This window comes from Tursiops truncatus, chromosome 5 (genome assembly GCF_011762595.2).
Source record: "Tursiops truncatus isolate mTurTru1 chromosome 5, mTurTru1.mat.Y, whole genome shotgun sequence".
NCBI classification, from domain to species: domain Eukaryota; kingdom Metazoa; phylum Chordata; class Mammalia; order Artiodactyla; family Delphinidae; genus Tursiops; species Tursiops truncatus.
In genome coordinates this window covers 104,508,084-104,580,172 of record NC_047038.1, presented here as the reverse complement: position 1 = coordinate 104,580,172, position 72,089 = coordinate 104,508,084, and the positions used below count along the sequence as shown (strand labels likewise).

General features: G+C 37.0%; 4 protein-coding genes across 5 annotated transcripts in view; 1 reads left to right on the top strand and 3 right to left on the bottom strand.

Annotated features, from left to right (window-relative positions):
- The window catches only part of PLRG1 (pleiotropic regulator 1), a 13,907-nt gene extending 6,942 nt beyond the window's left edge, over window positions 1-6,965 (bottom strand). Inside the window, exons 1-8 of one of the 2 annotated variants that reach the window (XM_033857247.2) lie at window positions 6,832-6,853; window positions 5,332-5,438; window positions 4,967-5,038; window positions 4,157-4,299; window positions 3,405-3,458; window positions 2,441-2,534; window positions 2,144-2,225; window positions 614-715 (exon numbers count right to left, since the gene is read on the bottom strand). In XM_033857247.2, the coding sequence (XP_033713138.1) occupies window positions 614-715; window positions 2,144-2,225; window positions 2,441-2,534; window positions 3,405-3,458; window positions 4,157-4,286 (462 nt within the window). In that variant the 5' untranslated portion in view covers window positions 4,287-4,299; window positions 4,967-5,038; window positions 5,332-5,438; window positions 6,832-6,853. Of the gene's footprint in view, window positions 1-613; window positions 716-2,143; window positions 2,226-2,440; window positions 2,535-3,404; window positions 3,459-4,156; window positions 4,300-4,966; window positions 5,039-5,331; window positions 5,439-6,831 lie in introns of both variants that reach the window. The other variant, XM_033857246.2, reaches the window with a different exon arrangement.
- Window positions 6,966-16,478: 9,513 nt separating this feature from the next.
- FGB (fibrinogen beta chain) lies at window positions 16,479-22,102 on the top strand. The gene is made up of 8 exons (XM_033856425.2): window positions 16,479-16,487; window positions 17,155-17,403; window positions 17,883-18,066; window positions 19,008-19,235; window positions 19,769-19,882; window positions 20,220-20,345; window positions 20,556-20,841; window positions 21,449-22,102. The coding sequence occupies exons 1-8, from the start codon at window positions 16,479-16,481 to the stop codon at window positions 21,678-21,680; spliced, it is 1,428 nt and encodes a 475-aa protein (XP_033712316.1). The 3' UTR covers window positions 21,681-22,102.
- A 24,053-nt stretch (window positions 22,103-46,155) lies between these two features.
- FGA (fibrinogen alpha chain) lies at window positions 46,156-53,984 on the bottom strand. The gene is made up of 6 exons (XM_004330072.4): window positions 53,931-53,984; window positions 51,915-52,040; window positions 50,891-51,074; window positions 49,651-49,796; window positions 47,803-49,063; window positions 46,156-47,046 (listed from the first exon to the last, which is right to left on the bottom strand). Exons 1-6 carry the CDS (start codon window positions 53,982-53,984, stop codon window positions 46,337-46,339), a joined length of 2,481 nt encoding a protein of 826 aa, XP_004330120.2. The 3' UTR covers window positions 46,156-46,336.
- An 11,109-nt stretch (window positions 53,985-65,093) lies between these two features.
- FGG (fibrinogen gamma chain) overlaps window positions 65,094-72,089 on the bottom strand; it is a 7,978-nt gene continuing 982 nt past the window's right edge. The window contains exons 5-9 of the mRNA XM_004330073.4: window positions 70,425-70,555; window positions 69,991-70,124; window positions 68,637-68,821; window positions 66,905-67,182; window positions 65,094-65,540 (exon numbers count right to left, since the gene is read on the bottom strand). Coding sequence (XP_004330121.1) covers window positions 65,332-65,540; window positions 66,905-67,182; window positions 68,637-68,821; window positions 69,991-70,124; window positions 70,425-70,555 — 937 coding nt within the window. The 3' untranslated portion in view covers window positions 65,094-65,331. The remainder of the gene's footprint in view (window positions 65,541-66,904; window positions 67,183-68,636; window positions 68,822-69,990; window positions 70,125-70,424; window positions 70,556-72,089) is intronic.

The window sequence follows — 72,089 nt, the reverse complement described above, 5'->3', positions numbered from 1 at the left end:
ATGGTTGGCAGGGGTGAGAAAGGATATGATTATAAGAAAACAGCACAGGGGTGTTTTTGAATCAATGGAACTTCTATTATCCAAATTGCGGTAGTGGTTACCCAAATTCATATATATATTAAGATTTGTTAGATCTATACACCAAAAGGGAGTCTATTCTAAGGTATGATAATTTGTCTAGCTGTACGTTTCCTACTATTTACATTTTATTTTAGATTTGGTACATTTTGAATCATTCCAATTTACTATAATTAAAAAGATAACTGGTAGGGCCACAGAAATGTCCTGATGTATGGATTTTCTCTTTGGCCTTCGCATAGAACACCTCGAACACTTTCCTAAATTTATTTTGTCTGCTCTCCATTTAGTAGCCTCTATCAATATTGTATACTGTATCTTATACAATATACAAGTATAGCTTCCATTTAATGAAGTCTCCTTCCCAAAGTATCTTTTAAGATACTGTCTAAGCCCCTCCCTCCACCCCACCTCAGATCACTCTACCAGCTCTCATATTCACTCTGTTTCCTCCTTATTCCATTCCTCGGCTCTTGTTTAACTGGAAAGCAGTGATCATGTTTCATGTAGTGGAATAATATACAGATTCACTCACTCTGTAGAGTTTCCACGGTGGGTGCCACTGAGGTTTCGGCATTGTAGGGGCTTTTTTAGCCATCAGTGCGGAGTTCTTGGCATTGCCACTGTCCATAACAACCTAGATATGGAATAGATTAATTATTAAAGATATCTTACCTAATGTTTCATGTTATCAATTCAAAAATGGAAAGTCAAAGGGATTTATGAAAGTTTTTTTCCTTAAGAAAAAAAGATATCTGAAAAATATCTGCATACCTAGAAAATGAGTCTAAGACTTCCAATCAGAACTATATTTTCCGTATGTTAATTTTAACTTTAAAAAACAATTAAAAAATCTCAGAGAGGCAGAACCTTAACATTGAGAGCACATATCACTGTGCACGGGTTCAAAACCCAACTCTGTCCGTTACTAGCTAATGACCCTGGGTATAAATTATGTAACCTCTGTGCCTCATTAGTAAAATGGAAATAACAGCAACTATCTCATACAGTTATTATGAAGACTGTAACAGCATTTATGAAGTAAATGCTAAATGTAAGCTCCCATTATTATTTAAGTAAATATATGTGGATTAATACCGTTGCTTTTGTCATATTTTAACATTATTGATTTCATACTACAAAGGAGAAACCGAAAGTTCCTTCTATTTATCTCCCACAAAAGTATTTCAATACTATCTTAAAGGGTATACTAGCTGATATAACCATATACTGATAGCATCCACCCGTCCAAAAAAAGTTTGTAAAGTTACTGCCCTCAAGAAGCCTATGTTATATCCTAAGGAGGCAGAAAGCCGGGGCAGATGCTGTGAATGGAGGCTAAAGACCCTGGTAGGAGGACTACAAATTCATTCACTTCACAAAGCAACTGCATAATAAACTGAGGAAGTAAAGACTGCACTCACTTCAAGTAACAGCATAATAAAGCAAACTGCATGTTTTCAGTTATTCTTTCTATAACTACTTTCACCAATAACAACAGTAGCTGCCATTTACTTACAAACAAATAATATATTTCTAAATGCTCATTTGTAAGACTGTAAAGATTGTAAGATTGTAAAAGATACACATTTATATACACAGGAAAAAAACGCAGAAGAAAATGCAGATACACATACACAGAAATAATAGCACTCAACTAATAGCACTCAACTCTAACCGTACAAACCAAATGAGAGTTTAATAAAAAAACACTTTCGTATCTAACACGTACTAATAGAAGCTTCAGAATAACCATGCTTGCATTTTTAATAGTGGGTAATAAAGAGCATCATCACATTATCTTCATCAAAATAAATGTTATGTCCAACGTGCAAGTAGACACAGAATTAACAGAACTTTAAATTATTCTGTCAATCCACTAGCAACTTAAATTTTAGGGCTATGAAATATTAGCAACTAGCTCAGGCCGCTATTTACTTGAACAAGTCCAAGGAAAATGTTCATTTATTAATATTTAAGGTAAGAATCTTGGAATAAATGGAAATAGGCAACATGTTAAAGTTAGAAACCTACAGTGTGATGTGATTTGACACAGACAACTTACCGCCCCTGCAGGCTGTGACCGGTCAGAAGCCCCAGGGTGTCGGTATTCACCTCCAGCAGGTGCACTACGGTTTGCATCAACCCTGAGGCAAAAGAAACACCATATTCTAAGTACTTAATGTCTCCAGTCAGGTGTTCTGCAGGACTGACTCTATATTTTAAATTTTTGTAAGCACTGGTAAAGGAAAATGTCATACAATACGTAACTACAAAGAAACAAATTTAAAAATGAGAAAAAATGTGAACAGTAAACCATGCTTTCAAAATCTTTGTTATTTAGAAGCATAGTATCTCCTACCTGGCTTGAGAAGTAGGTAATGCCACAGCTAAGGACTGTGCAGCTGATTCACTTGGCATTCTTTGGATCTTAGTGTCCGCTGTTAAAGCAACCCCTGTTGAAATAAAAAAAAAATCAACTCCTTTTAGTATCTATCTTTGCTTCCATTTACATGCATTTACAATAAAATAGTGGAGGAAAACATAACAAAAAGGTAATGGTGATTATCTCTAGGTGGTGATATTACAAAAATTTTTGTTACATTTTGTAGGTCTTTTGTTTCTAATTCTTTTACAATAAATATTGCCCAACAACATATATCTCAAATTTGTCTCATATATTTAATCAAAACAGCTTAATATTAACATAGCCCAAGATAGTAAAGTTAAATTTCTATTATCTTGGGATATTACCTTCAAATATAAAAATTAAGCAGTTCCCCAAATACTAACAGAATGTTTCGAAGGGTAAATGTAAATTCCTACAACAAGAAGCACCAATTCATCTATACTTGAATATGGTGAATTCCGTCCTCTAAAATTACTAGAACCTGGATATACTAAGCTTTTTGTCCTCCACCCTGTTATACTGGCCACTCCATTTGTGTGCTAATTCCTCTTCACATACAACACACCCAGGATATGTTTCTATCATACCTGCTTCTATACTAACACTTCTAACACTTTTATAAGCTTCGTGATATTTATGTGTCCGACTAAACTTCCAGGTAATAAGCTTGTCTTAGCCTGGAGCAGTCTTATTGTCTTTGAATTCTTAGCACAGTGCCTAAAAAAAAATAAGTGGTTAAGAATGTTTGCTGAATGAATGCATGTGAAACTTAGTTAATTATCATCTAAACAGCTATGCCTGGATGCTTGGTTATTGAGCTTATCTTATATTTTACAGGCAATGGGAATCATATTATTGGCTCAGTCATGGAAATATAAGTGACAATAAGACATTTTCAAATATAACAGCTACTTACCAGGTCCTGGTGGATATGGATGTGTACCTGTCACCAAATATTCAACTTCTTGTCCTATTAAAAAAAGGGAGAGAGAGAGAGAGAAAATTCATCTGTGGCAAAATTATCTTATATACAAGTATCACGTCTTTTAATGAATTAAATAATATTAAATTATCAACTGGATATCTCAAATTTTCCCAACTAAGCCCAAGCCTCAGAAATAAGGTAAGTTGATCATTTTTGCTTTGCCTTCTGAAGACCATGTTCACAGGTAGTTCTCTGATCATTTGCTGATGTGGTGTCAAGAAAGCTTGTACATTTGCTATATAGCAATGGTGTGTAGAGAGGTCATCTTATCAAGTAATAATCCACTCAGGTTTATCTTCCAAACAAATGGTTTTCCTGTGGAATCTTGGATTATCTTTATTCACTACAATTTTAGTACTTAATATCATCTTTCTGAATTATAGCCAAAACAGATAGATGAAAGAAAAATTCCCCACAGGTTAGGAATTTTTCCTTTAGTCTCCACTATGACTATCTCCATATCCTAAGAATTTCTGCCATCATTATACCACTGTTTTAATTTCCTATAAGGGAAAAATCCACCAACCAATAATCTCACTCACTACTCCAATGAGGAAATCAAGCTGTTAAATAGGGGATGGCTCTAATAAGTCCTTCCAGAAGAAGCACTAGTAAGACATTTCATTTTTCTATTTTTAAAATTCACATATAAATCCTGACATTTCTAACAATGCCATACTCACCTTGATTGGCAGGATATTGTTTGTGTCCATATGAATCTGATGCATTCTGAGGGCCTTTCTCTTTAAGATTTTCTTTTGAAGTAGGCATATGCAACACAGGACCATACTCATTACGCAGCTTGATTGCCATTTTTCGTTTGTGACTATTTAAAAATTATAAACATAAAAATGTATCTTTGAGTACTTTAAATATATTCACCAATGTAAATATATTCACAGATATCCAGAAAACAAGTATTTAAGTAGCTTAAGTTTGCCTAATCATGTAGAAAAAGTTACTATTAAGATTTTAAAGTTAAACAATATTTTAAAAAATTTCCAAGTGCATTTCCACACTTTTGTTCACAATCTACCACATAGCATCCATTAAGTAATAGTTTAGTTTGTTAACCAATTATATAAAAACTTTCATGTTGGTTTATCAAAGGTCTAACTCATTTAAAAATATATAGAAACTAATATATCCTTTAAAAAAAACCTCAAAGTCAGTATACTTTCCTTCAAATGTCTAAATATAAAAATACAGTAAAAGCTTCTATAGTAACCTTTCCTGGATATACCTAGAAAGATTAGTTCAAACTAATCCAAGTACTTAACTCAGCATTTTAGAAACAAATGCACTTATTATGCTACTTTTAAGGATAGTCCACTTGGTAAATTAAATATAAATGCTTGTTTGAGGAATTAGGTAGATTTTTAAAGAAGGGTAAAGGACAAAGAAGGAACACTGCACATAATGCAATCCCAGACTGGAGCTGGAGATGTAGAACCAAAAATATGCCACCACTCAAAAATCTTCATCATACTAACGAGAAAAGATGGGAGTAGAGGTACTGGCCAGGTACAATTTCAGCTCAGCAAGGCTCTGAGAGCAGCAGGAAGCTGAAAGCACATACAAAGTGATTGATTATAAAATATAACGCCTAAAAGGGACTCTCCTAATTACTGGGTATTTGTAAAATGCAATTAATTAATGGGACTTTTACTGTAAAAGATAAGGCCAAAAAAAATAAAGTTAACTCAGCTTAAATTATGCCCAAACACCACTCATTACTGAATAGATATCCTATGAGTTAGTATTACTTACTAATCTTTAAACCTTCCCCTCTCCCTGCTCTCTTCCCCCAATATTATAAGTTGAAATATTCTAGCAATTGAAAAGGAACTATCCCTACCTCTCTTCATCCAAAGGCACAGGTTTTCCATTATCAGCCACAAACATGTCATGGGTTCTCTTCAATGACCTGAACACAAGTGTGTGCACAGAATGTTTCTGTACCTCCTAGAACAAAAGAGTATAATTACATATCTAGCTACAAATTATATATACCATAACCTAAATTAAAGTGAAATTAGTTATACACTTTACATGTTTAAATATGTAAAAAGCTTTGTACCACTCACCACAGCTATCTGTAGCAAGCTATAGGAGTCAAGTTCAGAGAAGAGGAAGAAGCTCCTCTTGGGCCAGAGCCCCAGGTATACCAGCTGAGTGATGCCTGAGATTAGTCATTTACTCAATAAATATTTACTGAACTCCTACTAATTGAGTGGCAGGTATTGTGCTAGAAACTAACAACAGAATGATGAAAGGCAGCCACGGTCCCTGTGCTCAAGAGGAAACAGGCAAATAAAAACAAACAAAGTAACTCCACATTTTAATAAGTGCTATGAAGGAAACAAGCAGGGGGCTGAGACCCAGGACAGAGGAAGACCTTAGGGTGGTAATGAAAGATCTCTCTGAGGTGGCAGTTAAGCAGAGAGGGAGTTAGCCTTGCACAAAATAGAGGTAAGAACAATCCAAGCAGAGAGAAAAGCCCATGTAAATACAAAGGCGTTTGGTAACCGAAATAATGCCAGAACCTGCAGTACAGCTGTGTATGTTTGGTGAAAGGGTGGGTTGATGATGCAAGACGAGGTTGTAAGGATAGACAAGATCCAGATAAGTTTTTTTTTATACCATTGCAACGGTCTGCATTTTTGCTCTAGATACATAGGCCCACTAAAGGGTCTTAAGCAAGAAAAGCTCGAACATCCTACGTTTTAAACTGATCAATTTACTGGGGGTGGGGGAAGGGTGACAGAAACAGAAGCAAGGAGACCACCAAAGAGCTAATGCATCAGCGTTGGTGGAAGATGATGTGGTCTGAATTCAGGTGATGGCAGTGGGCCTGGACAAGAGTCAAGAATTTTGAGATAAAACGAACAAGGCTTGCTAATAGTTGTTCAAGCTAGCGGAAAATGCAAAAATTCAAGAATGGCAGGTTTTCCCGGGGAAGAGCTTTAGTAAGACAAAAAATGAAGACCAGAGAAGACCGCCAGTTTTGTAAGACAGAGAATCACCGACTCGACCCAGCAGGCAGCGAGTACCAATGGTCGAACATCGACAGAAACTCCGCCTCAGAGGACAGTGCCCAGCTCAAGCGCCCAAGGGCCAAATGAAAACTGGAGGAATTATCTCAGGCTTCCCGCCCAGACAGAACCTCCAACTTGTGCTCTCATCCGGCTTCTCTGCCTCCCTAAAAACCTTAAGAGACTACCCGGCCTCGGCCAAACAGCCTCCCCTCGCAGCCGCTACTCTCCCCTGACTCCCAGCACCCTCGATCCCTCACGCCCGCCGCCAAAGAAAAATAATCCAGAACAGATGGCCCCTGGGCACCCAAGTGTCACTTTACCTCGACCATGACGCCGCGGTCTACCCACTCGCTCCAGCAAGGATGAAACTCCAACCAACTGGACAGAAACCGCCGCCACAACTACTCGGCCCCTTCCTGAATCGGGCGTCCTGGCGCCGGATGTGACGTAAGACTCTGCGCACGCGCGCTGGTGGGCCGCAGGCAGTCTGGGGCCAAAGGGCGGGCCTTTCTCCTCGGGGGCCGCCTGTGGGGCGGAGCTTCGAGATTGCGGGGCGGAAGCTGCCGGAATCGCGGGAGTAAAGGTTTTACTCGCTTCTGCAGAAATCTTGAGATAATATCGTTTTCTGCCTTACTCTCAGCCTTAAATATTTTGGTTTAGGGCTGTGGTTGTTTGCACTCTGTTCTCTGGAATCTTAATACTTTTTTTTCAGACAACCTCAGCAGTCAGTTCTAGGGAAGGTCCGGAGAGCGCGAAGGCTCTTAACCCCTCCTTGCCTTCTTCGGGGGTCGCCTCCGTGATTTTTGTCGCCTGATTCCGCTACTTGGCTCAATTTGGCTGGAAGCATTTAGAAATCTTTGTAGTCTTGGTGCCTAAAAAACAATTCCACTTACACTGTCCATGAAACACTTGTTGAGTGAATATTGCGGAATGGTTTCAATTTGAGAAATTTTGCAAAAGATTTTGGCTTTAACAGCATATGGCAAAATCTCAAATTTATTTTCAGCCAGCATAGTTTTTTTTTTTTTTTTCAATATCCCAACAATGGCATAACTCTTGGCCATTTCCTCGTTGTCTGATGATGAATGTGGCTTCAACAATGCCAGGGTACAGTTTGTCAAAGCTGGTGGAAGAAAAACACAACTGAAGACTTTAGCCATTTTTGTGTGTATACAGACTGGTGCCAAAGGATTGGCATTTTGTTTTATACCCAGGTAAAATCTGCAGTTTGTGATCAGTCGTGCCTATTTTTCCACATAAGAAGGAAAATTGATGGAACTGGACATTTGCAAACTTGAATAGACAAGCATTTTACTGACTCTGCTTGTTCTTTAACCATAGTCAGTTTCCACAGATCTTGTCACCAGAGCATGTTGTGTATACTTTGAGAGGGAGAAAAATCTATCAAAAGTATAGCAATGTGAATTGATCATCTCATTTAGGAATTAATTTTTAATTCATTACAAAAATTAAGACCATCCTTCTATTTGAAAATACAGTCATCTCTGAATTTGACTGTAAATTTGGCCTTACGAATTGATTTTCTATAGCAGTGGCCACTGATGGTAGGCCTTGCAAGGAAATGCCATAATTATAAAATATGTACTTGGGAAAATAAATCAGAGTATACCTTACCTATAGATAGAAATAACTATACAAAAGAACATGACCAGCAAAGGGCAATAAAATTATAGAAAGATAAGCAAGGTTCTAATATATCTATGGCAATATAGATAAAGATGTGGTACATGTATACAGTGGAATATTACTCAGCCATAAAAAACAAAATAATGCCATTTGCAGCAACATGGATTGTCATATTGAGTGAAGTAAGACAGAGAAATACAAATATCGTATGATATCGCTTATATATGGAATCTGAAAAAGATACAGATGAACTTATCTACAAAACAGAAATAGAGTTACAGATGTAGAAAATAAATTTATGGTTACCAGGGAAGGGGGAGGGATAAATTGGAAGATTGGGATTGACATATACACACTACTATATATAAAATAGATAACTAATAAGGGCCTACTGTATAGTACAGGGAACTCTACTCAATACTCTGTAATGGCCTATATGGGAAAAGAATCTTAAAAAGAGTGGTTATATGTATATTTATAACATATTCACTTTGTTGTACACCTGAAACTAACACAACATTGTGAATCGACTATACTCCAATAAAAAAAAAGAAAAGAAAAAAAAAAAAAAGAATCCCTGTCCTGGCTGACACCTAGAGCTGCCTTATTTGAGCAGTAGGGGTCACTGCTGCTCTTCATAAGTGTAGGAGGTTTGTTCCCAAAAGCACACATGGTGAATACTTTATTAATATATATTATTAAGTCTGTTTGGGTGAAACCAATAGTACAAATCTTAAGGAAAGTCTCCCTTCATTAGTTAAGCTAATTTTTTTTTTTACTCACCAATATAGGACATCTCTATATTCTCTTTCAAAAATCAATAGCTTTTATGTATGCAGTTAAAATATATAATGGGGGAAAATCTCATAACAATAAATGAAAAGTATGCAAGTCATATGAAAAAAGCTTAAGGGACATAAAGAAGAAAATTTGAATCAATGAAAATGCATACCTTATTCTTGGATCAGAAGACTCAAAATTATAAATATCTGTTATGTCATTAATCTAATCTTGGGCATATTTTACAGAAAATACTATTAATTTAATTTAAGACATTTTTATTAAATAGTGAAAGATTTTTTAAATGAATGTTATAAAATACTCCAAATAAAACGTTTTTATTTTCTACAGAGTTTTACTACTGGTACTATATACTTAATCACTTTAAGTGATTTATTGCATTGTGTGAAAATACAGCTTCTGTTTCCGATGTGTGATTTATGCTTTTTTTAAAAACTCAGTTTGATTCCCAAACATTTGATCTTAACTTTCCCTTTGAAATAGTTCAGCAAACCCCAGAAGCTATCTCAGCCACTAATTAACTTACCTTTTAGAGTTTTTTTTTTAATTAATTAATTGATTTTTGTCTGCGTTGGGTCTTTGTTTTGTTGTTGTTTTTGTTTGTTTTTTGTTTTGTTTTGTTTTAACATCTTTATTGGGGTATAATTGCTTCACAATGGTGTGTTAGTTTCTGCTTTATAACAAAGTGAATCAGCTATACATATATCCCCATATCTCCTCCCTCCTGCATCTCCCTCCCACCCCTCTAGGTGGTCACAAAGCACCGAGCTGATCTCCCTGTGCTATGCGGCTGCTTCCCACTAGCTATCTTACATTTATTAGTATATATAAGTCCATGCCACTCTCTCACTTACCCTTCGTCCCAGCTTACCCTTCCCCCTCCCTGTGTCCTCAAGTCCATTCTCTACGTCTGCCTCTTTATTCCTGTCCTGCCCCTAGGTTCTTCAGAACCTTTTTTTTTAGATTCCATATATATATGTGTTAGCATACGGTGTTTATTTTTCTCTTTCTGACTTACTTCACGCTGTATAACAGTCTCTAGGCCCATCCACCTCACTACAAATAACTCAATTTCGTTTCCTTTTATGGCTGAGTAATATTCCATTGTATATATGTACCAAGTCTTCTTTATCCATTCAAATGTTGATGGACACTTAGGTTGCTTCCATATCCTGGCTATTGTAAATAGAGCTGCAATGAACATTGTGGTACATGACTCTTGTTGCTGTGCGCGGGCTTTCCCTAGTTGCGACGAGCGGGGGCTACTCTTCGTTGTGGTGCGCGGGCTTCTCATTGCGGTGGCTTCTCTTGTTGCAGAGCATGGGCTCTAGGCGCCCGGGCTTCAGGAGTTGTGGTTCACGGGGTCTAGAGCTCAGGCTCAGTAGTTGTGGCACACAGGCTTAGTTGGTCTGCGGCATGTGGGATCTTCCCGGACCAGGGCTCAAACCCGTGTTCCCTGCATTGGCAGGAGGATTCTTAACCACTGCACCACCAGGGAAGCCCTAACTTACCTTTTAAATAGTACTCCCCTGCATTAACTTACCAAAAAATAATGGGGGTACTATTTAAAAGGACAATCAGGTGTCTCAGATTTCGCAGAAGAATCAGATGATCAAGTTTGGAAGTTTTGGTGGCTCCTGCTGCTGAAGTTGGTAGGCTTTCTCTCTAGAATGCTGCCATGAATATGACCTCAGGCCAATCAACCTAATTATTTCCTTTGCTTATTTCCTTTGCAAACATAAAACTGGGGGAGAGAAGCTGATAGGGCTAGCTTGGGTACTCAGTCACCTGTGGCTAGAGGGTCAGGGTATCACAATACTAACAGGACTGCTGGAGCCCCACTCCTGCATTTTAGGGGTCATTCCAAGAGAAGGGAGCAGCACTCCAACTGGTGTTGGTCACACCCTTTGTGGTTTTGAGTCTAATGTGACAGAAGCAAAAGAGCATCTCTGTCTTTTCTCTAGCTCCTGTGATTGGCATTGGGTTGAAGGAGAAAATGTCCTATTTTTCTCCTTATTGCCGTGGTATCAGCTTCCGTAAGAAAAGCAAACTGATATCTACCAAGTCAATAGAAGGAGACTTTCCATAAGAGACAGAGCTAGCCCTACCCTTCTTCCCTGCAATGTGCTTTCCCATTGCAGATGCTAACCAGTTATGGCTGTCACTGTCACATTAGTCTCAGGCTTGCCCATCAAGCTCTGATCCAAGCTGGCTTCCAACTCTTCAGTATTAATTTCCCCTTGGATAGTGGTTCTCATACTGTGGTTCAGGGTAAGACAAAAAAAACATACAGAGACTAACAATGATTTAATATGGTTCTCAAAACCTATGCCTTCTTAGACAAAGAGAATCAGTATTTCATTTTATTTATTCAATCATTCACTCATTCTATGTTCACAAACTAGTTCAACAGATATTTGTCAAGTACCTGTCATGTGGCCAGTGTCTGATATAAACCACACAGTCATTCAAACCACAAGTTTCAAGTCCAAAAGCCTTTTCCTTTCAAGTCATTTTTCCCCTGGAAGGAGGTTAGGGTCCCTAAGTTACTGTTCCCAAAGCCTCACCTTTCCTGGTTCAGCACAGGGTCTTAGGTTCAGCACAGATAAGTAGTTTTTATTTTCTGTCTTCCCCTCTAGACACAAAGCTTCATGAGGACAGGGCTTTTGTCTATCTTGGCGACCAAAGTATCCTTGGCCTCTAGCACAAAGTAGGTGTTCTATAAATATTGGATGAACACAAATTGACTTGTGTGCTATAACTGGACCTGACTTGAATTGTAAAAGTATCAACAACAAATGCTTGACAATCAGTGCTGGCAAGTCTGCCCTTCTTGCCAGAGAGCTGCTGGGCAGGACAGATAATTTCTGTTTTTTTCTGTCACTGATTTACTGCCCTTGACTTACATAAGAGGATCAGCTAATTCGAAGAACCCTGCACTATTGATCTAAAAACATAACTGAACAAATAGTACTCCCTTTCTCCTCCACCAATGACAACAACATTTTTAAAAATTTAAGTATTTTAGAGAGCAGAATCTCTGTAAATGCATTTCTTCTCTTTGAAAACATGGTAATTTACTTTGTAATATTAGGCATTTTAAAATGTTAGTATAGCTCTATAAAAAATCTAGCAAGAAGTAGAATTAAAGAAACTCATAGTTATTATTCACTGCATCAACCATGCCTCTCACACAGACATGAATATCCAGCCCACACCCACATATTACAGTGAAAATGTAAGTGAAAATAAAGGCTAAGGATGGGAGTGCCTGTCTGAGACACTGTAGTCTCAAGAAAAAGAGCTGACCAAAACAACGACAACAGCAAACCAAAAAGGTACAGGTTAATTCTTTATCATGTTTGCATTTTGTTGGGCAATATGGTCTAACAGGCACAGAGCATGAACTGTCTGGTCAGACAGACATGGGTCAAGTCCTGCTACCAGTACTTACTACTTGTATGCCTTGAGTACTTTACTTAACCTCTCTGAGTCTCTGTTTCATCATCTGTAAAACTTAAAGCAGATAAATGATTATCAGATCTTGGAATCTGAAGCCTGTTTCAATGAAGGCTTGTTCACCCATTCATTCTACGATTTTTTATCAAATGCCTACTATGGTCTGTTTTATTCACCAATGTATCCCCAGCTTCTAGCACACTGCCTGTCACATAGGAGGCCCTCAAGAACTATTTGTGGAATGAATGTTTAGTGTCTGGTGTCATGGAGTATAAATTCTAGTGATTTCCTTCCACCTTCCTGTTGGTGATGGCAAGAATGCCTGTCAGAGTAGAAAAACAGTTAGACTTACAAGGGAACTTTCACGTTAATGTTGTATAAGTTACTATAATATGCTAGAAGAAACAAAAAATTAACAAACTTCTGGGAATTAAATAATGGTTCTATTGCTAGTTGATGTAATGTCAGTGCTTGAAAATGAAGATAATATAATGTTACCTCAAAAGAAAAAAAATTTTTAGTTGTCTTAACATTGTCTGTCTTTTTAAATCAGCAAGAACCTGACATCATTAAAATAAAACCCTGCCCAGATGATTAAAATAAACTTTTCCTCAGTTACATTTTGAAGGGAAATATTATTGCATCTTCTTTTAATTGACACATGCATACACACATATTTGCTTTCTCAGTCAGAGTATGTATTCTTATAAGAAAAACTAAAACTAAGCTAATCATAATGTATAGTATTTACCCAGTACTAATGAATGAGATAAATTAGGAAAAATCCAATCAACTATTTTACTTAATTTAAACTCAACACTTTGCTTCTATAAATCTGAGTTAAAAGGATTTGGGAATGCAACTTATGTTACCCAGAGAAGAAAGAAATTTAGTGTGTTTGATACCATTATCAAGAGACTGCTTCAAAGCATTGTTTAAAACATATTCTCCTGATCCAAACCTGGATAACCTGCTATCTTTTTAAGAAAATCACTTAAAAAATTTAACAACAGATGTTTCACTTTGCATACCAAAAAAACCCAGGAAAATGCTGTAAAGAGCACACTTGCTGGGATTTTTGTTTTGGCTTTGGTTTTGCTTTTGATTCTTGTAAGAGTTGTTAATCCTGATTGCAAAAAACAATGAAAAGACGACAAAGATGCATTTGTTAGCTTATAGGAAATTATGAAAGGAAATGGTATCTGAGCTTCTATTTGAAATAGATATATGAAGGCTTCACTAATGTTAAAATAACATTGTTTTTATAAATATTAATAATATAAAATATAATATAAAAATAAAATGTTAAATATGTATCCAATCACCATAATAATGATTTTGATTTAGGAATCTGTAATCTACTAATTATTTTAATAATGTTTAGAATTATTTAAACATTTTAACATATTAGTAAAGAACAAAATATGGAAAGTGGTCAGAGCAAAAAAAGACTACATTTTCTTTTTCATGTTAGTCTATCATAGCATAAGGCATGAATATTATCGATAATTTTGTTATTCTGATTAATGTCTGAAAGATAAAATGAACACATGGTAATATTATTCTTGAGTTTAATGGCCTTTTTAAAACCTGAATTGCAGGATTACCCCAAAACAACACTTATGGTAAACCTCTAGTGAGTTCACAATGTTAGTGGGTGCCTTGTAAGTAGGTTGAATTTTTTTGTGCTTGGATTAAAAATATTTTTTTCCTCACACATTCTTTGGGAGCCTGTGTAGCATCCACGTTAATTTACAGGAAATGTGATACACAGCTCTTTTAGGAATGTCCCAATTTCCCATCATATTGTCCGATTAAATGAATTAAGGAACTTCGGTGTTACTAAACTTGGCCAACAGGGAACAGTTGTATGACAAGTAAATAAGTCTTGCTGGGAACATGTTGCTTAAGGGATAAAATGGTTCAGCCAACAAGTGAACCAAAAAATTAAACGTTAACTAAGGAAGGTAATCACTTGGAAAGGCATAGCTAACAGAGGATTCAGGTATATATAGGATTGAAAATCTCTCAGTTAAGTCTATAGCAAAGGATGGTTTCTTGGAACTTCCAAAAATTTAAAACCATGAAACATCTACTACTGCTACTATTGTGTGTTTTTATAATTAAGGGCCAAGCTATTGATGACTACGATGAGGTGACTTTTAAATATTATTGTATTCTTACTAATATTATTAATATAAAATATAACCAAAACATAATCATATGTGAATATTTATTATAATGAAATTAACATTGATTTTAATTATGAAATTGAATTGTTAATCTCTAAGGCCTATTCTATTTAAAGAATGTTGCATAGTATTTCTTATATAAAAACAAAATAATAATTTCTCATTTTCTGGTTTATCACCTTTATTTTCCCAGGAAGAAGATGTCAGAGCTAATTTAAGATGTGTTTTTCCGATTGTTGTTATCCTGAGTACTATCATTTCCATTGCGTTCTAGCAATATGTTATTACAATTTGAGAACAAATATCTGAAAATTTCCCAGACTATAAAATAATAGAAGAGCAGCATTTTAAAAGAAAAAAGCTGTAGTAGCTAGATGGCTCTTTGGTGAAGGAGGGTAATATAAAGCTCCTGAAATTACAGGCTATTTATGAATGAAAATTGTAAACTAAATCTAAAAGCAGAATAGAGCAAGTATGGTAATAGAAGATTAAAAATTGTTTTTTTCAAATGAGAAATTTATTTATTGTTATTATGAGTGGTTATCAAATACATCACTCCATTTAATTTATTCATTTGTAGAACAGTTTTTCCTCAAGAACTATCTTTGCTGATTTACTCCTACTGGTTTGAAGATGTCAAAAATACAAAAATACATTTAGAGAAATGAATATTTAAAGAATTAAAATTTTATTATCAGATAACTCCGGATCAAATTGCTTGTGTATAGCATAGTATCACCATACTAGAAATAAAAGTACACAGTAATACATAAATGAAGTGATTCATTTTGGATCACTTGTTGAATTTGAAGGGAACCTAAGTGTTTTAATTATCAAACTATACATATAAAAAGATAGTTATTTGGTTAATTGAATTAGGTAAGAAAAATGTAAAGAATGTGTAAGAGTAAACTTTTACAAAGTACTTGGCTAAGCACTTTTACACTCCTGCTCACCAACTGATCTACACAGAGACAGTTTACTAGTTTAGCCTTCCAATTGGATTTTCTAGTTTCAGTTATTTCAATAAGTGGTCTTCATAAACTTCATATAATTTCTTTTAAGATGTTTAACCTTTTTCATTTACTTTTCTCTAGTAAAGCTAGATCACCAACACTACCTCTTTAATTATATTCTAAAATAAAAAGGAAATATTTTTCTTCTGTTATAATTTGATCTGCAGTAAACAGATGAATCACATTTCACAAAATTCCTGTCTGGCTGGGACCATGTCTTTGACACAAAATATGTATATTTCCTACAAATCTTCATACATTATTATTTTTCTTGCAGTCACACATAACATATACTATAGTTTAATTTCAGCAGTTAAGCAGGGGAATCTTGATCCAACTTGCCTGGGTTTAAAGCCTAGCGTTCTATCACTAAATGTTAAATATTATTCTAACTTACTGAATAAATGACAGTGAAATTCCAAACAGTCATTCGATGACTTCTAGGCCCACAAAATAGCTAGAGAGCTTAGTCTCTGCAGCAAGTCTAGTCATTTGTTAATTTGTAATTAAGTGCCAAAAGGTGAAAGTACTGGCAAAGGTCATATGATGATAATATAGTTAATCTAAGCCAGCACTTTTGTATTGCATTGCATATTTTCCACTTCACTATCTTTTAATGTAATATTTTTTCAATTAGCAAATAATTTTAATTGCAATGCACATACCTTGAGAATTATTTTAAATATGAGAAAATCATGGTATTTGATAAAGGAAATCAAGTAGAAAATTTCATGAGAATGATTTAACAATTTTGTTGATAGAAGTTAAGGTTGAAGTTAGTAGTGGAAAAGCCACTTACACTGTAGTATCTGTTATGTGTGATTGCAATAAAAATAATAATAATAACTCAATATGTGCCAGGTATTCTTCTAAGGGTGTCATATGCAATAAGTCATTTAATCCTAACAATCATCTTATACGGCAGATACTTTTATCATCCCTATTTTACAGATGAAGTAACTTGCCGAAGATCTTTATAGCTAGTAAGTGGTGGGGGTCAAGACTTGAAACCAAGCAGTCTGGCTCCAGAATGCCTTATTCCTCTTCAAACGTGTTAGAGCCAATGGTTGTCTTATTACAAATAAATCCTAAGTAAATTTCGCTTTTAATAAATCTGTATTACCTCTTAAATATTATTATATAGGAGTTAGCCAAATTAATCATCAATTCATAAAAATTGAAAGTAAAAAAATAATTAACAATAATTACAGGAATTTAGTAATCCAGTGCCTTGAGAACATTTATTCCTCCTGACGGTATAGATTTCTTACTATTTTGTGTCTTCCAACTTATAGGTTTCAGGAATCTGAGGTCATTACCTTTCATTATCTAATGCAACATTTTTTAAAGTCTCTTTTTAAAAACTACCCCAGGCACAATAGCTTTTTGCACTGTTTTTCTTTCTACTGTTACTGAAGAGACCTAAGGAACCTATTGATTTACGAACAACAACTAGCTAGTTGATGGATCTTAAGCAAATCCTCAGTCATTTGATAACCTAAGTTATAGAATGAGGGTGTTGGAATAGCTGCATCTAAAATCTCCTATAACACTCTACATTTTATTTCTGCCTGGTTCCCTGAAGTTTCATTTGGATGCCCGTGGTCATCGACCCTATGACAAGAAGAGGGAAGAGCCTCCCAGCCTGAGACCCGTCCCCCCTCCCATCAGCGGAGATGGCTATAAGGCTCGTCCAGCCAAAACAGCTAACCGCCAGAAGAAAGTGGAGAGAAAACCCCCTGATGCTGACGGCTGCCTGCACGCTGACCCAGACCTGGTGGGTGGGCCTGCCATGCGAAGAAGGCCTGTATTCATCATGTCTTCCTGATGTTGTGTTGACCCACATTACCATCATTTTTATTTTGTTTGTTTCTTTTGGATGTAAATACAAAACATAAACTTATTGGGCCCTGAGCTAAGGGTGCCTTTCTAATTTTCTTTGGTCTGGGCCCAAGATTACAAATTAGGACACATGAAACATCATGAAACATCATCTCCTTTGTGCTTTGCCCACTTTGTCTGTTCAGATGGTAACATTTTCATAGCCTAATTACCTTTGTTCTGTGGTAAAGATTATTTTTAATCTTCAGAGGAATATAATGATGAACCTAGAATTTCTGGTCTCACAGAAAGAAAATCAAATTGCAAGTTTTTATATTGGTGAATGATATCATTGAATTTTCACTATGTGCTATTTTCACAAATATCCATAACCCCAATCCTTCATCTAATGTTGGCTATTTTCTTTGTTTGCAGGGCGTGTTGTGTCCTACAGGATGTCAGTTGCAAGATACTTTGGTAAAAGAGGAAAGACTAACTAGAAAGAATGTAGAAGAGTTAATGACTAATATAGAGTCTGTTTCCCAGACCGCTTCTTCCACCTTTCAGTATATAACTGTGCTAAGAAACATTTGGAAAGAGAGGCAGAAGCAAGTAAAAGGTAGATGTCCTTGTGTTTCCTGTTTGATTCTGTTATAAAATTGAAACTGTCAGAGTGCCATGGGAATGCACAATTCTGAGAAGATCCATGTTTCTAGATGAGTCCGAGTAGTTCAGTATGAGCCTGATTACCCCAAGGTCCTCACTTAGGCATCTTCACCTGCAACTTGTCTGACAAGCACTATGCAGCTCTTATTCCCAGTCTGGCATCAGCAAGGATGATTCTCTATGAAAATTTTCACTGTGAGTCCTTATTTTTAGTCTATAAAAAAAACTTGTGACTCCGAAGACAGTATATTCACAGAGTAAAAATTTAGCATTTATAGATTTAACATTTGAGGTTTTGAATATAACTGTGTCCAGGATATACTCAATTGAATTGAAGATAATGATCTTACCCTTTGAATCCTGAGATGTGAACTTTGAGTGCTATTGTCTTGGTGGTTAGGAATCAGCTAGTGAGCCAGCATGGCATAGGTGTTTCAGGGAGTAGCAAACCCAAGTTTGGACATTTTTCAACGGAATCATGGCATTTCTTTTGTGTATTTCAAGTCTCTGCTGTACTTAAGTAAGATGAATAAATAAATCAGTGTATCTACTCCATAAGATGTTGAACTTCTGAGATGGAAAGCCTAAGTCCTGCTTTCTCCTCTTTTCCTCACCAAAGTAATAAACAACTTATTGTATTTATTATTAGCCATAATTTTTAGCTTAATCTAAGGTAAATTACTATTATAGTAGCTAGACTATATGTTAATTTGTGTATGCCATGGGGAAAATAATTTCCCCTAAGTACAACTACCTATCATGACTGCCCGATGTTCATTCGGGGTCTATAAGTTCATTCTCAGAAAATCAGAATCACAATTGTGTGGTTGAATACATTTAGTTTTTTTATCGAGAGAAAATGCTAACCATTCCTACATAATTTCATTTTTCCAGATAATGAAAATGTAATAAATGAGTACTCCTCACAGCTGGAAAAGCACCAGTTATATATAGATGAGACTGTGAACAGTAATATTCCAACTAAACTTCGTGTGCTCCGTTCAATTCTGGAAAATCTGAGAAGCAAAATACAAAATTTAGAATCGGATGTCTCAACTCAGATGGAATACTGCCGCAGCCCGTGTACTGTCACTTGCAATATTCCTGTGGTGTCTGGCAGAGGTAGCTAGTTAAGACACATATTTCTAGTAGGTTCCAGAAGAACTCACACTCTCTAAAAATAAGAGAACTAAAAGAAGTCCAGTGGATTTCCCAACAGATCCTAATGACATCTTAGCACATCATGAAGATATCCCTAGCATGCCTAATACATTTGCCAGTTTTTGATGAGTAGGAAGCAGTGTAATTATGGTGGTAGCTCCATGGGTGTAATGTACATGCTTTCTTGAAAAGATGCTGGAATCATGGATACATACATGTAAAGATTTCTCCATCACATGAGTTCTGGAAGTTTATGGATATCACAGGACACAAAAGGTAGAGAAGAGCTTTTTCACCCCCTTGGCAGATAGAATTCCTTGAAACTGAGTTCGATTTTTAGTAAAAGGAAGATTCAGTTTCTACAACATATTCTCAAATGTCTAAAATAAAATGTTCCTTAGTATCTATGTAATCAGTTATCTTACAAAATTAGTGACTAAAGACAAGGTAATGATGTTGTAATTCCTAAATATAATGTTATCTTATGGTTGCAGAATGTGAGGAAATTATCAGGAATGGAGGTGAAACATCTGAAATGTATCTCATTCAGCCTGACAGTTCTACCAAACCATATAGAGTATACTGTGATATGAAAACAGAAAGAGGAGGTAAGCGTTTGATAGCTTTTGACCTATTATGCTGAAATTATTTTAATGCCAGGAAATAAAACCTAGCTTTAACGTAGCTAACAATGAGCCATTTGATTTGGAATTCAATCTGATGTTTTAGAATATCTCTGATTCACAATTTGGGGTAAGATAAGGCACTTGCAGTTTCCAAAGATTTTGCGCGTTTTCCTCTCACATCTATTTCCTTATTATATCTATTTTGGAGCACTAAATATCAATGGGCATGAATTAAATGGGCAAGGAATTCAGACATTGCCCTCAAAGTGACATTATTTGTTAGTGGTAATGTGTGTTATTTTGTTTCTTTCAACCAAAGGATGGACAGTAATTCAGAACCGTCAAGATGGTAGTGTTGACTTTGGCAGGAAATGGGATCCATATAAGGAAGGATTTGGAAATATTGCAACCAATGCAGATGGGAAAAAATACTGTGGTGTACCAGGTAAAAGCTAGGAGTACAAAATAAAATCATTCTTTTTTAGATTATTTTTCTCCATTTAAAAAACATAGTGTTGGTAGTCTGTTTTTAGGAGTTTTAGGAGGTTAAGAAGAATTTACAAAAAGAGTATAAAAGCTAATGATGAGGGGGAAAAGCCAGTTTTTTTTTTAAAGGTTTTATTTTTGGTGAGATTTTATTTTATTTTTCCTTTAGGTGAGTATTGGCTTGGAAATGACAAAATTAGTCAGCTTACCAGGTTGGGACCCACAAAGCTTTTTATTGAAATGGAGGACTGGAAAGGAGATAAGGTGACAGCACTCTATGAAGGATTCACTGTACAGAATGAGGCCAACAAATATCAACTCTCAGTGAGCAACTACAAGGGCACAGCTGGCAATGCCCTCATAGAAGGAGCTTCTCAGCTGGTGGGAGAAAACCGGACTATGACCATCCACAACAGCATGTTCTTCAGCACATATGACAGAGACAACGATGGCTGGTACGTGCTGGTTCTTCCCTCCTGCTTTTAGCACCGCTGCTAACATAGCTGCTTGGAGTCATTAATGATCACTAATGTGATTAGTGACTCTCATTTCTTGGGTACTTCCTGTGTGCCAGCCACTGTGCTAAGCTCTTTCTGGGTCACTCTAAAGCACTCCAGCTATAACGTTGCCATTACTATCCTCATTTTACAAATGAAAATTAGAGAGATTAAGTAATTTACACAAAATCACATAACCATAAAAGATACAACTGGAATTTGAGCACAGTTACAAAGTAGTGCGTACTTAGACAGATTTCCCTGTCTCTAAATTGGACTGTGTATATCAAAACCTCCATTTTGTTTCCCAGGGATCTGTAACACTAAGGGATCTGAAAGCTATCATTTCAGGATAAAGTAACAAATATAGATTAATTTGCCACATAGACCCAGTTCTCTCCCTTTCTTCCTATAGGGCAGAGAAGACCTTTGCTGTGTAATTGTGACTTTACATATAGAACCAGAGGGAAGGAATATTGCACCCAGCACTTCTCTGTGCGTACTTTGCAAAGAATTAACTTGAGGGCACTGCAGTTCTAATAACCCCAAACAAATTTCCTTTCAGGAAAACTACAGATCCCAGAAAGCAGTGTTCTAAAGAGGATGGTGGTGGATGGTGGTATAATAGATGTCATGCGGCCAATCCAAATGGCAGATACTACTGGGGTGGCCCTTATACCTGGGACATGGCAAAGCACGGCACAGACGATGGAGTGGTGTGGATGAACTGGCAGGGGTCCTGGTACTCGATGAAGAAGATGTCCATGAAGATCAGGCCCTACTTCCCAGAGCACTAGTCCTCCACACATAGATTATTATTCTTCCTCATGTGACAACATTTTTATATATCATGTCATCAGAATTTTTTTTCATACCTTATATCCCTCTAAAGCTATCAAAATGTAGTAAGTGTGACTTTTTGGAAACATTATTTAGGCAAATGACATTTAAAACAGCACATGATTTTCTTTCATAGTCATCATTTCTATTGCATGCCAAGATGTAACTAAAAGGATGACTGTGGATAGTCAGTGTTCATAATTTCAGTGGATTGTGAAAAGTTTCAAATTAGGAAGATAAATGTTCTATCCTTGTGGGAAAACTGTGAGGTGAGCTAAAAACCTGTGTTTAAAAGTCCACTTTTAAACCTCTCTTTATTTATGTAAGATCTGTCACAGAAAACTCAAAAAGATTTATTCATTAAACTGGTTTCTGTTACAATAAATTAATGTTTTCTTATTTTGTACTCCACACGGCCACTGAATTAGGCTTTGAATTTGTGAGAAAAGAGAAGCATTCACAACCTCAAGTGGCTAATGAAGTGGCAGTGAACCCCTGAAGTTTCAGCATCTCCCTCTGCACCATGAAAATCCACTGCTCTGCAGGGAACTAGACTTGCGGATCAGAGATCCCAAGAGGACAGTCACGGTCAAGTCTTCACCATTTGTTTTTTGAGGGAAACAGCAAGGGAGGAAGCAGCATTTGCCTGTTGCCTCTGGAAATTCGGCCTATTGGCATCAACTGGGTTTTTGTTTTTCACATGGTCACACCAGAACTGAAGTAGAAGTGAATATCTCTTCTTTCTACTTCTCCTCAGCAAATGAGTATATCAACTCAACTTTCTTTTGCTCTGTATTCTCCATCTGCCCTGTGCAACCCTCTGACCCTTAGTCCTCCTTCCCTCTTGTAGCATCATTGCCACTGATTTTCATGGAAACATTGTCCTGATGCTCATCTTCTTAACCTTTGCATCTAAGCAAAAGTTATTCATTTCTATCATGGAAATACCATCACTCCCTTAATTCCTCATCATAGCCAACTTCAACTTTTACCTGGTTTCCCTGACGTAGGTTCTGTCCCACCTATATTCAATTTGTCTGTTACTCTGCCATCACATATACCATCCTAAAAACAGAAAATTCTGACCAATTTACTTTCCTGCTTAATGTTAGCTCGTTGTTATCTAAGTGTTAAAATCCAGATTTATTAGCTGGGAGTGAAAATGGCTTGTTACTTGGTCCCAGCACTGTCTCCTGCCCCTGTCCCCCTTCACTATACATCTGCACTTTTGTCACAGTGAATTTTTCACCATTCCCGGAAAGGTCAGGCCCTTTTATATTGTGCTCCCATTGTAAACAACATCTTTCCTCCAACACCATCTGACAAAATTGCTGTCCATTTCAAGCTTCGCTTTAAATGCAATTTGTCTGTTCTACACATCTTTCTCCTTCTTTGATAATGAGCTCTTACTCATCTTTGATTCCAGAATCATCTGCATGTCAGAAAGTCAGATTTTCATAAATTTATAAATATTCTATGACTAAACCCAATGATTATCAAGATCTTGGATAGCCCTTTTTTAGGTAAAACCCATTTTCCAATAAAGGCACACATAGAAACTCAATATGCAAGATACTGGAAATTAGAAATTTTGCAGCAAGCCTGAGTGTATCAAAAGCCCACGAAATAAAGGATGAGGAGGTGGCAGGGGCCCAATTTAAGGGCAATATCCCTCAGATCTTTGCTCAACCCCCTTATGTACTCAGAGAGGACTAAGAGAATCCTAGAGTTTAAAGTAAAACCACAGATTAAAACCCACTAAAGTAGATAATCCGATGGTCAATTTCTTAGTTAATGTACAAGTAGCAGAAACACAGAGACCACACCTGGGTAATATGTAATATCTATCTAGAAGGAAGTAAGCCTTCTTAAGGTATCAGTTGGTAAGAAATGTTACCTATCTGATTTTGCCCATTCAAGCTTCACAATTTCAAATACAATCAAAAGGTAGTGTCCCCTAGTTAGAATATATAAAACAGTATCTAAAAAGGTTAACTCATGACTTTTATGAAGATAATAAAAAGATGAGTTGAAAATTAATAATCCCACACTATGGCATGAGAACTATAATATATTTATTATACAATTAAGACTGAACGTATGGAACAAACTATAAAGGATATATGCACTTGGGATGTAAACTTCCCATTCCTCTGCATTTAGGAACCAAGGAAAACAAGTAACCAATGTTAACTGAAGCCTTGTTTTTTAAGGTGAAAACACATGGGGCAAAAACGTAGATTATCTAGCATACCACGAGCCACAGTAGTTGAACTATCATTTCTGTTCAACCATTACACACAGCAATCATCTAAACCTGCAGAGCTTATTTAGAAAAGAGAGTTCCTGGAGTCAACCCAGGTTTATTACATCAGAGCCTCTACATGGGAAGATCCTAAGAATATATATTTTTAATAAATGTCCCCAAGAAATTCTGATCACCAGCTGGATTTCGGAACGAGTGATTCAGGCTACATTTGCATTCACCTGAGACTCCCATCTTTCTTATCTAGCACTCTTCCCACGCAAGCGGTGACTGTGAGGTAATATTTAGAGCAAGAGGTCATCTTTGAAATTACTGTGACTTCATACTGTGACCACTGACTATCTTTAAGGCTCAACTTGGATTTAGCAGCTAGAACCACTATTTCTTTTCTGGTATCTGTCAGTCTCAGCTGATTCTTTAGTTGGACTTTTAGTTTTTCTGAGGTGTAGAAACAAATGAAAGATGCTACCTACCATTTGTACATAGAGCTGAAGCTGTGATCTGAACACCATGCATTCCCCCACTGTGCCATGTGATCTGATGCTCCCTGCTTGATGCTCCCACTGTCACTCAGCTCTGCACCAAGTCACAATGTGTTGGTGCATAATTATGCCTAAACCTAGCAAATGGAATAACTTCTGTTTATTTTAACATTAATTGTGGTTTTAAATAACGAAAGTAGTACATATTATGTGTAGACGTTTTGGGAAATACAGAGAAATGTAGAACAATTTATAATTTCAGCACTAAGAGGGAAGCAGCTAATATCTCAGTAGATGTTTTTCTTTTTATCCTGTGTGCATTTTAGAACTTGAATATTTCACATTGTGGCACAGAAAATTTTCCATGTTACTTAATATTCTTCTATAGTGTTATTTTCTATATGATTTTTAATGACCATATAATATTCCATTGTGTGCCATGTACTCTTCTTTTTTTTTTTTTTTTTTTTGTGTGGGGGCGGTTCGCGGGCCTCTCACTGTTGTGGCCTCTCCCATTGCGAAGCACAGGCTCCGGACGCGCAGGCTCAGCGGCCATGGCTCACAGGCCTAGCCGCTCCGCGGCATGTGGGATCTTCCCGGACCTGGGCACGAACCCGTGTCCCCTGCATCGGCAGGTGGACTCTCAACCACTGCACCACCAGGGAAGCCCATACTCTTTTTTAAGCAAGTGTCTCTCATTAGACATTTAGATTTTTCTGACCTAGTCCTAATAAAGACAATACTGCAATTAGCATCCTTATGCATAACTTTTTTGCATATATACATAATCTGTATTATCTATAATATAGGTTTTTATCTATTTCTTTCTAGAATAAATTCCTAGAAGCAGAATTTCTAGAGGAAATAAAGGATTCTGGCATTCTAAAAGTTTTTAAAATAAATATATTACCAAATAACTCTCCATAAAGATTGCATTGATTTACACACAGAATTGATAACACACAGAATTAGAGGTGTTTGTATTTTTATTTTTCTTCTCCTTCATGAATGCTGAAAGTTATGATTAAAATATTGACAATTGCTTTAATTTTCATATCTTTAATTACTGGTGGAACTAAGGGATTTTAAAATGTTTAATGATCATTTGTGTATCTTGTTTTGAGAGTTTCCTTTCAGGTCCTAGCCCCAATTTTCTATTAGGAGAATCATCTTTTATATGAATTCTTAACCATTCATTATGTATGTAGGATAGCAATCAGGAGCATGATATTACTCACTATTTACTCAACTATTTTATTTCCTAGGTGATTACACTGGGAGAGTCATATGCTTATGCAAATAGTCTTAACTGGTATGAATATTAACCATTGTACCCCTTTCTCTCCTCCCAACCAAGATGTGACCAACAGGTGATATGTTTTTTGGTTTTGTCTTTTGACTGAATTATATTTATTTCCCCAACAACTTTTTGTTTGAAAAGTTTCAGTCTTACAAAGAAATTGTAAGAATAGTTTAATGAATACCTCTATGCATTTCACCTAGATTCACCAACTGTTTGTTACATTTGCTTTATCTCTCAAAAGGAGATACTTTTTTTTTTTTTTTAAAAGGAGATACTTTTAATGCAGTTTTGCAACAGCCTATGTAGGCATATGACCCTGAGGTCATAGATCTATTGCAGATAGAGCCAAAGGTGGATTTAGCAAATATTTTCCAGAGTGCTCTGTTGCAATCAACAGAGCCACCTTCAGCAATGAGCTGATGAAGAGGCAGACCACTGTTTAATAGCTAAGCATTTCTCAGCTCAATCCTGGCAGGTTACCTTAAATTTCCTTGCCTCTGTGGTTTTGAAGTGTTGCTTTTACAAGTGGAAATGGAAGACAAAATGTCTAACTCTCATATGAGAATATGAATCTCTTCCCTGGGTGCAAATTCCTCACCATACTACTTACTCCCTTCTATGATGTTTAAGGCCCTGGCACCCCCAGCCTCAATTAATTATAGATTTTTCTTCATAAATGAGATTTATAAAGTATCTGAGAGTCAATTAAAAAGAAGATATAGGTGAATTAATAAATGCATAAATAAATAAATATGATAGCTCCAGAATGCTTTCTATGTAAATTTCATTAGCTACAAGCAATTTGTATAATATTCACCAAAATCTAAATGTTGCTACTTCTCAAGTTGTTTCAGCAAAAATGGTATTACTTTGTTCAAGTATAACAAATACTTAGCTTATGATTTTTGCATCCTGCATGTACTTATATTAATATGGTATCATTTTCTTTCAGGCTTTTCTAGACATGATTTGAGATAAATAATGAACTTGGATGGATGGCTCTTGTTTTGATTCACCAGCTGCACCCCTAGTGTTGGCTAACTTGGAAATGTATTTTGTTGTTTATAAGGGGAACACATGACAGTATAATTAGATCAGTAATACTACTGGAAAAGTAATTAAAATTAAATGCTATTTGCAATACGCTCATGTTTATCTATAAACTACAGTATCATTATCCTAGAACTTAGAATAAATTATGTGGACAACTGAAGTGGTTAGAGCCTGTAAGAACACTGTTGTGAGCTTCATCCCCAGATGTGTTTCTTATCATCACATTATTTAACCTCCCTAAGCTACTATTTTCTCATCAAAAAATCAATTTATAGCATGTCCTCACCTTCATTAAAGGAACTCTAGTAATTATCAATTAAAAATATTCTTATAATATTTTCTGGAAATGTAATACTTTATTCTAAAAGGTTTCCAGACACTAAAAATAAATATGTAAATAGAATACATGAATCAAAATGTAAATAATTTCTTTTAATAAAAATGAAATATGACATCAATAGATACAGAAGGGATTTATGCATTCAGTAGGAGCTTGAAATGGAAGACCTTTAAAGTTCCTTTTAACCCTTAAATTTCTTAATTCACAAATATTTTATTGGGTCATTACTTTGTGCCATACCTTGAGTGAAGTAGTAGGGAAAACAATACAGTCTCTGCACTTAAGGAAAGAGTAATCAAGAGGTTTCTCATGCACCACTGCATGCTAAAGAGAGCATCAAGGTGGCTACAGGCTAACAGATGAAGATGGATCTATCTGGGTATAAAATTAAGATACAGCTGAATATTTTTTACATTTCTTACTCAGGAACAAACTCCCTAATTCAGCATTTTCCTCTGTAGCAGACATATTTAAAAACCATGTACTTTCCTGGCAAAACTTTCAGGTTCATATCTATTTTATTAATTTATTGATTCATTCATTCAACTAGGGGTTATTTTGAAATGGGTAATCTAAACAGAACTTGCAGATTAAGAAGGGGTTTGGGTGGGTGGGTGGTGGGAGGAGCAGTAACACCACGAGTAAGTAGCAGAAGTTAAGGAAAGAGGAAACAAAATAATTTAAAAAGTCAATGTAAAATAGAACTGTTTTTAAAAAATTCATCAACTGGGCTTCCCTGGTGGCGCAGTGGTTGAGAGTCCGCCTGCCGATGCAGGGGACACAGGTTCGTGCCCCGGTCTGGGAGGATCCCACATGCCGCGGAGCGGCTGGACCCGTGAGCCATGACCGCTGAGCCTGCGCGTCCGGAGCCTGTGCTCCTCAACGGGAGAGGCCACAGCAGTGAGAGGCCCGCGTAATGCAAAAAAAAAAAAAAAAAAAAAAAAAAAATTCATCAACTGTAATAAAATCTTCTACATTGAGTGACAGAGAAAGTTTGGAAATAAAGGAACAACATGCAAAAAATTAAAGAAAGAGGAAACAATAATAAAATTTAAAAAATTAACTTAAAATTGTTTTAAAATGTATTTATTATTTTAGGAAAGCTTTTTGAATAAAGTGATAATGTTAAAAATAAAATGGCTTGTAAAGATATCTAGGTAAATGCAATAAAAAACAAACTAGGAGTAATGGTAATACTAATATTTAACAAGGGGAAATTCAATTCTAAAAGGATGAAACAAGTAAAAGAGGCACATTATATAATGACTAAAAAGTATAATCCATGGAGAAGATATAATAGTCATAAACTTTCATGCACTAGATAATAAAAGAGCCAATCACACAAAACAAAATTTCTAGAACAGGAAAAGAAAAAACACATACACAAAACACTGAGTGAGACCTTACTATATCCACACGGAACACACATAAAAGCATGTATGTGGCGCAGTGGTTGAGAATCTGCCTGCCAATGCAGGGGACATGGGTTCGAACCCTGGTCTGGGAAGATCCCACATGCCATGGAGCAACTAGGCCCGTGAGCCACAACTACTGAGCCTGCGCGTCTGGAGTCTGTGCTCTGCAACAAGAGAGGCTGCAACAGTGAGATGCCTGCACACCGCGATGAAGAGTGGCCCCCGCTCGCCACAACTAGAGAAAGCCCTTGCACAGAAACAAAGATCCAACACATCCATAAATAAATAAATAAATAATAATTTTTAAAAAAACATGTATGTGTATATAAATATATGTTCATGCATACATGCACATATTTTAAAATATGATACATCAATTATATAAAATAAAAAAGGTACAGAATATTTAAATATTATCAACAAACTTGGTAACATAAAATTTTGTAATCTATAAATGTAAAAATATAATTCTCTTTGCCTATGAAACAATCACAAAAATTCATCATGTACTTGTCCACAAAGAATATCTTAATTCTAAAACAGAATGAAAAAATTGGTTAAATTAAATAGTTGATGAAATACTTGGAAATTAATAAGTAAAAGATGACTCACCAATTCCACATCAGGTCAGGGTTATAGAAAAAAAAGATAACTCACCCGAACCCCTTAAAAAAGTAACTAATTGGAAACTAAGAAAGGCTTTTCTAAATAGCCCCTAGAACAAACAAAAGAAGAAAAAATTGAAATTAGAATATTTCTAGACAGAAAGAAAAAAAGTGAAGGGTAAGAGGGAGAATACTTCATCCAAAAGCTATACTTTAAAGATGACCAAGGCAGTGTAAGCACTGGAGAGAGTCTGTATATAGATCCAAAAAGACTTTTAATAAAGTTGGCATTTCATTTACCCTGGCAAAGAATGGTTTAATAAATGACCTCAGCATAACTGGCTAGAAAACAAAAGTTGACCTTCTTCATAACATATTAAAATGAATTCTAGGTTAATGAAATATTTAAATGTAAAAGAAAAAAAAACAATAAAACTATTTAAAGAAACTTTAAAAACCCGTCTGTGCCTCCCCTCCCGGGAGCCTGTTCAGCCTGCCACTGCCAGGGTCCCGTGATCCAGGGACAACTTCCCCGGGAGAACACACGGCACGCCTCAGGCTGGTGCAACGTCACGCCGGCTGCTGCCGTCACAGGCTCTGCATCCGTAATCCCCCCCTCCCCACGGGGCTGAGTGAGCCAGAGCCCCCGAATCAGCTTCTCCTTTAACCCTGTCTTGTCTGAGCTAAGAACAGACGCCCTCAGGCGACCTACATGCAAAGGAGGGGCCAAATCCAAAGCTGAACCCCCGGAGCTGTAGGAACAAAGAAAATAAAGGGAAATCTCTCCCAGCAGCCTCAGGAACAGCAGATTAAATCTCCACAATCAACTTGATGTACCCTGCATCTGTGGAATACCTGAATAGACAACGAATCATCCCAAATTGAGGAGGTGGACTTTGGGAGCAACGCTATATAATTTTTTTTGCCTTTTTCTCTTCTTGTGAGTGTGTAGGTGTATGCTTCTGTGTGTGATTTTGTCTGTATAGCTTTGCTTTTACCATTTGTCCTAGGGTTCCATCTGTCCATTTTTTCCTTTCTTTTTTTTTATTACTTTAAGAAAATTTCTTTCTTAATTATTATTTTTTATTTTAATAACTTTATTTTATTTTATCTTCTTTTTTTCTTTTTTTTCTCTCTTTTATTCTGAAGCATGTGGATGAAACACTCTTGGTGCTCCAGCCAGGGGTCAGGACTGTGCCTCTGAGGTGGGAGAGCCAAGTTCAGGACACAAGTCCACAAGAGATCTCCCAGCTCCACATAATATCAAATGGTGAAAATCTCCCAGATATCCCCACCTCTACGCCAAGACCCAGATTCACTCAACGACCAGCAAGCTACAGTGCTGGATGCCCTATGCCAAACAGCTAGCAAGACAGGAACACAACCCCATCCATTAGCAGAGAGGCTGCCTAACATCATAAGAAGGCCACAGACACCCGAAAACACATCACCAGATGTGCACCTGCCCACCAGAAAGAAAAGGTCCATCCTCATCCATGAGAACACAGGCACTAGTCTCCTCCACCAGGAAGCCTACACAACCCACTGAACCAACCTTAGCCACTGGGGACAGACAGCAAAAACAACAGGAACTGTGAACCTGCAGCCAGAGAAAAGGAGACTGCAAACACAGTAAGTTAAGCAAAATGAGGAGACAGAAGAACACACAGCAGATGAAGCAGCAAGGAAAAACTCCACCAGACCTAACAAACGAAGAGGAAATAGGCAGTCTACCTGAAAAAGAATTCAGAATAATGATAGTAAAGATGATCCAAAATCTTGGAAATAGAATAGAGAAAATACAAGAAACGTTTAACCACGACCTAGAAGAAATAAAGAGCAAACAAACAGTGATGAACAACACAATAAATGAAATTAAAAATTCTCTAGAAGGGATCAATAGCAGAATAACTGAGGCAGAAGAACGGATAAGTGACCTGGAAAATAAAATAATGGAAATAACTACTGCAGAGCAGAATAAAGAAAAAAGAATTAAAAGAATTGAGGACAGTCTCAGAGACCTCTGAGACAACATTAAACACAGGAACATTTGAGGTATCAGGGTCCCAGAAGAAGAAGAGAAAAAGAAAAGGACTGAGAAAATATTTGAAGAGATTATAGTTGAAAACTTCCCTAATATGGGAAAGGAAATTGTTAATCAAGTCCAGGAAGAACAGAGAGTCCCATACAGGATAAATCCAAGGAGGAACATGCCAACACATATTAATCAAAGTATCAAAAATTAAATACAAAGAAAAAATATTAAAAGCAGCAAGGGAAAAACAGCAAATAACACACGAGGGAATCCCCATAAGGTTAATAGCTGATCTATCAGCAGAAACTCTGCAAGCCAGAATGGAGTGGCAGGACATATTTAAAGTGATGAAGGAGAAAAACCTACAACCAAGATTACTCTACCCAGCAAGGATCTCATTCAGATTCGATGAAGAAATCAAAAGCTTTACAGACAAGCAAAAGCTAAGAGAAGTCAGCACCACCAAACGAGATCTACAACAAATGCTAAATAACTTCTCTAAGTGGGAAACACAAGAGAAGAAAAGGACTTACAAAAACAAATCCAAAATAAATAAGAAAGTGGTCATAGGAACATACATATCGATACTTAACTTAAACGTGAATGGAATAAATGCTCCAACCAAAAGACACAGGCTTGCAGAATGGACACAAAAACAAGACCCATCTATATGCTGTCTACAAGAGACCCACTTCAGACCTAGGGAGACATACATACTGAAAGTGAGTGGATAGAAAAAGATATTCCATGCAAATGGAAACCAAAAGAAAGCTGGATTAGCAATTCTCATATCAGACAAAATAGACTTTAAAACAAAGACTAATAGAAGAGACAAGGAAGGACACTACATAATGATCAAGGGATCAATCCAAGAAGAAGATATAACAATTGTAAACATCTTCTTCAATCCAAGAAGAAGATATAACAACATAGGAGCACCTCAAATTATAAGGCAAATACTAACAGCCACAAAAGGAGAAATCGACAGTAACACAATCATAGTAGGGCACTTTAACACCCCACATTCACCAATGAACAGATCATCCAAAATGAAAATGAATAAGGACACACAAGCTTTAAATGATACTTTAAACAAGATGGACTTAATTGATATTTATAGGACATTCCATCCAAAAACAACAGAATACACATTATTCCCAAGTGTTCATGGAACATACTCCAGGATAGATCATATCTTGGGTCACAAATCAAGCCTTGGTAAATTTAAGAAAATTGAAATCGTATCAAGTACACTTTCTGACCACAATGTTATGAGACTAGATATCAATTACAGGAAAATATCTGTAAGAAATACAAACACATAGAGGCTAAGCAACACACTACTAAATAACCAAGAGATCACTGAAGAAATCAAAGAGGAAAACAAAAAATACCTAGAAACAAACGACAATGAAAACACAAAGACCCCAAACCTATGGGAAGCAGCAAAAGCAGTTCTAAGAGGGAAGTTTATAGCAATACAACCCTACCGTAAAAAACACCTCAAAGAAACAACCTAACCTTACACCTAAAGCAATTAGAGAAAGAAGAACAAAAAAACCCCAGAGTCAGCGGAAGGAAAGATTTCATAAAGATCATATCAGAAATAAATGAAAAAGAAATGACGGAAATAATAGCAAGATCAATAAAACTAAAAGCAGGTTCTTTAAGAAGATAAACAAAATTGATAAACCATTAGCCAGACTCATCAAGAGAAAGAGGGAGAAGATGCAAATCAATAGAATTAAAAATGAAAAAGGAGAAGTAACAACTGACACTGCAGAAATACAAAGGATCATGAGAGATTATTACAAGCAACACTATGCCAATAAAATGGACAACCTGGAAGAAATGGACAAATTCTTAGAAATGCACAACCTTCCGAGACTAAACCAGGAAGAAATAGAAAATATGAATAGACCAATCACAAGCACTGAAATGGAAACTGTGATTAAAAATCTTCAAACAAATAAAAGCCCAGGACCAGATGGCTTCACAGGTGAATTCTATCAAACATTTAGAGAAGAGATAACACCTATCCTTCTGAAACTCTTCCAAAATATAGCAGAGGGAGGAACACTCCAAAACTCATTCTACGAGGCCACCATCACCCTGATACCAAAACCTGACAAAGATGTCACAAAGAAAGAAAACTACAGGCCAATATCACTGATGAACGTAGATGCAAAAATCCTCAACAAAATACTAGCAAACAGAATCCAACAGCACATTAAATGGATCATACACCATGATCAAGTGGGGTTTACCCCAGGAATGCAAGGAATCTTCAATATATGCCAATCAATCAATGTGATACACCATATTAACAAACTGCAGGAGAAAAACCATATGATCATCTCAATAGATACAGAGAAAGTTTTTGATAAAATTCAACACCCATTTATGATAAAAACCCTTCAGAAAGTAGGCATACAGGGAACTTTCCTCAACATAATAAAGGCCATATATGGCAAAATCACAGCCAACATTGTCCTCAATGGTGAAAAACTGAAACCATTTCCACTAAGATCAGGAACAAGACAAGGCTGTCCACTCTCACCACTATTATTCAACATAGTTTTGGAAGTTTTAGCCACAGCAATCAGAGAAGAAAAAGAAATAAAAGGAATTCAAACCCAAAAAGAAGAAGTAAAGCTGTCACTGTTTGCATATGACATGATACTATACATAGAGAATCCTAAAGATGCTACCAGAACTACTAGAGCTAAAAAACTACTAGAGCTACTCAATGAATTTGATAAAGTAGTGGGACAAAAAATTAATGCACAGAAATCTATAGTGTTCCTATAAACTAATGATGAATTATCTGAAAGTGAAATTAAGAAAACACTCCCATTTACCATTGCAATAAATAGAATAAAATATCTAGGAATAAACCTACATAAGGAGAAAAAATATATGTATGCAGAAAATTATAAGACACTGATGAAAACAATTAAAGATAATACAAATAGATGGAGAGATATACCATGTTCTTGGATTTGAAGAATCAACATTGTTAAAATGACTATACTACACAAAGCAATCTACAGATTCAATGCAATCCCTATCAAACTACCACTGGCATTTTTTCACAAAACTACAACTAGAAATTTCACAATTTATATGGAAAAACAAAAGACCCTGAATACCCAAAGCAATCTTGAGAAAGGAAAAAGATCTGGAGGAGTCAGGCTCCCTGACTTCAGACTATACTACAAAGCTACAGTACAAAGCTACAGTAATCAAGACAGTATGGTACTGGCACAAAAACAGAAATATAGATCAATGGAACAGGATAGAAAGACAAGAGATAAACCCACGCACCTATGGTCACCTTATCTTTGATAAAGGAGGCAAGAATATACAGTGGGGAAAAGACAGCCTCTTCAATAAGTGGTGCTGGGAAAACTTGACAGGTACATGTAAAAGAATGAAATTAGAACACTCCCTAATACCATACACGAAAATAAACTCAAAACGAATTAAAGACCTAAATGTAAGGCCAGATAGTATAAAACTCTTAGAGGAAAACATAGGCAGAACACTCTATGACATAAATCACAGTAAGATCCTTTTTGACCCACCTCCTAGAGAAAAGGGAAAAAAAATAAACAAATGGCAACTAATGAAACTTAAAATCTTTTGCAGAACAAAGGAAACCATAAACAAGACCAAAAGACAACCCTCAGAATGGGAGAAAATATTTGCAAATGAAGCAACTGACAAAGGATTAATCTCCAAAACATACAAGCAACTCATGCAGCTATATATCAAAAAAAAACCCAATCCAAAAATGGGCAGAAGACCTAAATAGACATTTCTCCAAAGAAGATATACAGATTGCCAACAAACACATGAAAGAATGCTCAACATCATTAATCATTAGAGAAATGCAAATCAAAACTACAATGAGATATCATCTCACACTGGTCAGAATGTCCATCATCAAAAAATCTACAAACAATAAATGCTGCAGAGGGTGTGGAGGGCACCCTCTTGCACTGTTGGTGGGAATGTAAATTGATACAGCCACTATGAAGAACAGTATGGAGGTTCCTTAAAAATCTAAAAATAGAACTACCATATGACCCAGCAACCCCCCTACTGGGCATATACCCTGAGAAAACCATAATTCAAAAAAAGTCATGTACCAAAATGTTCATTGAAGCTCTATTTAAAATAGCCAGAACATGGAAACAACCTAAGCGTCCATCAACACATGAATGGATAAAGAAGATGTAGCACATATCTTCAATGGTATATTACTGAGCTATAAAAAGAAACGAAATTGAGTTATTTGTAGTGAGGTGGATGGACCTAGAGTCTGTCATATAGAGTGAAGTAAGTCAGAAAGAGAAAAAAAAAATACCGTATGCTAACACATATATATGGACTCTAAAAAAAAAAAAAAAAACTTGCTCCTGAGGAACCTAGGGGCAAGAAGGGAATAAAGACACAGACCTACTAGAGAATGGACCTGAGGATGTGGAGAGGGAAAGGTAAGCTGTGACAAAGTGAGAGAGCGGCATGGACATATATACCCTTCCAAACGTAAAATAGATAGCTAGTGGGAAGCATCCACATAGCACAGGAGATCAGCTCAGTGCTCAGAGTGGTGGGCTAGGGAGGTTGGGAGGGAGGTAGATGCAAGAGGGAAGAGATATGGGAACATATGTATATGTATAACTGATTCACTTTGTTATAAAGCAGAAACTAACACATCATTGGAAAGCAATTATACTCCACAAAAGTTGTTTAAAAAAAAAAAAGCATCTGTGCAATCATGGAGTAGGTGAGACATTTTTTTTCTTTTTTGAATTTTTTTTTTTTTCCCTGCACGTGGGCCTCTCACTCTTGTGGCCTCTCCCGTTTCGGAGCACAGGCTCCGGACGCACAGGCTCAGCGGCCATGGCTCACGGGCTTAGCCGCTCCGCGGCACATGGGATCTTCCCAGACTCGGTCACGAACCCGCGTCCCCTGCATCAGCAGACGGACTCTCAAACACTGCGCCACCAGGGAAGCCCCTTTTTTGAATTTTATTTTATTTTTTTATACAGCAGATTCTTATTAGTCATCAATTTTATACACATCAGTGTATATATGTCAATCCCAATCGCCCAATTCATCACACCACCATCCCCACTCTCCTGCAGCTTTCCACCCTTGGTGTCCATACATTTGTTCTCTACATCTGTGTCTCAACTTCTGCCCTGCAAACTGGGTCATCTGTACCATTTTCTAGGTTCCACATACATGTGTTAATATACGATATTTGTTTTTCTCTTTCTGACTTACTTCACCCTGTATGACAGTCTCTAGATCCATCCACGTCTCAACAAATGACACAATTTTGTTCCTTTCTATGGCTGAGTAATATTCTATTGTATATATGTACACTTCTTCATCCATTCGTCTGTCAATGGGCATTTAGGTTGCTTCCATGACCTGGCTATTGTAAATAGTGCTGCAATGAACATTGGGGTGCATGTGTCTTTTTGAAATATGGGTTTCTCTGGGTATATGCCCAGTGGTGGGATTGCTGGATCATATGGTAATCCTATTTTTAGTTTTTTAAGGAACCTCCATACTGTTCTCTATAGTGCCTGTATCAATTTACACGCCAACCAATAGTGCAAGAGGGTTCCCTTTTCTCCATTCCCTCTCCAGCATTTGTTGTTTTTAGGTTTTCTGATGATGCCCATTCTAACTGGTGTGAGAAGATACCTCATTGTAGTTTTGATTTGCATTTCTCTAATAATTAGTGATGTTGAGCAGCTTTTCATGTGCTTCTTGGCCTTCTGTATGTCTTCTTTGGAGAAATGTCTATTTAGATCTTCTGCCCATTTTTGGATTGGATTTTTGTTTCTTTAATATTGAGCTGCATGAGCTGTTTATATATTTTGGAGATTAATCCTTTGTCCGTTGATAGTTTGCAAATATTTTCTCCCATTGTGACGGTTATCTTTTCATCTTGTTTATGGTTTCTTTTGCTGTGCAAAAGCTTTGAAGTTTCATTAGGTCCCATTTGTTTTTTGTTTTTTTTGTTTTTTTTAAAATTTCTGTTACTGTAGGAGGTGGATCAAAAAAGATCTTCCTGTGATTTATGTCATAGAGTGTTCTTCCTATGTTTTCCTCTAATAGTTTTATAGTGTCCGGTCTTACATTTAGGTCTTGAACCCATTTTGAGTTTATTTTTATTTATGGTGTTAGGGAGTGTTCTAATTTCATTCTTTTACATGTAGCTATCCAGTTTTCCCCTCACAACTTATTGAAGAGACTGTCTTTTCTCCATTGTATATCCTTGCCTCCTTTGTCATAGATTAGTTGACTATAGGTGTATGGGTTTATCTCTGGGCTTTGTATCCTGTTCCATTGATCTATATTTCTGTTTTTGTGCCAGTACCATATTGTCCTGATTACTGTAGCTTTGTAGTATAGTTTGAAGTCAGGGAGTCTGATTCTTCCAGCTCCATTTTTTTCCCTCAAGACTGCTTTGGCTATTCAGGGTCATTTGTGTCTCCATGCAAATTTTAAAATTTTTTGTTCTAGTCCCATAAAAAAGGCCATTGGTAATTTGATAACGATTGCATTGAATCTGTAGACTGCTTTGGGTATTATAGTCATTTTCACAATATTGATTCTTCCAATCCAAGAACATGGTATATTGCTCCATCTTTTGGTATCATCTTTAATTTCTTTCATCAGTGTCTTATAGTTTTCTACATACAGGTCTTTTGTCTCCCTAGGTAGGTTTATTCCTAGGTATTTTATTCTTTTTGTTGCAATGGTAAATGGCATTGTTTCCTTAATTTCTCTTTCAGATATTTCATCATTAGTGTATAGGAATGCAAGAGATTTCTGTCCATTAATTTTGTATCCTGCAACTTTACCAAGTTCATTGATTAGCTCTAGTAGTTTTCTGGTGGCAGTTTTAGGATTCTCTATGTATAGTAACATGTCATTTGCAAACAGTGACAGTTTTACTTCTTCTTTTCTAATTTATATTCCTTTTATTACTTTTTCTTCTCTGATTGCCATGGCTATGATTTCCAGAACTCTGTTGAATAATAGTAGTCAGAGTGGACAACCTTGTGTTGTTCCTGATCTTACAGAAGATGCTTTCAGTTTTTCACCATTGAGAATGATTTTTGCTGTGGGTTTGTCATATATGGCCTTTATTATGTTGAGGTAGGTTCCCTCTATGTCCAGTTTCTGGAGAGTTTTTATCATAAATGGGTGTTGAATTATGTCAAAAGCCTTTTCTGCATCTATTGAGATGATCATATGGTTTTTATTCTTCAATTTGTTAATATGGTGTATCACATTGATTGATTTGTGTATATTGAAGAATCCTTGCATCCCTGGGATAAATCCCACTTGATCATAGTGTATGATCCTTTTAAAGTGTTGTTGGATTCTGTTTGCTAGTACTTTGTTGAGGATTTTTGCAGCTATATTCATCAGTGATATTGGTCTATAATTTTCTTTTTCTGTAATATCTTTGTCTGGTTTTGGTATCAGGGTGATGGTGGCCTCATAGAATGAGTTTGGGATTGTTCCTTCCTCTGCAATTTTTTGGAAGAGTTGAGAAGGATGGGTGTTAGGTCTTCTCTAAATATTTGATAGAATTCACCTGTGAAGCCATCTGGTCCTGTAATTTTGTTTTTTGGAAGATTTTCCATCACAGTTTCAATTTCATTACTTGTGATTGGTCTCTTCACATTTTCTCTTTCTTCCTGGTTCAGTATTGGAAGGTTATACGTTTCTACAAATTTGTCCATTTCTTCCAGCTTGTACATTTTATTTGCATAAAGTTGCCTTTAGTAGTCTCTTAGGATACTTTGTATTTCTGGGGTGTCTGTTGTAACTGCTCCTTTTTCATTTCTAATTTTATTGCTTTGAGTCCTTTCTCTCTTTTTCTTGATGAGTCTGGCTAATGGTTTATCAATTTTGTTTATCTTCTCAAAGAACCAGCTCTTAGTTTTATTGATCTTTGCTATTGTTTCCTTTGTTTCTATTTCATTTTATTTCTGCTCTGAATTTATGACCTTTCCTTCTGCTAATTTTGGGTTTTGTTTCTTTTTCTTTCTGTAGTTCCTTTAGGTGTAAGGTTAGATTGCTTATTTGCAGTTTTTTCTGTTTCTTGAGGTAGGCTTGTATAGCTATAAACTTCCCTCTTAGAACTGCTTTTCTGCATCCCATAGATTTTGGATTGTCGTTTTTTCATTGTCATTTGTCTCTAGGTATTTTTTGATTTCCTCTTTGATGATCTGTCCATTAGTGTAAGTGAGATTTTAAAGTCCCCCACTATTATTGTGTTACTGTTGGTTTCCTCTTTTATATCTGTTAGCAGTTGCCTTATGTATTGAGGTGCTCCTATGTTGGGTGCATATATATTTATAATTGTTATATCTTCTTCTTTGATTGATCCCTTGATCATTATGTAGTGTCCTTCCTTGTGTCTTGTAACATTCTTTATTTTAAAATCTATTTTATCTGATATGAATATTGCTACTCCAGCTTTCTTTTGATTTCCATTTGTATGGAATATCTTTTTCCATCCCCTCACTTTCAGTCTGTATGTTTCCCTAGGTGTGAAGTGGGTCTCTTGTAGACAGCATATAGATCTGTTTTTGTATCCATTCATCAAAGCTGTGTCTTTTGGTTGGAGCATTTAATCCATTTGTGTTTAAGGTAATTTTTGATATGTGTGTTTCTCTGACTGTTTTCTTAATTGTTTTGGGTTTGTTTTTGTAGGTCCTTTTCTTCTCTTGTTTTTCCCACTTAAAGAAGTTCCTTTAGCATTTGTTGTAAAGCTGGTTTGGTGGTGCTGAATTCTCTTAGCTTTTGCTTGTCTGTAAAGCTTTTGATTTCTCCATTGAATCTAAATGAGATCCTTGCAGGGTAGAGTAATATTAATTGTAGGTTCTTCCCTTTAATCACTTTAGGTATATCATGCCACTCCCTTGTGGCTTGTAGACTTTGTGCTGAGAAATCAGCTGTTAACCTTATGGGAGTTCCCTTGTATGTTATTTGTCACTTTTCCCTGGCTGCTTTCAATAATTGTTCTTTGTCTTTAATTTTTGCCAATTTGATTACTATGTGTCTCGGCATGTTTCTCCTTTGGTTTATCCTCTGTGGGACTCCCTGTGCTTCTTGGACTTGGGTGGGTATTTCCTTTCCCATGTTAGGGAAGTTTTCAACTATAATCTCTTCAAATATTTCCTCTCTCTCTCTCTTCTCCTTCTGGGACCCCTACAATGTGAATGTTGTTGCATTTAATGTTGTCCCAAAGGTCTCTTAGGCTGTCTTCATTTCTTTTCATTGTTTCTTCTTTATTCTGTTCCCCAGCAGTGAATTCCACCATTCTGTCTTCCAGGTCACTTATCCGTTCTCCTTGAGTTATTCTGCTATTGATTCCTTCTAGTGTATTTTTCATTTCAGTTATTTTATTGTTCATCTCCGTTTGTTTGTTTTTTAATTCTCCTAGGTCTTTGTTAAACATTTCTTGCATCTTCTCAATCTTTGCCTCCATTCTTTTCTGAGGTTTTGGAACATCTTCACTATCATTATTCTGAATTCCTTTTTCTGGAGGGTTGCCTATCTCCACTTCATTTAGTTGTTTTTCTGGGGTTTTATCTAGTTCCTTCATCTGGTACATAGCCCTCTGCCTTTTCATCTTTTCTATCTCTCTGTGAATGTGGTTTTTGTTTCACAGACTGCAGGACTGTAGTTCTTCTTGCTTCTGCTGTCTGCCCCCTGGTGGATGAGGCTATCTAAGAGGCTTGTGCAAGTTTCCTGATGAGAGGGACTGGTGGAGGATAGAGCTGACTGTTGCTTTGGTGGCCAGAGCTCAGTAAAACTTTAATTCACTTGACTACTGATAGGTGGGGCTGGGTTCCCTCCCTGTTGGTTGTTTGGCCTGAGACAACCCAACACCAGAGCCTACCTGGGCTCTTTGGTGGGGCTAATGACGGACTCTGGGAAGGCTCACGCCAAGGAGTACTTCCCAGAACTTCTGCTGCCTGTGTCCTTGTCCTCATGGTGAGCTACAGCTACCCCCGCTTCTGCAGGAGACCCCCCAACACTAGTAGGTAGGTCTGGTTCAGTCTCCCCTGGGGTCACTGCTCTTTCCCCTGGATCCTGATGCACACACAACTTTGTGTGTGCCCTCCAAGAGTGCAGTCTCTGTTTTCCCCAGTTCTGTCAAAGTCCTGCAATCAAATCCCACTAGGCTTCAATGTGTGATTCTCTAGGAATTCCTCCTTCCATTGCTGGACCCCCAGGTTGTGAAGCCTGACATGGGGCTCAGAACCTTCACTCCAGTGGGTGGATTTCTGTGGTATAAGTGTTCTCCAGTCTGTGAGCCACCCACCCAGGAGTTATGGGATTCGATTTTACTGTGATTGCACCCCTCCTACCATCTCACTGTGGCTTCTCCTTTGTCTTTGGATGTGGGGTATTTTTTTGGTGAGTTCCAGTGTTTTCGTGTTGATGATTTTCTAGCAGCTAGTTGTGATTCTGGTGTTCTCACAAGAGGGAGTGAGAGCATGTCCTTCTACTCTGCCATTTTGGTTCCTACCAGCTTAGCTCGTTGAGTCATTCTTGTTCATGGCAGGAGACACTAGAAATGAGCACTGGCTTAAAGGAATCCACAATCTGGTGCCATAATAACATAAACAAATATGGCAGAGTTATAGATGGACTGTGTTATTTTTGAGATGTGCACAAAAACTATGAGGGTTCAGAGAACAATTCCTGGTCCTATGTTCTGTAGTAGGCATTAAGGAAAGGGTGACAGAAGGAACATTGCTGAGCTGTATTTTAAGCGATGAAGGGGAGGCTTCTAGGAAGCATAGGGAAAGACACAGAATCTTTAAAGGAGCTGGTATCCCAATACCAGTGAGAAATTCAATGTAATTGAAGTGTAAAGTGAATGATTGTAGAGACCTAAGGAGATCAATTTGCGAAACAGCTTGTATGCAAAAATAAAACCTTTTAACCCAACCTTGTGATAAGTCCTTAAGCAGGAGAAAGACCTGTTTGGATCTATTTTTTAAGGTAATTTGTAGAGGAGGAATGAGCAAAAGAATGGTGGTGAAAGACAACGTACAGATTGGGAGAAAATATTTGCAAGCTATGCTATCAACAAGAGATTAACTTCCAAAATATATAAACAGCTCATACAGCTTAATATCAAAATAACAAACAATCCAATCCAAAAAAATGGGCAGAGAACCTAAACAGACATTTCTCCAAAGAAGACATACAAATGGCCAATAGGCACATGAAAAGATGTTCTATATCGCTAATTACCAGAGAAATGCAAATCAAAACTACAATGAGATATCACCTCACACCAGTCAGAATGGCCATTATTAAAAAGTCTAAAAATAATAAATGCTGGAGAGAGTGTGGAGAAAAGGGAACCCTCCCACACTGTTGGTGGGAATGTAAATTGGTGCAACTGTTATGGAGAACAGTATGGAGGTTCCTTAAAAAACTAAATATAGTGTTACCATATGACCTAGCAATCCCACTCCTGGGCATATATCTAGAGGAAACTAACTCAAAAAGATACATGCACCCCAGTGTTCATAATAGCACTATTTACAATAGCCAAGACATGGAAGCAACCTAAATGTCCATCAACAGATGAATAGATAAAGAAGATGTGGTATATATATATATATATATATATATATATATATATATATATACACAATGGAATATTACTCAGCCATAAAAAAATAATTAAATAATGCCATTTGCAGCAACATGGGTGGACCTAGAGATTAACATACTAAATGAAGCAAGTGAGATGGAGAAAGACAAATATTATATGTTATTGCTTATATGTGGAATCTAAAAAAATGATACAAATGAACTTATTTACAAAACAGAAATAGACAGACATAGAAAACAAAGTTATGATTACCAAAGAGGATGAGGGGGAAGAGATAAATTAGGAGTTTGGGATTAACATATACACACTACTCTGTATAAAATAGATAAACTACAAGGTCCTATTGTATAGCACAAGGAACTATATTCAATGTCTTCTAATAACCGATGATGGAAAAGAATATGAAAAGGAATATATATATATACGCATATATATCTATCTCAATCACTTTGCTGTACACCTGATACTAACACAGCATTGTGTAAATTGACTGTACTTCAATAAAAAAGTAAAGAATGGTAGTAAAGTGAGAGGTTAAGAGACTGTTAAACAGCTCAAATGAGAAAAGATTAACACAAGATAACATAAGAACATAACAGTGTTGTAAGAATGGCCAATTTTAGAGTAGGAGATGGTTTGGGAGTAGATCAAATAGTTGATTTAAAGGAAGAATAGAAGCTGAGAAGGAGCCCAAGTTTTCTAGATTAGGAAATAGGAGAGCTAATGAGGCCCCTGACTAGGATAAGAAATAGAGAGATACAATAGGTTTTGATGGGAAGGTAATTAGTTAATCTTAGATTAATGAGAAATATCTAACTGGATGTGTTCAGTATGAGTTGAAAATATGGATCTGAAGGTCAGGGCTGAAGTTTTAGATTGTTATCATCAGCCTATTGATGGTAATTGGATCTGTAGTGATTGTCAAATCATCCAAGGAGAAAATATACTCACTTGCAGAGTGAGAAAAGATGGACTGCTAATTGCTTCCCTCAACCTCTATCCTCCGTCTCCTCCTAATTTTAATCTTGTGTCTAAGAGAACAGGCAAGGTGTCTTGACTTCTTCAGCAGCTTGGCCTGTGTGACTTATGGGACATAGAGGATGTGCTCTATGGAATGTCCTAGAAAGTTTCTTAAAAGAGGCAAGGCACTCCTTTCTCTTCTGTCTCTCCTCTTCCAGATTGCGCAGGACAGAATGTTTGGGACATGATGTAAACTTGAGGATGGAAGTTATTTATTATGATTCAGCCTTCCTAAAGACCATGGGAACATATTCTTGTAGAGTTTTCCATCTTATTTAAGCCACTTGTGTCAAACTTAATCCCAACTAATAAAAATGAGTACTAATGTTATTGCAGTGAGAAACTCCTACATTTAAGGAATGATCTGAGAAGGAATTGCCAGTTGCAAAGACTGAGAAAGGTGAAACAGAAGGGCAGGGCATACTAGAAAGCACGAGAGAAATATAGCTTGAAGAGGTAGATGGAGACAATAGTGGCAGATGTTTGAAAAAAATCAGGCAGAAGGGACTTGAATATAGGACCTTAAATTTAGAACTCCAAAATTCCTGTTGACTTTTAAGAGAGCAATGTCAAGAGAGTGGTAACCGAGTGAAAGCTAAGTTAAAGTGGGCTTCTAAGTGAATGAGAGTCAGAGAGGCTGAATTAGTATTTAATTTCAGGAATTAGGGAAATAGGGCAATAGGTTAAAGATAAGATAAAGTGGAAAAAGAGATGTTTGGTGTCTCTTCTCACAACTAAACTGTATCTCCAATTATCATGATTCTGCTAATATTGGCTATTGTTTATTAAGTTAAGAGGTTGCTTATTCTTTGCTAATAAACTCAAAGCCTTCAAAATAAATGAGAAATGAATGGCCCTTCACAATCAAAGTTGATTTCATTTTGGGACCCAATTCTGTCCCTAATAGTGTGATATTCTGGAAAATAAAATACTTCCAACTCCAATTCTGTGGAGGCAGATGTGTGGGTGTAAAGGTGGTAGGCCGAGAAATACTATGGCACTCTAATGTCTGAAATGAATGAAAATCCTTTTAATTTTGAAGAAGTTCATATCCAGTTATACAAAGTTGTAGGGGACGTCACTTATTTGTATGAAGGGTTTTCAACAGCACATAAGGAAATGCAAGGATACTGGGGCTTCATATGTGACTCATTTGCAAGTTCTTTTACTCACCTTTTTTCTGCTCCCCAGGCACTGGACAAGAGCCCTGGTGTCTTTCCTTCTTCTCTCCCCTCCTCCCTACCTCCTTCTTCTTCTCCCTCTCTTCCTTCCTTCCTTCGTTCCTTCCTTCCTTCCTTCCCTCCTTCCCCTTGTTTCCTTCCTAGGAGAAAGGATGCATTTACATTAGGATAGAAACTGTGCAAGTGAGGGCAATGTACTGGGATCCCAATATGCTTGGAATATTTTCATACATTTCCAAGGGTAAGTGGCAAGTGGTTCTCACTAGAAGAAAATGTGAGTTAAAAATTGGGGCCAGGAGCTAAGTTCACCAAGATCAAAGATGATCTATTTTTAGATCATATAAAATACTGACCAATGTAAACATGTTGAATTTATGGATATGGCATAGATCATATTTAGTGAGATGGTTTCAAGTGAATATCTTACTTTAATAACAGGTATTACATCACAGGATATACTTTATGATTGGTGAAAAATGAAGTCAAATGAATGCTGTGGGGATTTTTTATTAATGTGTAAGTTCAATGTTTTTGGACTACTTGTAAATATTTAAAAGATTTTAAATGCTTTTTTTTTCGTGTATTTTTCTGAAAGAAATTGGTTAGACTCTAGGGAAAAAATTCTATGTGCATTATGGTCTTCATTGGAAGACTTAAGAAGTAGATAGATCTCTATTTCTGTTAGGAAAGAATGCTTCTCCTGCCTTGCTGGATTTGCTTGCCAACAGAAGAGATGAATGTACTTAGTAACATGTAAATTCCTATACAAAGTCCAGCCAGTGTTCAGTTCAATGATTCGCAACTTAAGATATTGGCTTAAAACCATTCAGGTAGAATGGATGAAATTACTTTTTTACTTTACAATGACCCGATGACTTTGGGTGGTGTGGGAAATGGAGACGTTCTCAGAACTCCACCCTTAAGTGTTGCAGAGAGGACCTTCCACTCAACACCCCCTTCCTGATGTACCGAATGTCCCTTGGTGCATTTTAATAAAAATTTTAAAACCCACAGAGCTATTTTAAAGCTTTAAAGTTCATATATCTTTATTTTTTAAAGCACTAATATGTCTCAGTTACATTTAGCTACAGTACAAAGAATAATAAAATAGCACCCGAGAATTTTTAGTAGGCTGTAAAGAATCTCGACTCCTATCGTCTCCTTAATATTTTCTCCTCTTCACTAAACACAAAAACAGAGTGCTCTCACTGCCACTCCTTCAGCCTATTGTGTCCCAAAAGGCCGGATTTTCATGCGAACAGCCCTGAGGGAATAATCCGCACCTCTGAAGGGGACCCAGACCACTCCGTTCTCAATCTCATAGGGACTGTTGTCCCTGGGGTCATAGGAGCCCCCGGGGTAGTAGATGCCATTGAGATTGGCTGCTTGGCAGTTGTTGTACCACCAGCCTCCTCCGTAGACTTCGGCACAATTGTCTTCCCACTTGTCTGCATCCCTGTCGAAGGTGCTGAAGCGCATGCCAGCATGAGAAGTGTACTCTGTCCCTTCCTCTACAGAACCCTCAATCAGAGCATCACCTGCCGTGCCCTCGTAGGAGGAGACCTGCAGGGCATAGCCTTCTGCCTCAGAGCCTACCCTCCAGTGATATTCTGCATAAGCCCCTTTCCCAGCCCAGTCTTCTAGTTCAACCCGAAGGATGGAGCCTCTCAGGGTTAGTAAGTGGAGGTATTCGTTGCCTAGCCAGAATTCTCCTTCTCCCTTGTCATTTAGGCTGCCGAAACCTTTCTTGTAGTCTTGCCAGGTCCGGTTAAAATTCAGTGAGCCATCCATTCTTTGCTGGATCAAAAGCCATCCTCCCAAACCGGTCTCTTGATCACAATAAACAGAAAAAATCTTACTGGATCCCGGTAGCTTGATATTGAAAATGCCACTTTGGGCACCTGAAGGATGTGTTTGGAGGGCATCATAACAGTCTAAAAAAAAAAATTAAGCTGGTTGGAAGAACTTACTCTCATTTAACTTTACAAAGTTAAATGGCCCAGATTAAATGAAGGCAGATACTGGCTTTCTTTCCCTCCCTCCCTTCCTTCCTTCCTTCCTTCCTTCCTTCCTTCCTTCCTTCCTTCCTTCCTTCCTTCCCTTTATAGAGAAAGGATGTGCTTACACTGGGATGGAACTTATGCAAGTAAGTAGCATTTATACATACACATTGCAAGGGGGATTTTTCTCAATGAATTTGGAACTTCACTTGCACATCCTGATTAATGGCAAGTAACCAGCAAAGATATCTAAGCATCATTTAATACTAATATCACTTGTTTCTAACCTGATTTCAATGTCAACTGAGACACACACTAAAAATATGATTAATCAGTTGAGTGACAATTTCCAATGGCACACATTTTGAATGGTAAAAGAATTTGGTTAAACAAATTTTAAATTGAGTTCCAGAGGGATTCATTCATTCATTCATTTAACATGTATTTATTGAGTGCTGACTCCACACTGTTAGGCATTTGGGAATACAGAGATGAACATGATAGACAAAGTCCCTGCCCCCATGGAACTTACAGTCTAGCACAAAAAAATAAGCAAAAACCTGTAATTTCAATAAAGCATGATAGAGGGCTAAGAAAGAAGTAAAAGGTGCTATGGGAGACATATTGTAGGAGTAATGAACTTAGTCTAGAAGGTCACGGAAGGCTTCCCCAAAGGAGAAGTGCGGATACCTCTGGCAGGGCGAGTTTTAGCATGGCCTCTCTTGGTGGCATGTGCTCCTTTGAAGCCAAGATCCTCTTCACTTCCAGCCTCATCTGCCATTTTATAGCCCTTGCTTTCAAACGTGGAGCCTCCTCTGTTGATAGTCATGCTACTGCTTGCAAACTCTCTGCCATGACTTGAAGTTTTACTACTGGAAGAGACCTCAGGTAGGCCGAGGTGGTGAGAGCTGATATCCCCTAAGCCTGAGCCCCCAGAATGGATCTTACTGTCAAGCTCTTTAAACGTAGAGGAGAAAAAACCATCATTGTGCCTATGAAAGAAATCATCTAGGTTACCCCTGCCAGACAACTGCAAGTCTAAATCTGTGTCAGTACAGTCAGAGCCATCTTCGGAGTTTACCACTTCTTTGGTCGTTTCTGTGCGACCATCGGCATGTGTAATAGTCCTTGTGACGATTTTAGAGCATGAACGACGAGTGGTGGCTGTGTAACCAGAGGTCTTCTCACGACCAATCAGAAGCTCTTTATCTCCTTTAGTAGTGACCAGTTTACCTGTGTGAAGCTCTTTCTTTGTCCCTGGACTTACATTTCCTGACACCTCTTCAAATGTGCCCCAGTCTGGGTTGGAAGGCCTGATGCTCCCATACCCTGAGCTATCTGTCCTAAAACTTGTAGACACAGAACTTCCAGAGCTCCAAGTGCCAACACCTCCAGGCTCAGGGCGTCCAGTGTTCCAAGTGCCAGCACTTCCAGGATCAGGATGGCCAGTGTTCCACGTGCCAGCACTTCCGGGCTCAGGGCGTCCAATGTTCCAAGTGCCAGCGCTTCCGGGATCAGGATGGCCAGTGTTCCACGTGCCAGAACCTCCAGGTCCATAGATCCCAGGGTTCACATTTCCAATACTACTAGTTGCAGGCCTCCTGGGGCTTTCTGATGCTGATCCTGTTCCATGAGATGCAGAGTCTCCTCTGGCTTGCCCATCTCCACCAAACCTCTCTAACTCCATTTTCATCTGCTGCGTTTCCAGCAGTGCCTTCCACTCTGGAGGGGCCTCCTGAAGCTGGCTCTTGAACTCTCTGGGAATCAGGCCTGGAACTGGCCTCATTTTTATCAGTGGTAAATATTGACTGTCTCTAGAGGGAAGTAAGTCTATGGCAGTAACCTGTTCAAGTTTCTTCTGCTGATCTTTATAGTCCTCCAGATCTACTTTATGTTCTAAAGCCCTACTGCATGACCCTTTGCAAGATCGGATCTTAATATCAATGTCCACCTAGAGGGGGAGGGGAAGATAAAGAAAAAAGGTAGCTATAATAAACTAGGTCTATTGAGTTCTTAGTGGTTAATTTAATTTTTGGAAACTGGTTTCATTTCTTTGACTTGGAGACCTACCAACCAATACTTCATTTATGTAGTATCCTCAGTGAAAGAGAGGTTGGGTATTCTAAGGCTGGTCAGGATAAGCAATAGGAGCATCTGGATTTATCTTAGAATAGATCAAGAGCAAAGTGCTATTCCCTCTGAAAGGAGACACTGATGATGTGATCCTCTGTGAGACTGAGGCTGAAGACTCAGAGACACAGTGATGTCAGGGACAAGCAGGGGCTGGAATAAGACGCAAGGACTGAGTTTTTGCTTTTGAACTTTACCATTTTACGTGCCCTTGGAAATTTTACTTACTAGCACTGAGATTTTTTTCTTCATCTGTAGAGTGGGGAAAATAATACTTACTTTGTAGGTAGATGATGGCTATAACACATTGCTTTACATAGAGTAGGCATTTAATGAATGACTATTGCCTTCCTTTCCCTGCTATTCAAAAACAAAGAAATCTGGGGTCAGAGCCACATAATTACTCACCTCCAGCCGTTTCATATCTATCAGCTGATCCCTGACATTTTTCTGCAGAAGGTGGATATGCTGTACTTGTTCTATAACTTTGCGCTTCAGGATCTCAATTCTGCTTCTCAGATCTTCTGACACTTGGCTAAATGTATTTTCATTGTCTGAAATAGCAAATATGGGTACTGAAGTAGCTGCTGAGTGATTTGCTTGTAATAGCCAGCAAAAGAAGGAAATTTGCTTATGGATATTCCCCATTTTACTTCTATAATAGTTTGGACATTTAATTTGGGATTTCTAAATCTATTAGGCGTTTGATATTTGGACAATATCCTTCAGTCATCCATGGATATCACTTAAGATGCCTTATTAGTAATCCAAATAAATGCAGAAGACAAGAACTCTGAAATTTTAAAGGCATAATTGAGATAAAATAATCAGTTTGATTACATTCCAATTATTTCATTATATCCTTAATCAAGGGACGTGAATATATTCTTGGATTTTCTTACTGAAAAGGTTTTCTTCACAGTTATAGATTTGAAATTGTTCCTAAGCTTTTTTTAGGTCAACAAGATCATGCACTTGCCGGTTGCTCTTGCACCATCAACTTTAAATTAGCCATGTGCCTCCCAAGGATATGAAGAGTCAAGGCAAGGTTTCAGGAGCTGAGGCCTTACTAAACTCACTGCCCATGTCCAGAGTGAGTCCAGAGTTTCCTAGTCCTAATGAAACTTAGTCCTAGACCTATGAGAAAGAGACAACATGGCTCTATATTTTAAATTAAACAAAACAAAACAAAGCAAAACACTTCATAATAAGCTAGGTGGAGTCTGTGGGTTGCACTCCCAGCCCCACCACATGATAGCTTTGTGCCTTTGGCCTTTGAGAAAGTTCCCTGACCTCTCAGTTTCCTCCTTTGTTAGACAGAAACAGAAGTATCTACTCAAAAGTTTGGGCTCATCTTATTTTCCATGTATACTCTTAAAAAAGAACACACTTAAATTCTAGTCTTTGGTCCAAAATGCTGACTTACTTTGTGACCTTAAAGCAATTCTAAACCAATCTCCTTTACATGATATAAATAACAAAAACAAGCCCCTTCCTTAAAATTCCGGGATATCATAAAGGTATATTTTTCTGCATAAAGTACTTTGGAATAAAATCACAGTTGTAATAAGGAGACATCATATCTACTTCTGATTTTTGTTGTTTTGGTTGTGTGCTATAAAGTCAAAGCACTAACTGTAATACTTACTCTTAGAATTGGCAAAATCCCCTCTCAAAATATCGATTATGTTCCTGGTCAATGTGTTAGAGTCCTTATTGTTCTTCTGATAATCAAATAGTGAATTTTTTAGTTTATTTATTCTGTTTGTAAAATCTTGATTGACTTCATCAATCAATCCTTTCATCCTGCAGCCAGAAGGGCATTTGTAGTTCTGGAATGAAGAGGAAAAATTACATTAAGAGTCTATCTCTTGGAAACAGACATATGGGTGCCAAGCAGGAGGGAGGGTCGGGGGGAGGATTGGGAGTTTGGGATTAGCAGATGCAAACTAGTATATGTAGGATGGATAAACAGCAGGGTCCTACTGTATAGCCCAGGGAACTACATTCAATATCCTGGGATAAACCGTAATGGAAAAGGATATGAAAAAGAATATATATATATATATATATATATATATATATATATATATATATATATATATATATATATATATATATATATATAACTGAGTCACTTTGCTATACACTAGAAATTAACACATTGTAAATCAACTATACTTTAAAATAAAATTTTAAAAAATAAAATTAATAAAAGAGTCTATCCCTCTGATCCAGTATAAATTTCAAGGTTTCTATGAGCCCCCACTGCTCCCCTCCCCAGTCTCTTCAGATCATCTCTTGACCTAAACGTAGTTTAAGAGGGCTAGTCAGAGATCTTAAAGAAATTCTGGAATGGGGGTCCACTTAACCATAAATTAGAACCCATGAAACCCAGAGGTCGTAATACTCAGGTTCCTAGTATTTGCCTGAACGTACAACTAAAATCCAATCTGTTAATCCCACCAATGACCCAGAGTCTCAGAGGTAATATAAACAGTGCTCTCAGGACTAAGTTCCTTTCCATCTGTCTTCTTTAATTTGATATGTAAGGAGCTATTAGATTATTTCCCACTGGACAAGTTTTTTGTGACCTAAAGTGTCAGCCTGTGTGAGCTGCCAGCAGCACAGCAAAGGACCGTCCTGCTCCACTCCCTGTGCCCACGGCTCACCCAGTCTTCATCAGAGCAGAAGGGCCAGTCCGACTCTTTGCAGGCAGACTGCTGTTTTTCCACGAGCCTTGGGCCACGCACACCTCCTCCTTCAGCGAGAAATTCACCTTCACTGGGATCTGCCGCCTTTAAGGATTCATAAACACACAAAAGAGAGGTCTTTAAGCAGATAAGGAGGAGATGCTGGCATGCCTGTAAATCCCAAGCAAGGGATCCAAGGGGCTCTGCAAGTTTCAGGTTTCTTATATTTGGAATGAAAATCCTAATGCCTATTTCGTGGAGTTGTGAGGTTAAAGGAGTTGAGTGTACAAATCTCAACTGTGTTCTACACTAAACAAGCATTTAATAAATGTTAGGAGCTTTAAAGGATCCATTATAAAAGGAAAATTATTTGAATCAACAAGCTTAGTTAAAAACTGCCTTTACATTTTCATTCATGTCTGGAGATAGAAAAATAATGGAAAAACTCAGTTCTTTCTCCTCTAACTCCTGTTTTAGTAGGAAAAAACCTACACCATCTTAGCTTAAGGTCTGTCTCTCCTTCAAGTATCTACCACAATGACCTTATGGGTCTATAATTTGAGCAAGTATATACAAGGACACAAATGTAGCCAATTCAGACTTAGAAATGCTTTTTTTGGGTTACTCACATAATAATTTATTTTTATTTGAAATGAAAAAAAGAACACTGAGAGCAAAAAAATATAAAAAGGTCCATGAAAGATACTTTTTTTGGAACACCTTATAATTAGAAATACAGATTTTAGAGAAAAATTTCTGTTGTGATCAAGTGAAATAGGATATATAGATATTCTTCCAACAAGATGTTATATCCTAAGAAATCAATCTTGGTTTTAGGTTTTAGCTATTTTTATTTTGTACCACCAAGTTACAAGGATTTTTATGACTATCAATCTCAGTAGTTTATTCTTATAATTAGTTAACATTTTCTGTCTCATTCAAAAAAATACCCCAATAATAGTAATATTAACTCAAGCAATCAAGAACAACTTATTTAAGTGAACAAGTACAATCTTTTCATCTAAGAAATAAAATCATAAATTCAAACATACATTGGAAAAAGTGTAAAAACAGGCAAAAATTAAATATTTATACCAATAAGGGAGAAATAAATGAAACATGCATTATGCAAAGTATAACCTTAACAAATGATGTTAGTCTTGTTTCCCATAAAAATGTTTACTTATTATTTGTATAAGGGAGAAAATTATGTTAGAAACACTCTTTAGTTTCTTCTGCTCTGGTATTAGGGTTTATGAGCAATAAAGGAAAAGAAATAAAACAGAATAATTCACAGTCTGGAAGTAACTGAGATTTTGGAACATATTTACCATGTTTTTATAAGATAGAAGTTGAAAAATCTTGTTGAATGAAGTTTCTCTTCTTTTGCATAGGTCTCTGGAGTCAAACTTTAGGAATTATTGCAATATTTGTAATTATCTTAAAAGAATACAATTGCCTCCAAAAAACGTATTGCCTATCAATTAATCTCTTCCAATTTTGCTATGTAATATGTTTTCAAAAATAACTAATTTGCTTTTTATTTGTCTTAAAGAAACACAAAAACAACCTTTCAGAAAAGCTACATTAAACCACTGTTCTGCTTATTATGGACAAATAGCAATAAAATAATAACTAGGTTAAAAACTCTTATCATAAGAATGATCTGTTCTGTTAACTAGCAATCCCAAGGCTTTACAGCAACAAAGATGGCAAAAATTTCTTCTCTTTGAAAAAATCCAATGTAAGACCAAGCTATAGGTGTCGAAGATTCCCCTGTGAATTTTTACACTTTGGTCCCACTAAGTCTCCCTCTGAGGGTGATATTACCCTGTATTCTTGAGGTGTCAAGCCCATCTAGGGACTTGCCTCCACTGGCTACAGCTTATAAAGCTAACAGTGTGTGAGGACGTACACATGGCTGACTCAGACCTGCAAGCTCTTTGTGGAATAAACACCAGAGAGAAAGAGAAGAGGAAATAAAGAAGGCCATACCTGAACTGCGCCCATCACACTCAGGACCAGGAAGAGGACCCTCACAGAATCCATCTCTGCCGTGGGTGGGGCTGGCTCAAGAGGAGCACTCCAGCTGAAAGAAAGGAGGACAGCCTCCACGCCGAGTTTCCATCCCATTTAAGTCTGCAGGAGGTCTGATTAATCATTATCTTTGTCCCGTTGACACAGTCAACATGCACCCTGCATCCCTTGCTCCTTCTGTAAAGTTGGTGTCCCAGAAGTTCTTGCTCAATTCCCTAAGCTTGTTTGCTTCAGATAAGCTGTTGCAAAGGTAGCCCAGTTCGTGGAAGATCCCACATTCCAGGAACAGGGTGACTTTGGGAATGCAAAGGGGAACATGGGAGGACCTATCTCTACTCGAGTACTTGAAAGAATATAGAGGGTGGTGGAGGCAGGCTAGCTGTAGCCCACCAGCAGAGATCTAACAACTGAGATTTCACTTTATGCAGGAATTATGGTTGGTTGATCTGACTTTTGACTGACTGTGGTGATGAGCTGATCCTGAAGGCCTTCGATAAGCTTCCTCTATCCAGAATGGTTAAAACAAGCAGCCCCTGGAGCCAACCATTCTAGGTTCATACTTCCAGCTACACCATTTCCCAGCTCCGCTTTTGGACAAATTACTTTACTTCTTTATACCCCAGATTCCTCATTTTTAAAGTGGGGATAGTAATAACCTATCACACATGTTTTTATGAAGAATAAATGAGTTAATCCTTGTAAAGCCCTCAGATTGCCACATATCCAAAGGTACAGAAACTGGAAGGAAATAGTATTTTCATGGCACTTTATGTTCTCCAATAACAATTATTATTTCTTTCCAGTTTCTGTACCTTTGGACATGCTAATTTATTTTCCCCGATTTTCATCTCCATATCAAATTTTCTTGTCTAAGAGTTGTCAGATTTAGCAAATAAAAAACCAGGATGCCTAGTTAAATTTGAACGTCAGATAAACAGCAAATATATTTTAGTGTAAGTTTGTCCCATGCAATATTCAGACGTATTCATACTAAAAATGTGTTGCTGTTGTTTATCTTAAATGCATATTTAACTGGGCATCCTGTAATATGACTGCCAATCCTACCTTGTCTCAAATGTTGCTTCCTATGTGAAGCCAATCCTGATCATAGTATAACAGCCAAAATTTATCGAGTGTTTACTAAGTGCTGGGGACTTTGTTGGACACTTTACATAGTACCTGATTTCATGTCTCCAATTGAAAGCAATCTCTTGTTCTTTCATATTTCCTTAGACCATGTACCACTCATGACATTTATTACTGCAGGAACATTGTCCATCTCTTCCACTAGATCATAAACTTGAGAACTGACATGTTTTAATGGTCTTTATATTCTCCCCAAAAGGTGTGGGGCTTCATTGAGCAAGAAAGCATGAGCGGGTTCCACTGTTGTGAAATTGAGCCCTGTCTCAGGCTCTGCGGGCATGTGAAGCTTGCTGTAAATGGGTGAGAGCCCTGGTACAAGGCAGCACCCTCCTACACTGCTTGCTCCATGGAAGGTTCTTTGTCTGATCAAGCTCACCTCTGATGTGGCTTTTTTGAAGCAGCTTCAGGGCTCAGAGAGAACCCTAGAGTCTTATCCAGGTTATGAAGGGCAATGACTCCATGGAAAGCTGGGTTACACTTGTCCACAGTGGTTGAACTAGCAAAATGCCAGGAATGTATAGGATCCGAGACTGACTTCCCCAGATGTTTTCCTCTGCCCACAAGAAGTGCCTTTCTTAGGGGTAAACATGGTATATGGAAGAAGTTCCCAGACAGTAATCTGGTGAGTTTCAGTTGACTTGGCTGGACATAATCTGATTGAAAGTAAGTTAACAGAAACCAGTGTGACTGAATGCCAGCACTCTGGTGCCATGTCTGGGCTTTTCCAAGGTACCACCTGTGGCACCATCCTTGCTGTTCCATGGCTCCTTCAAGTATCTGTGTGTCTCACTCCCTTACTTCATCCAGGGCTCTGCTCAGATAGCACCTCTTCAGAAATGTTTCCTTTGACCACCCAACCTGAGTTGGTTTTCACTCATTTTACTTTATCACTACTGGACAGTATATATGGGAAAGTTATTTGTTTATTTTTTGTCTCTTCCACACTAAGTTTCCTGAAGCCGAGGCACACTGTCTAGTACAATGCCAGGCATAGGGTAAGTACCAGTAAGTATTTGTTGGAGTGATGGAAGGCTGTAACAGTGGCAGCACAGTGTGGTGGAAGGACAGTGGGCTTTGTAGAGAGTGAGATCTGCATACCAGCTGACTGACATGGACAAATAAAATTCTCTGAACCAGCTTGTTTGTCTGTAAGATGGAGATGACAATAATTATCTTGCAGTGTAGAGATGACAATATTTATCTTGAAGTGTTGTGAGGATTACATAAAATGTGACACTATGTAACATGTTCGACATACACATTACAAGCTCCAGAAATGGCTCCTAGAATGTTCCAATGTCCCTAAATAAAAAGTTCCTATGTTATCTCTCCAGTGCCACAATTCCCTAACCAGGCACCTTTGGGGCTCTCTTTGGGCCCGGCACTGCAGGAATGAGCACCAGGCTGGGCTCTTTACCTCACAAGCAAGCCTTATTATCAGCTATGGAGAAGTAGGTTTTGTTTAGACAGAAAGCCATGCAGGTGAATAGGCAACAAATAATGCAAGGAATATCATTTTTTTATTGAGATATAGTTGATGAACAATATTATATAAGTTTCAGGTATACAACATAGTGATTCACAATTTTTAAAGATTATAGTTCATTTACACTTATTATAAAATATTGGCTATATTCCTGTGTTGTACAATATATAGGAGTATCATTGTTTAAAAGCATGTGACAATAAGGATAACTTTACAAGTGTAAAAGTGGGAAAAAATTAAGAAATTTCCAGTTTCTTAGACCAAAACCACTGTGTATTGCATTTTTCCCACAGATGACTATATCCTATTTTCCTTAGCTCTAATGAGAGGAATGTTTCATTCATTTATCCTTTGAAATTAATATAATTTCTCACAAATTATAAGTATTTAAACTCAGGGATTCACATATTTGTTATGCCATCACATCAGGCAGCACTGGAATAGATTTTATTTGTATGATGTATAATGTATGTAAAAAGAATAGAAATTCTATAGCTGTAATTAGGTTTCACTTTTAAACTGTATCTGCACACCAACACTTATACATGAGAGTAAAATACAGATCCAGTCATTTAAATATTTGCCACTGTGTAAGCATAACTTTAAAATACAAGCAAAATAGGGCTTCCCTGGTGGCGCAGTGGTTGAGAGTCCGCCTGCCGATGCAGGGGACACGGGTTCGTGCCCCGGTCCGGGAGGATCCCACATGCCGCGGAGCGGCTGGGCCCGTGAGCCATGGCCGCTGAGCCTGCGTGCCCGGAGCCTGAGCTCCGCAACGGGAGAGGCCACAACAGTGAGAGGCCCACATACCGCAAAAAAAAAAACAAACCAAAAACAATAAAATACATGCAAAACAAAATAAAATAAAGCAATCCTCAGCTTTCTTTTGAATGGGGTATTTGTCCTTCTGGGGAGCTACATCCCAGGAAAGTAAAAGAACATCCCTTTCTTTACCAATTTATTTTAAATGTACTGAATTCTGAGGACAGTTCACTTATTCATTCGTTTGACTATAACAAACATTTATTGTATGTCTACTATTTGTCAGTCTTGCATGCCGTGTTCTTGAGATAGAAAGGCAAATAATGTATAGACTTGTACATTCAAGTTGCTTACAATTGGGGAGCAAATAAATACATGTGCAGCTAAGAAGTTAAACCATATAAAATTGCCATTTTTGTAGATCAAAATGATGGATGTCTGCAATTTCATATGGTTTAATCTGATATAAAACAATGAACAAAATTCCATGAGGTAAGTTCAAAGTACTTTTAGAGCACAGAGTAGAGGCTGAAATATTGTTTCTGCATTGTTTTCTGTCACATTTTGTGTAAAATGTTCCTTAAATTATCAGATTTAATTCAAGCCTAACAATGAAAGATGCTTTTGAAAAAATACTAATTGTAAGTCTTTTAGCATAAAAATCTGTATGAATCTATAAATTTATTATTCTCCTAATAACAAGAAGATAATGGTACCTTGACAGGAAATATTTTGTTAAAATAATATTAAGTGTACAACTGGAAAGTACCAGAATTAATTTCTAAATTTTGAAATGCCTGAATTATAAATATGTAGGAGGTTCTGGCACGTATACTACTCTTTCAGGGCCTCTGCCTCAAGTTTGGACAGCAGTGACAGATCTATAAAGGATTTACTGGAAAACACTGGCAAGGCTCCTTAGCTTTGTGTATATTATTTTCTCTCCTTGTCTCCTGCATTTCAAGAGTATTACAGAAATTTGTTTTTAACCAATCTGCTTACTGTGAAAGGTGAATGGGATAGTATGATGATTGATCTGAGAGGAACTAATGGGACTTTTACTTTCAGAACTCATCAGTACTCTGACTGCAGATGGTTTTCCTGGAAGTTATAGCTGTAGAAAGAAGTTGGGAATTTCCTTAAATACACAGAAATAATTCTGAACTACACTTATGAAAATGAGGAAGGAATAAAAGAGTTTTTCTTGATGGTTCCTGATTCTATCACACTGCATTTCTCTTTAATCTCTTTATTCAGGAAAGAAATCTACTTTATTTCTTGTAATTAAACTGTTCCAGGACGAGTAGCCTTTTAATTGAATAATTTTTTAACATTTTTGGAATTAAATTCTGTAATGTTCCAACAATAGAATGATCATCCTCTATTTTGTTTTTATGCATGATTTTCATGGTCTTTTACTTAAGCACTTTTTTTTTTTTTTTTTTGCGGTACGCGGGCCTCTCACTGTTGTGGCCTCTCCTGTTGCGGAGCACAGGCTCCGGACGCGCAGGCTCAGCGGCCATGGCTCACGGGCCCAGCAGCTCCGCAGCATGTGGGATCTTTCCGGACCTGGGCACGAACCCGTGTCCCCTGCATCGACAGGCAGACTCTCAACCACTGTGCCACCAGGGAAACCCCTACTTAAGCACTTTTAATCAAGTTTCCACTAAGTCTTTATGTGTGTGTGTGATGTATGTATGTATGTGTGATGAGTGTGTATGAGAGAAAGAGAGGTGAAGGTGACGTCCCTGAGTTTTTGCCACCGCTTTACTTCCTTTGTTTTTTAACTGCATTATCAATTAAATAATTCATTTTTCAAGATAGATCAATTTTACTTATGTGCTTTGCTAAATTTTACTGGAATTATCAAATTCTTTGTTGAATGTGTATTAAAGTATAAATCCTTTTTTGAAATGTAAAACCATTATGCAGATGAATAATCAAGTGATATATTAATATCAACAACATGAATCCATTCCACCATCATACAGCTTAAATCCATTTAATTTGGCACACTGCCGATTTCATTGTGGTTCTTCTATTAAAGGTTAGCAAACATGATCTATCAGTTGGTATTTATTTAAATAGGGATGCATTGAGATCTGGGGAAATAGTATCTGTGAGGTATTTAGACTTTCCACAGCAAGGAATTATATGAAAATTATGGGGTAATTTAATTATCAAGATCCATTTAATTCTCTGTGATTCTTCTTGAAACCTATTTTTAACAGACCATTCTATAGTATAGTAAAACCAAGGCAATTTAAAGAAGGCATTTTGGTAAAATTTTGCTTAGATAAAATTCAACAAAAAGTTATTGAGCATAACAGAGCAGAAACCCAAAGTGAGGGACATTTTACACATACTTGACCAGTCCACCAGAATATACTCTAAACAGTCAAGTTCATGAACAACAGGGAAAGACTAAGAAATTTTTACCAAAGCTGACAAAGGAAATATGACAACTAAATGTAATGTATCCTGGATGGGATCCTGGAACAGAAAAAGGACATTAGTGTAAAAACTGATGAAATCTGTATAAAGCATGGAAGTTAGAAAAGAGTGACTACTGGGGTTGGTTTCTTAAGTTTTGACAAATGAGCCATGGTAATGTCAGATGTTAACATTAGAGAAACTGGGTGACAGGGGTAGGGAACTCTCTGTATCTTCTTTTCTGCAAATTAAAATGTATTCTGAAATTTAAAATTTATTAAAATATAAAAGCCAAAAAATTAAAGTTTTAAAATGATGTTTCCAAACTTAACTGACATTAGATTCAAATCTCATGCAGCAATACCAATCTTAACAGCAAAAAACAATTCAGTTTTGTTTTTGTCTCTGGAGAAATTTCACATGTAATCTCATTTGACCCTTCCCACAGCTTTGTGATATAAAAAGAGCGATTTAGGAAGGAAAACATTTCCAGTCCAAGGTCTCTTAAATGTTAGATGATTTTTTTTCTAAAAGTCACACTTTACCTATTTGTCCCTGAGGCCACTTTCATCACAGAATGGAATCTGCCCTACTCTGTTTATTTAGGGAGAGTCAACATTCAGATTTATTTAGGAAGGATTCCCATCTACCTCAGGTTACTTCATGCTTTAAGTTAACAGCAGAAGCAAACCTGGGTGAAGATCTGGGAAATGGGAGAGAGGGTCAAGAATACTGGATTTGGGATTTGGAAAAGACAGTTTTGAGCCAGTTGAAGATCTGATTAACTGTCATGACCTGAATTTATCCATTTGGACTTTCAAATATTTCCCAATGAAACTGAGATGAACAAGAGCTTGAAATTTCACCAGCTAGCCTTCCCAAAAGGCTTTCAAACCTGCAACAAAGGTGTGTTCTACAAGTCAGTGGTCAAACCTATTATCGATGCTCATAACGGGCCATGGCTACAAGGCCATTTGGGCCAAAGCTCATGTTTACAAGGCCAATCACTATCTACCTTTAGTTCATTTTCCTTCTTAAAGGAAAAAAATATATTAATACTCTTATTGGATGCAGATCATTATTGGAGAGTGGTTATGATTTATGTATATTTTATGGAGCCAATTAATTCTCTGATAATTCCTATGTCCCAAAGTAATTTTTGAACTGTCTCTCAAGAATCAGTATCATCAAAATTATGTTCTTTGACCATAATGAAATGAACTTAGATGTTAATTAAAAATACAGTTTTAAAAAGCACAAGCTTTGGAACCAAATTATATTCACTTTTTAAGTCTTCAGTTCAAAAGGAGATCACAGGAAGTTACAAAATACTCAGATTGTGGGTAGATCTTAATGGTGCTGAATGGAAAAAGTAATAAATACAATGAAGACCTTAGTAGTGTTTCTCAAAGTGTTTGTTCTAAACGACCAGTTTTATTAAATTTCTAATCAGTCACAGACCTATTGGCTTATAAAATGCAATAAAAATAATTTCTAGTAAAATAAAATGTAAAAAAGAAAAAATATAGGCCAATTTTTTTATTATTAGATTCCAAAGACATATAATTACATTTGAATAAATACAATCATCACATACACAATATAGGAAAAATGTTTCTACCTGTTAATTCTCAATTTTTTTACTTATAATGCTGACTAACAAAAAATTTGTGGATCAGCATTCTGAGAAATACTGATGTATAGCACGATGCCATTTATATAATTTAAAAATACATAGCACAAACAACCCATGATTTATAAGAATATGTACAAATAAACATGCATCAAATCTATTACAATGGTTGATTATTAAGGGATTAAAGGGAAGAATCAGAGTGGCCCAGCACATATGGATGTGAATGGTGTGCCAGAAGTATGACTAATTTAACTTCTGTCTCTGGGGGACACACACTCACACACACACACACACACACACACACACACACGGGAAAGGTCTATGAAACAGTTTTTCCCACACTCTTGGTCTCTTTATCATCAACTTGGTATTTTCCATCTACTTTAACCCATCTTACTATCTTTAACTCTTTTTTTCCCCATTCTTTTTGAGCTACATCAAACTGATGAGAAATCTTCAGTAGATTAATTTTCCCCAGGGTTAAATGTGTATTTTGTTTTTCACTCCAATCACCTGAATTTATATCTACAAAGATACCTACTATGTATAACTTGGCTTAGTTTATACTCTTCAGAGTTAAGAACTTTAGACCTTGTAAGTTCTCAAATATGCTGTCTATACTTACATGTTTTCACTTCCCACTCACTTTCAGCCTACCCACAAATCTGAAACATGATCTTTAAAACCAAACTACTAAACATAACAAAGAATTGACAAAAAGCTATAGCACTTCAGAGGTATATTTAAAAATCTTGATGTTGTCCAATAAATGACTGTTCCTGTCTGCTGATTAAAGAACTCTGCCCTGTAGTTCATGACCTGAAGTCATAGTATAGGTGCATCTGTACCAGTACCCTTATTTTTGGAAACTTCCTTCTGTGGGTTTTTCAAAGTGTGTGACCATGCACATCTATTTTGTACTTAGCCGTCCTATTTTGCAGTGACCTGAGTTTTGCGTGCCCAGGAAGTGAAGGGAAGGGTTGGGTATTAGTTATCTGTGGTTTGAGCTGTGCAGAAAAATAATCTGTCGCTAGGAGGCTCCAAACTCTTTGTTTCACTTAAAAGTAAATTTTTAAAAGTTGATTTGTCAAGATAATCCTTTCATTTCTATTTTATTTGTGGAGACATGATCCAATTGAGTGTGGAAGTACATATCTTGCTTCATTTCTTAAGCTACAACCCTTCAATGTTCACCATTGAATATTAATAACTAAAGAAGTAAAAATTTGAAATTCACCTTTTTATCTCTACCTAATTGGGTTTTAAATTAACTACAAAACTAACAACGTACTCATTATAACAAATCAAACAATGCAGAGGTATAGAAGGAGAAAGTTAGAAGCCCCTTCCCACTAATCAATCCTGAATTACCCAGCATGCAGACCATATATGTACTCTGGACACTCAAAAACAGGGGCCTCCAAAATGTTTATGAAAGAATGTCATAATGATATTTCAGAAGAAGCATTGGAAAAGTGATCATGGGAAAAATAAGAAACTTTTGGACTTGTTTATATTTATTTTGTTTAGTATTTTTATTAAATTTTATAAATCGATTGGGGAAAACAAATACATACAAATAATGCATGCATGTTAAGATTACATTTTGTTCAAAAGTATATGCATATATACTTTTACATACTTATTGTAGAATTGTTTTTCATCTTAAAATTTCACATATTATTTAGTAAATGTCTCTATGCTCATACAGAGATATTATACTTATTATGTAATCATTGCATTCTCTTCCATTGTACTAATAAACCACCTTGCTTGTGCATTTTTCCACTGTTAAATATTTTCTAAATTTCCCACTGTAATTAAATCTTTATTTAATATTTAAATATTATCTATATTTCTATAAAGAGCTATTTTCTTTTTCAAAAATAATTTTCTTGGGATAAATCACTAGAGCGATATTATTGCATTTAAACTTATGAATATTTACATAACTCGTCCTGTCTATGACCAAATTGCTCACCCAAAGGATTTTATAGATTCTCAAAGGGTAGACTATATGCATTCTGAATTTAGAAGCGGTTTGGAGCATGATGAGGTGGGAACAGGTAAGGCTGGAAGCAAGATGGAAAACAGGAAGGAGGCATTTGCCATTATCCTGGCAAGAGATATATATCCCAACTAGAACGGTGGCAGTTGGCATAGAGAAAGAAATGAATATAATAAATATTTAGGAGGTGGATTTGACAGGCTTGAGGATATGGGGAGGGAGGAATAAGGAAGACTTATTGCTGGTTTTTTGGAACTTGAGAACTGGACGGAATAGAACAGTACTGGGAGAAAGGAGGATGCTACTATGTGCTATATACCCAGCACAGGGGCTAGTACAATGAAGGAAGTCAATAAATGTTAGTTGAATGGATGCCTCATGCATACATGAATGAATGAGTGCTACAGACAATGAATCAATGTTCCTATTTTCCCAAAGCCTCACAAGTATTTGGCTGTATACCTAGACGTTTACTTAACTGGTTTTTATCTCCTCAATAGGATGCTTTTAAAATCAGGACTTATGAGAACAAGGAAGCGAAAGAATTAGGAAAGAAATTGTGAAAAGGAAGAGAATCCAAAGCCAATGCTCAGGACTTCAGAACAACCAGACCTCCCCCCATGACCCCATAAAATAAGTCAATTACTTTTCATGTTCAGCCTTATGCCAACTAATGTAAATGCAGCTATTCCTTACAGAAAGTTAGCGATTCCTGATCTCTGGCTACTGCAATAATGGCTTCATTCTGCTCAACTTATTCAGCAGTGAGGGGCTGAGCAGACTGTTCCCTGGATCTCTCTGTTCTGAGTTATAATCCTCTCCAAGTGCCCACATATGGCCACAGGAGCCCGGAGCTAAAAGGATTTACTGGGAGAATCCCCAAACAGCCTTATGTCTCCAGCTGCACTGGGGTACTATGAACCTGAGTTATGTGATTGTGACATGTGTTTATGTTTTTATATCAAATTTTGTCATTTTCGGTTACTGTATTTTTCTGTATTTGTCTTATAACCCCTAGAAGGCAAAAGCCATGATTTCTATTTCCTTCATAACTTCCCAAGAGTCAGGTACAATGTTTAGCATAAAGTGAACACTGAGCAACTACTGATGATTGTCCAACTGTAAATATTAAATTGAAGGAAAGTGATGGCTTTTAATGGTCAATAAAATGTACCATGTATCTAGTCTTAGGAAACAAAATGTTTATTGAAATGGTGTATAGATAAATTACAACCAGCATAAAACTGTTAGTGGAGTTTTCAGCATGGGTTCTTATACTCTTAAAATGAAGTGAGGCTTTGCAAGTCCATTGTCCCATAGGAAAAACACTATATTTTTCTTTTTAGATAGAGTCATTTCATAAGTAAATCACTTTTGAAATGGTCTTTTATACGTCTCCAGCCTATGACCAAAACAAAAAAATATATTAAAAAGATATAATTATCTCCATTTAAAAAGAATAATTAAATATGAATGATTTAGGGGTAATAAATATGGAAAAAATACTTAGTCATTTGAAATGCTAGAGTTTGCTCCTATTATATTAGCATATACTAAACTATGTAAGAGATAATTTTAAAAATCACCAACACACAATGACGTGTGATCATTAAAATGCAAACTATCACAATGATTTTATTACATCTTCAGGAAATAAGCTAAAATATTATTATCTCATTAAATAAACAAATTTTAAATAATTCTGCATTCAGTCATTTGGGAATACAGTCCAAAGTGAGTTTTAATTGTCATTCAAGTCTAACTATTCTTAATAAAAGACTTAAAATTAATAAATACAGTAAGAGAAAATGGGAAGAAAATTTCATAAAAGTTTCTGAAACTTTGTGGGTTAATAGAAATGAACATCTAATCCTCAGGGTAAAATGACTTAGTCATATTCTATTTCAACATGATGTTCTGGTCCGACCTGTTTGGCTCCCCCAAGGTGGTGTTGCTGTCCTTCTCCAATGGCGATTCTGTTATATGGGATTAATTTCATGGTGGTTTTCTTCATTGAATACCACCGGGATTTCCAAGTGGCCCAAATAATGCCATTATCATAACCATTAGTAGTAGATGTTTTTGAGTAAGTGCCACCTAAAACAAATTGTAGATGCACATATCACTGCTCTTGAATCTCTTCCCCTCAGAAAGTCTATAAAGAACTGTCTATTATGAAGTCCATTGCCATTTACATCAGATTTTATAGTGTTATCTACTTGCTGAAAATATCCTTAAAGACTCCTAAAATCTCCATTTACAATTGACATAAACTTATTATTAAACAAACTCTTACAGCTGTGCTGTGCTTTCTGGTCACATCCATACTTTAAATGTATTCACTGCTAACAGGCTTAGAGCCCCAAATTTCCCCAATTGGTCTCTCTCCCTAAGTTTAGCCATCCTGGATTCAGCTATGATGGACCACCTTTCTGAAAACAGGTCATAATTCCTCATCAGATGATCTCAGGTCATCTGAAAAACACAATTTTACTGGAAAATACGAGGAGCTCAGTTCTGGAATGTTATTTTACATCTCCATTATAAAGTGGAGGCCAGGCTGAAGTGCTTTCACCTCGTTCCTGGACACTAGATCTCCTGTGATTTTGTAAGGGATTGTCAGAGTCTAGTACTGGAGGGTACCACAAGCTATCAACACGGCTACTCTGGACCATATGGGTCAGGCACCTTCCCTGAGAGCTTCTTCTAATTACATGGTTTGTTGGTGCAAAGCTAAGTTAGGTTTCAAAAGAAAACATTGTGAAAACCAAAAGGTAAGTTTAAGTAGTTTTTAAGAGGATTCCAAGTCACCTCTTGGCTAGGACAGTGCCCTAAGGAGGGAAGATTGCTCATTTTAATGGATGAGGATTTCTCCATGCATACCTGTTGGGTAGTTACAATAGTTTGTCAGTAAGTAAAACCAGTGCTCAGAACTACTCCAGTCTTAGAGCAAACTATAGCTTGCCCTCCCCTTGTCCTAAAATAAGTGTCTACACTCCTCAGGCTGGACTCTTCTCCTCTTAAGCTTTCATAGACATCTGCCCTCACCAATACATCCCTGCTGTTTGCTTAATTCCTCCAGACACCTACTCACTGCTTACTGGATCTATCTGACACATAGCTCATGGGAAGCTGAACCAAGCTACTGTGTTAACAAGCATAAACATGGTAATGGTAGTCCATCCAGATCATATATATGGTAAGCCTAGAGGAGACACCATAACCCAAAGTATCAACTCTGATGGAGGCACGATGAATACCACTGCATAGTTTGCAGCAGTTGGATTTCTTGTAGAAGGACCAATTTCAGGTATAAGCTAGCAGTATTCAATTCTGGTTTAAAATAAAGAACTATATAATAAGCTCTCAATATCTTTATTCATTTCCTTATATTTATTTATTACCTTTTATAAAAATATAGACTATGCACAAATTCATGCATCTAAGGAAGAAAGGCATACCTTGGTAATAAATTCCATTGAGGTGGCCAGCATGACATTTGTTCATCCACCAACCAGATCCATCCTGTTCAGCGCAGTTGCCTTCAAACTTATCGTTGTCATTGTCCCAGGTACTGAACTGCATGCCATTGTGGGATGTGAAAAACTTGTCACTAGTATCCTCGCCAAAATCGTAGCCATCAAACGCATCTCCAGCATCTCCACCAATAAAGTAGGCATATGTCATGCGGTATTTGTCATTTTCACCTGTCACCCTGAACGTAGCATAGTCTGCAGTACTACAAAGAAGGGAATAGAGACCTTAGACCCTGAGCCTCAGAAGGCATCTCAGAAGTTCTCTCTTTCATAGGACAACTGTTTGGAATTTTTAACTTTGCTTCTTAATCTGAAATGTGCTCATTGAATAAAATTTTCTGCAAATCTGGCAAGGGAAAATGGGTGTGGGAACCCACACCACTCAGGATGGGTCTAGAAGACTTCAAGGAAGGCTTCTAGTCCCAGGAAGACTAAACATTTCAGCCATCTGAATGCTTTTTGCCTATAAGATCCTAATATCCAATCCAGATATGTGGATGAACCTGACTAATTTCATATTTTCCACTTTTATCTCAGTATGTAGCATGTACACACAGTTCTCATAAACCACATTCATTATCTGACAGTGAGTGACAAACAATGCAGCAAACTTGAAGGAGCTACAGTTCCATTAGCCACTCATACCATCTAAAGTGTGAAGTCCTAAAGGGGTTTTCCTTTCTCAAGGCAGTGTGGCAGTGACAAGAAGGAGGGTTTCCTCAAGCATCACAAAAAAGAAGTTCCCTGTATGGCCCACAAAACATGAGCTATAGGATCAGACAGAGATTCTCCCCTGGAAAAAAAGTTGTGAATGAGGGCCAGAATTCTATGGAGTTCAGGGAAGAATGGGCTTTGGTGCATGAACAGAGATTTCCAGAAAACATTTAGCTTCCCTGATCTCTAGGACTTGGGATATAGGAGATGTTCTCATAGGAGGTCTACTGACTATGGTATTATACTTTCTGGTTAAAAACTTTAAAAAATAAAAATACGTATTTGGGCACAGACTATATTTCATCATGCCATAGACGTAACAAGAGGGTTGGATATTGTTTTTAATTTTAATTAGGCATACAACACTCAAAGTGCCCAGGCGGCTCTAGCTCACCAAAGAAGCCAGCTGGTTTCATTTTAAAGTAGCTCTGGATTTGACTGACTGAATGATCATTAAAGCGCTGGGAAATCTGAAGAAGCTAGATTCACTCTTCAACAAGGATAATCACTAAGAGGATGGGTTGTAGAGTTAACCTATCTAAGTTTAAATCCATCCTTTACCCTATACCAACGATGCGACCGTGGAAATGTTAATCTGTAAAATGGGATTAATAGTAGTTCCTGCCTCTTGAAACAGTTATTTGGATTAGATTAAATTATAATTTCATGTTCAATTTATGGTACATATTAAATGCTCAGGAAATACTAGCTATTATTTTGTATGGTTCCAGGGTAAGTGGATTGTACCAGAACACTTAGATCCTGCCTAAATAGGACCTAGCAACTTGGACTGCCCAAGAATCAAACTGACTTCTGGGGAACATAGTTGGATGTGCTCTTCTCATCTGTCAGACTGTCTTCCCCACTGTTCTGTTGAGAGCTGGAAAGTGCATACTCCAGAATGTCTCTACGGCAAAAAGTTAAAAGTCTTTTCTAATAGTACCTGGTTCTGCCATTCCAATCCTCCAACTGCACTCTTAATACATATGGGATGGTAGACTGTGTGCTTATCAAATGAATCTTCTCATTTCCCAGCCAAAATTCTGTGTTTCCAGTAGGAGACAGATGTCCAAACCCTTCTTTATATTGAATCCAGTTTTTCTTGAAATCCACACTGCCATCAAGCCTCTAATTACACAATTGTATGGGCAAAAGGAGAGAGTGGATTATCAGTGCACACACAAAAAAATTATAAACATTTTGTCCAAAATATGGAGGGTCTGATTTCATCGTTTACTAAGTGACCCTGGGCTAGCTGCTTGTTTTCTCACCTATCAAGTAGGAATAATGACGCTTACTTCTTAGGGTTGTTGCAGGGATTACACCAGAGAATGTAAAAGTACTTAAAAGAGCGACTGGTACATGATAAATTATAAACTAGTAGTTTTAAAACTACTAGTAGTAGTTTTAACTACTATAACTACTAGTAGTTACAGAACTAGTAGTTTGTGCTTTTTTTGGCCGTACGCGGGCCGCTCACTGTTGTGGCCTCTCCCATTGCGCAGGCTCCGGACGCACAGGTTCAGCGGCCATGGCTCACGGGCCCAGCCCCTCCGCGGACCGGGACACGACCCCGTGTCCCCTGCATCGACAGGCGGACTCTCAACCACTGCGCCACCAGGGAAGCCCAAAACTAGTAGTTTTAAAAAGACTTCTAGAAGACTCCAGAACACCAGCTTGATATTGCTGATTCTTGTACTGATGGCAGAAAGATCAACTTATTGCTCAATCTGTGTCTACCAGCCAGAGCTCCCATCACTCGCTGGCTCTGAGTGCCCCCTGCAGGATTAGTTGTAACAGTGGTCAAAGGTAAACAATGCAAGAGGATTTGCAGTGGGTGCCTGGAGCTGGCAAAGGCAATAGAGGGTCCTGATCTTGGAACAGCCTCAGTGTATCCTCTGGGTGACATCATCTTCTTGTGATGGGCAGCCCTAGGTCTTGATGTACCTGTCAAGAGAGATCTCTTCAAGTTCTTTGTCACTATGATATTGTGATTATGTGCCATCATGAATCTACAACAGCAGGGCCAGCATAGTAGAGAGTCACAGCACAGACTGAAACCAGACTATATCCTTACTCTGTTACTTATTAGTTATGTGACTTTGGGCAAGTTATTGATACTCAGCCTCTTGTGCCTGTTTCCTCCTCTGTAAATAGCGATAAGAAGGCAAAAACTACCGCAAAGGGAAGTTGTGAATGTTAATTGAGTTAATGTTCACAAGGTGCTTGGAAACGTATCGGGCATATAGCAGAACAATTAGGTGTCTATTAAATACATTTGTTGTGGGAAAAAATACCTTCTGAAACACAGTCCATCCATTTCCAGACCCATCAATTTCACAGTATACTAAGAACTGCTGCTTAGCTTTCAGAGGTTTGATAAAGTAAAGCCCACTCTCTCTGGCCCCCTTATTGGCAATGTCTTGACAATCTGAAAAAGAAGAACTGTTTGTGGTGGTTTGAAATCCAGGTAAGACTGTGCCAGCCTTGAAAATGACATTTTTAACTTGTCGTAAACTATTCACTTCCTGAGAAGTATTTTCTTACTTCTCACGTGATTATTCCTTTAAAGTATTTTTTTTTTAGCTACTCAAGAAAAGTCTAAGCAGACTGTTTAGATTTAATAGCTAGACATTTTCCAATGTATTTGTATACATTCCAATACATACAATCTCCTTTACTTTTTATATTTGCTTTGATGAACTTAATCCAATATAAAACTTTCACTTACCTTTCCCAGTTGTATCATGTATTTTCACTGTATCTTGACAAGGTTCCTGACAGTTTGCTTCCAGTTGGACCACTTTCTGTTTCAGGTTGATGATTTTTTGATTATTTGAATTATATATTTCCTGCAAAAATCTATAAGCAAAATAATAAGATAACCGAGTATTCCTTTTAGAGGAATAATTTTGTATATTCTTTTAAAAATACCACCTTATTTTCTCAAGAATTATTTCCTGATAAATTACTCCATTCTTGGAAAAAGTGTAAAATGACGTTAATAAATAAATTGAGGTGAATTAAAATTCTAAGCTTTTTGGAAAAGAATATAACAGGGTCCTTGCCAATAAAGAGTATCATTGTTAAGTGGCCTTTCTGAATTTATCTTTTGCATAAAGGGCAGCAGATAATGAGGTACACAAGTGATGACCTTGATTAATAGGAAGACCCTCTGGTGATTATTCTTGGGATAATATTCTTAGGGAAAGAAAGGCCCTGTTCTGAAATTCACATGTGCTGAAGCATTATTCCTTTTCACTTGTGGATTTACTGAGGATCTGTTTATGGACTTCAATCTTATAACTTACATAGGAAAAGTATCTGGGGCACTACCTTACCTAAAATAAAATAACGGACATTTTCCCTTTCTTCTTAGTGTTTCTATTTACACAGCTTCAGCAAAAGCCTGGAGGAAGTGAAAACTCCTGCTTTTGTTGTTTCTCACAGGGATGCTTGTACATATTCAGAAATGATAGAAAACTACCTACAGTACATAGATTGTCATCTCTTTCTTTGAGGTTCAGGATAGACAAACTATTTGACCACGTTTTTCTCTACTGCGCCTTAGAAAATTTCTACACTGTAGTCTCCTTCAACTTCAATGATGGGCAATAATAATGCAAATCATAATGCTAATAATATCACAATAATAATAATAGCCCTCTGATATCAAAAAGAGGATAAATCCCTCCTGGGCCACTTTTCCTCAGCCATCATTTATCTCAATTTCTTATACTACTTTGAGAAAAATTTAGGAAAAAAATTGAGGAAGAAACTAAAACTGTATCTGAGACCCTATGTTCAGAAAGTCTACGAGTCCCTGGGAAGTTGTTAACAGAGACATCTTACTTTCAAGAGAAGGGAGGAGAATACGTAATTGCAGGTTCCATGATCAACAGGTAGCTTTACAATGTTTGTTACACTTATCTCTTAAAACACATTTTTTTCTGCTCTGCCTTCAGTATAATTTACTTTTGCAGCCAAGATCCTTCCTATGTCTCTGCTTACAAATTCCTCACCACACATTTGTTGACATTCTTATAAAAAGAATTTTATTTTCAACACCCATATTCCCATCAGTTTGAATTTATGTTGTAAGACAAATGGGGGTGAGGGGAAACATTTTGGTAAATACGGTCATAAAGCATTTGAAGACACCTAAAACATCTTTCTCCCACATGATTTTTTTTTCTACATCATTATTAAAAAGCAATTACAATCCAATACAACTCATATTGCCTAAATACTTCTATCTCCACTGTGTTCAAGATGGTCAGGCATCATGTCAATTAGATACAAGTAGAAAAAAATAAAAAGATTTCTTCTACTGAAGCTTGGAATATTGAGTAAACACTAGCTCAGTCTTGGAGAGCAAATTGAAACAAAAAATGCT

What these genes read in the sequence shown, in the direction of transcription:
- FGB (XM_033856425.2), top strand. An exon ending in TCCTGTGGTGTCTGGCAGAG is followed by an intron (nt 19,236 to 19,768) that starts GTAGCTAGTTAA and finishes TTATGGTTGCAG; the next exon opens with AATGTGAGGAAATTATCAGG. An exon ending in GACAGAGACAACGATGGCTG is followed by an intron (nt 20,842 to 21,448) that starts GTACGTGCTGGT and finishes ATTTCCTTTCAG; the next exon opens with GAAAACTACAGATCCCAGAA.
- FGA (XM_004330072.4), bottom strand. Translation starts at nt 53,984, where the DNA reads ATGGATTCTGTGAGGGTCCTCTTCCTGGTCCTGAGTGTGATGGGCGCA. An exon ending in GGATTTTGCCAATTCTAAGA is followed by an intron (nt 49,797 to 50,890) that starts GTAAGTATTACA and finishes TTGCTATTTCAG; the next exon opens with ACAATGAAAATACATTTAGC. An exon ending in TAGATATGAAACGGCTGGAG is followed by an intron (nt 49,064 to 49,650) that starts GTGAGTAATTAT and finishes CTCCCCCTCTAG; the next exon opens with GTGGACATTGATATTAAGAT.